The following is a 72,089-nucleotide window of genomic DNA, read 5'->3' on the forward strand; positions in this document are numbered from 1 at the left end:
CTGTGATTCCAAAAGTGCTATTGCTATTTCATGCAATCCAGTTCAACATAGCCGGACGAAGCATATCGATGTGAGGTATCATTTTATCAAGGATCATGTGGAGAAAGGTAACATCGAATTATATTTTGTCCCGACTGACTACCAGCTTGCTGACCTTTTCACTAAACCTTTGGACGAACAAAGGTTTAATCTATTGAAAACGAAGCTGGGTATGTTGAACTTAGATACTTAACTGCTTCTGTGCCGTTCATTCTAAACTTATTTTGCTTGTCAAACATTTGATGTATGCTTCTATGCTCTTACGTGCAATGTTTGAGGGGGAGAAAAATGGTAGAATGCATAAATCTAGGGGGAGTTAACTATTTTCTTTCTTGACTGCATGCTTCTGTCTAGGGGGAGTTTGTGTTCTTGTGCATAGTTTGTTTTATTTTTCTGTTTACCATCCTCATCTAAACTTTTCCAAAATCACTTTGGCTTGCAAGTCTTTCTACAAACTTTTCCTTCCCACTATAAATACCGGATTTCGACCCCCAATATTAACTTTCCAAAATTTTCTCTAAGTTTTTTCTTTCCTTCACTAAAACCGGCATTCTCTCAAAAACCAGCATTCTTACCGGCTTTCCTTCAAACTTTGTACCAAAACTCTTTGAATACCGGCATTTGTTCTTCCTTTCTCGAAAAACCGGCTTTCAGGTATTTCTATTTTTAATAATGTTAATACCGGTTTTCAACCCAAAAACCGGCTTTCCCATAATACTGTGCTAATACCGGGTTTCTTTCTCAGAAACCGGTATTCCTATTTTTACATGCTTTGATACCGGTTTTCACTTACAAAACCTTGGAATTTGTAAATTTCTCCTTTCAGGTCTGATTACGTGTCATTTTCGTGTACCCTTACTTGCCTTATTTTACACTTTGATCTCTTGTTTCGGAGAATCAGCGGCTCACGAGGAATGGAAAGGAACATATTATATCATATTCGGGTATCTTATTTCATTTCCATTCTGTTGTCATGCTTACTTGCCTTTCATCTATATTATCTATTGTAGTTAAACTGCTTACCTATGTGCTATATTTGTGTGTTTACCTAGTTATACTCTGTCATGCTTACATACTATGCTGTCTCAAAATAAGCAAGTGCATCGATCTGAAGTTTTCACTTGATTTCTTGATGCTTTGCAAATACTGGCACTTTTTCCTACCAGTATTAGTTCTTGAAAACACACTTTTCCTAAAGGGACACTCTGTCCAATTTTTCTCTCAACAAATACCATTTTTCACAACTTTTCAAACACAAATAAAAACCTTCAATAAATTAGACAATTCATGAAATATTAACTTGAAAATTGTTTTAAAAATGTTTCTTCATGAATTCCTATATAAACTTGTGCTTCCTTAATATTTCGCGTTTATGAACAATCTAATGTTCATGAATCTTGATTGGACTCACAAACAGCGGTTTCCTCATTCTCCTGTGCTTTTACCAACATTTCATTATACTTCGATTTTCCCTAAGAAGTAAGGTATCGAATGCCTTGTTGTACTACCTTTACATCTTTTGTGAAAACCAGTGTATAATCAACTGTGATTTCTTGTACATTTTTCTTTCAAAACTTATCATACATCGGGTTTTCCTTAGAAGCAAGGCATCGAACGCCTTGATGTACTGCCTTCGCATCTTCTGCAAAACCAGTTGTATGATCTGTTTCTTTAATTTCCCTTTTTTTCTAAATATTTGTGTGCTAATATTTATCATACACTGTTTTTCCACAAGAAGTGAGATATAGAACATCTTTTGTGAAAAACGGTGTATGATTCATTTTTTTTATAAAATAAAATTAACCTTGGAAACAATGTTTCCTATTCGCATACTTGTCAATCGCAGAATGGATTTCCTAGTTGATGGTGCCACTGTAAATATGCCAAACAATCTACAACTGATGATACCATTCTCCTGCCAACATGGCATTATCCCGGTAATGATCGCACATCATCCACTACATCGTGCTTTCACAATTACTGCTTCAGGAATCGAAGAACAACTACTGTTTGAGCTATGGCGCACTATTCAATTTGTACCGGGGAGTTGTGGCAGAGTCGTACCTTTCTTTAAGTTCTCTCTGCTCACAACTAATGGAGAAAGACAAGAATTCACCTTCAATCTTGAAGAATTCAGGCAAATTCTCCAGTTCCCTACTGCTGATTCAAGGGAAGGCTTAACTGATTTCATCGACTTTCCTCCTATGATTGAAATCTTGAAGAGAGTCCAAGACTTGGGATATGATGGCAACATCTCAGCTCTGAAAAATGTAAAGAAAAAGAATTTTCATCCATTGTGGCACACTTTATGTTCCATCATCAACAATTGCTTCACTCCCTCAAGGAAAGGACAAGACGACTTTACCAAGGCCACCATCACATACCTGTTTGGCATCGCATTTGATCTTCACATTGATTTTGCTGCCGTGGCCTTTGATCATCTACGTCTTCAAGTAAATGGGAAGTTTACTACTAATAAGAAATATATTGCTTTTATTCGTTTCTTATCTGTCATCTTGCAGCATTTCATCACCAACACTCACAACATCCAAAGATTCCCGAATTCTCAACACATTGCTATATCAAGTTTTCGATCGGTTTATGCAAACGATCGTCTTTCTCATCTTCCTTTCATGCCAATCCCAGAATCTCTTTTGAGCCGGGTGCCCCAAGATGATCCTGACCTAAGGATCAACAGAGTGTATATAGACAGGCGTATGGCCGCTCAACACCGAGTTGTGCCTTCCCCACGCCCACATAGGTCACCTAGTGAGGGTCCTGTGTCAAGAAAAAGAAAAGAGGGGTTTTTTGACGTTTCGACACCTGGCACTTCCGCTCCATTTCAATCCACCGACATTCCTCCTCAGTCTCAACCAAAGAAACAGAAAACTCACCACCGCGCCAAATCTATCAAGAAATCCAAGTCAAAATCTCGTTCCGCTTCCTTCACTGCTCCTTCTCCTCTGACTCCATCTTCATCATCATCATCATCATCATCATCATCATCATCATCATCTGCTGATCGCCCTCCGATTCCAAAAATCACCCTAAGGGTCAAGACTCTTCTTAATCCAATTCCTGGGGATGTTCCAGAATTTGTTCCTTCCACACGTCATGACGATTCTCAAGGTTCTAATCCTTTAATGACGTTGTGTTTGACATTCCGGAGAGACAAGGTGGTCTTGAGGGAGGGGTTGAAAAACAAAAAGGAGAGGATGTGAGGTCTGGGCTAGGTACAGGGCAAAAAGAAAACGATGGCCCTCCGATAGATGAAACAACTAGCCAGGAAGCCACCAATAGGTTAGAAGCCGAGGACTCCCCACCCTCGCATGATTCACCTTCCCGCCACTCTGGGTTCTCTCTACAGGATCCAGTTTCATCACTGCACAGGCACCAACCACGCCCACTATCAATTCCTCATTCGGAGGATGTCGATATTGAAGCCGCGGAGACTCTTGCCTCTCTCCCACTTCCATTTGCTCACACTATCGAGTCTAGATCGCCTTTAAGATCACATGTTTCTGAGCACACACATTTTTTGAATGATGCAACAACAGACCGAGAGACTGTGATTCCACCTTCTCAAGGAGTGTCTGGAAGTCCTGCTCATGTTAATATGACAGGCGCTGGGGATACAATTCCCAGTTCAACGGGCAATCTTGGAGAACCCGGAAGTCCCACCATCTGGAACATTGTGCCCGACACTTGTGTTGAGCCAAGAAGTTCTGAAACAACCAATGTAGAGCTTTTGCTTCATAAATCATTGGGAAGTCCTGATGGCCAACACCATTCAGGCCACACTGTAAACCCAACGGAGCCTACAGTTGTGCAAACGACATCTACGTCGGTCGCTCCTGCTCTTACAACCCAACCGCCACCAACCGCAGTGCTCCGTCCTACTCTTGATAAAGGAAAAGCCCCTGCCAATTCTCAATCATCTTCATCTACTTCAAGTCCTCCTCCAAATCCAGACGGCATTCGGCTTAAAGCTAATCCTGAAGAAAGACAACTCTTCCAAGAACTAGAAGCCGCTGGACTTCTTCCTCATTCTAATCCTCAACCATCACCACAACACTCTTTACCTTCCGTCTCATCCTCACATCATAATCATTCTCCTCATCATTCAACTCCACATCTTGATACATCAATTCGCTCCAACATCAATTCTCTTTATAATGATCTATATGCTGCTCTGCTTTCTCTGGACACTCAAGCCGATTCTTTTGATAAAGCCATCCTTGCAACTCTTCAAGCCCGTTTTGACAATCAAAATCAACTCTTGCTTCAAAAACAACAAGCCAAACAAGAAAAGTTTCTTGCTGATGCTCAACTTGAAGCAGCAATGAAACGAATTGCTGAATTAGAAGATTCTTGCAAAGCAGCTGCAGTTGTCCATCATAGACGTGATGACCCGCATCAACACGAGGGGGAGAACAGAGAAGATGCGACGACTGAAGTAAGGGCTAGTGCTGAAACAGATATTATTGGAAGCAACGAAGTTGGTGGAGATGAAGCACAAACAAGAGATGCCCCTCACGATGATGAAGTTATGGGTGAAAATGTTGATAACACTGAGGTTGTAAATGTTGTTGAATCAGCTATCGGAGCAAGTACTGATACGGAGATTATACTTGGCTCAACTGTAAGAGATGATGCTCAATCAGTGATGGTGGATAATGTAAATGAAAATGAAGAATTAGATGATCCTTTTATCGATGGCAACGATGTTGATCCAAATGATGACAATGACTCCTCGGATAATGATGATCTTCCTCCCTCCAGCTTTGACAATTATACCTCTGTTCCTCAACCAAATCCAAATCTCAGTCATTTAAACCTTCACCAACTCATTCACCATCTCAATCATCCTCGCTTTCAAAACACCACCGCTGCTCCCCATGTTCAAATCAATGAAGGATGATTTAAACCCAATGAAAGAAGCAAAATAGATTATCTTTCCATCCCTTCTCAATTATTCCGCCTCACAAGATTCTTGGAAGAAAAGGCCTCACAGATCTTCTCAAGTCAAGATGAACTCAAAAAGATCGATATTGACGAATTAAGAGTTAGAAGAGCTTATGATCTTGAGAATCAACGTGCTAAGTACTTAAAAGACTTGATTGATGCCAAAAGTAAAAAGGTGAACAAAGAATGGAAGAAACAGTTTAAATTGAAGATTGTTGATGTGGACAGCATTCATTTCAAAGAATGGCGCGAACCAGGATTTGCTAGACCACCTGGGCTAATTTGGTTAATTGTTAAAAGGGAAGATGGTCGGAAGTACATGATTACTGAAGCTCGTTTCAATTTACTATCTGCTGAAGATCTCATTTTTCTTCTCCATTACTTCGCCCGAAAGCTCCTCCAGCCAGATCCAGAGAATCAAGAGGCCTATTATGCAATAAAGAGATACATGGATAGTCTTATCCTTAGTCAAACCCAAAAAGACTTCCAATTGGGCATCGAAAAGAGAAGGAAGAAAGTTAAACTCACCACACCCAACCAAAGATTAAGGGGCATCAATCTTGATAATTTTCATATCGGGGCTGTATTTGATAACCCGAGAGGTGTTGTATTTGTCAGTGATCAGGGGCATAAGATATTCATCCGACTCGACGAGCTATGCAAGTATTCTGATGGGACACTCAAACAATGCTTAAGAGTCATTGAAAGTTTACAAGAATTTGAAGAGACGGACAAAGAAAAGAGAAGATTACTGAAGGTGATTAAAAGGTTCAAATCAAGGCTTGAACATAGAGAAAGATCAAGAACCATCATTGCAGCAAGGCTTCCAAATGAACAAACAGGCGTCATTCATGTACCTGAAGGGTCTTGGGTAATTTATTCACCAAACAATGAGCCTGGTCTACACAACATGCCTCCTGTCAACTTCGCCGACAACATCATTGAACCACTTAACCGGCCTGCTGATCCAAGATATCATTTCATACCAAGAAAGTTCTGGAAGGAAGCCAAGAGCCAATATGAGAAAAGAGCGTTCAAGCCACAAACCTTTTTCAAAGACAAGCCAGAATCATCAACAAAGGAGAGAAATAGACGTCAAAGGAAAAAGAAGAAGGCTCAACGATGATAAATCACAAAACGGCACTAAGGGGGAGATTGTTAGCTTTAAATTTTGTAGTGCTCGTTTTGTAATTAAGTAATTATGTTGTCCTTTGAGTCTATTATGTTTTTAGATAAGGGTTCATCATGTAATTCATTATGTACTTGCTTGTAATTATGAAGGGGGTTTAAGTGCAATTTATATGGCTATATAAACCCCCCACATGTAATGAAAACCAACCTTTTGCACCATATATTAATTATAGTTCTAATACCTACTTTCTCTCAAATACCTACTTTCCTTATTTCCCTTAAAGGTTCACTACACAATTTGCATACATTACAAGGTCCTTTTCGAGCAGTCTCTCAACCTTTAAGTAAAGCTAAAGCTGTCTAAATCTTACCTTCCTCATACCCCCTAAGGCGGAATTAGATATTGTTGCTGTTGTTATTGTTGTTGTTGTAAATGATACAATCAAAGAATGAGATTAAAAGAGAAAATTAATGTATTACACTTATGTTTTTCTAAATAACATATGTACATTATATGTTTGTTTTTCATCAAACTTTTATTAGCGATGGTGGTAATGATGGTGGTGGATAAATGATGTAATATGTGAGGAGATATCATTGAATTTATCGAAAGTGTATTGTAAATATTTTAAAGATATGATGATTAATGGTATAATTTTTAAAGATGGGCATTCCAAACCTTTTTAATGTCTTAATTTTAACATATATTAAAAAAAAGTGAAAGCATTTTATAACAAGTTTTATCACCGGGTTTGCCCCCGAGATATTAAAGACACTTCGATAACACTGGTATAATGTGTTAACAAAACATTTAACAATGATAAAATAAAACGTGTGACAATATCACTAACACAACAACTTTAAAAAGAAATTAAAAAAAAAACCCAAGTTGAACAAACAAAAATGTTCACAAACATAACATCTTAATAGCAATATATCAACAGTGAAAATTATAATGTGAAAATAATTGACATCTTATAAAATAATAATCTAATAGACTAATCTCTATATGTAATAAAGAAAGATTCTTATGACATAAGCATTTTACAAAAATAGTTTACGTGTCATCCTCACATTTTTTTCTCAAAGTTTAATTCTTTTTTGTTTAATTTACTTATGATGTCATAAATAGTTTCCTTCTTAAAATTTATTTTATTTTAATTATTTAATGATGTAATTTTTGTATAACAAATGTTTTTAGCATTTTACAAAAATAGTTTACGTGTCATCTTCACATTTTTTTCTTAAAGTTTAATTCTTTTTTGTTTAATTTATTTATGATGTTATAAATAGTTTTCTTCTTAAAATTTATTTTATTTTTATTATTTAATGATGTAATTTTTGTATAACAAATGTTTTTTGTTTAATAAAAAAACTCTAATAATTTTATCACAACTATAATCGCGATGACGAATTTTTTTAAACTTTATATTGATATGCCCGGGTTGAACCCGGGTTGATTAACTAGTTAATTAAATAATTAAGCTTTTAAAGGGACATCATAAGATTACCAATTAGGGTTAAGTGCAAAATTGTCCTCGAGATTTGTCAATTTTGCAATTTTTTATCCCTCCATTAACTTTTTGGCCAAAATCATCTTTGTGGTATGCACTTCGTCCCTACTTTTGTTAATTCTCCCACGTGCAAGTCACGTGAGGGGCATTTTTGTTATTTTACTCTACTTTTTTTCCCACTTCTCTAAAATCAACCTGTGGTTTGTTGTTTTTGTAATTTTCATCCCATGAAGCTAAATTATTATTATTTTTTTAAATTCAGATATTTAATTAAAAACATTGTCTTTCATAATATTTTATTTATATACATATACAGTTGAATATCTATCTATATTATAACTAAAAGAGAAGGTTGCAAGTACACTTGGTACCCTTAATCCCCTTCTTAGGCATAATTCCCTCTCCTAATTAATCTAGTTATCTCATTTTTTCAAGAATTTTTTTCTTTTTTGCTTATTAAATAGAAAATTATATTTAAAATTCCTCATAAGTCTTTTCTTATCATTTCTCTCCTTTATATCTTAAAAAATAAAAATCATGGTCATATAACTTCTCAACAAAAGAAACAAACTTTTTATATCACTTTAAATTAATTTTGGTATTTTGTTGATATTTGTTCATTTTTTGATATTGCGTTGTTATGTTATTGTTATTTTTCAACTTTTTCAATTTATTTTGTTATCAGTTGTAGGTTCATCATGGTTTTTTCTTCTACAAAATGTTTTATGATTTTAAATTTATTTTGCTCGTGATTTACGTCTTTCTTTTTTAAATTTAGAATATGACATATATTTTGTTATTTTTTGTTAGATGAAAAGAAGACAATGCTGGTTCATGTTGAAGATTTAAATCCAATACATGTTAATCATCATTTAACCCATGTTATCATTTTAATTTCCTTTGATATATATTTTTTAAGACTACTTGTCGGATAGACTAAAGACTAGTTATAAAATATATAATAAACAAGTATCATTTAAACAAATGATATACCTTTTAAAAAGAAAAATAATTAAATATTTAAAAATTGGTCTAAAACTTTTCCTAAAACCATATAAATGTAACAATTGATTTCCGCTTGATCATAATCTTAATCTTATGCCATGATTTTAAACATGCTATAAAATACTATGATTCAGGAGAATTTTTAGATTAATTTATAAATTAAGAGGATCATTAAAAAAAGTTTTATCATCCAATATTATAATGTGACCTATAACTAGAGAGCACGGTAAATTTGAGGTTCTTTCACAAATAATATAAACGTTTCTACTCATAAATTTAGTTGCTTATACAGGAGACGGTGTGAAAGGTTAGGGTTTTTCTTCTTTTCAATTTTCTATTTTAAATTGTTAATGTTTCTATATTCTGTTAGTGAATTGCATTCATCTTTTTATTTTTTTCTATTATTATTATTATTATTATTATTATTATTATTATTATTATTATTATTATTATTATTATTATTATTATTTTTTGCATTAGTTGTTTATATCTTTGTGTTGGTATTTATGCTGATAAAATTACTAGTAGCCATTCCTTTGCTTTATTAGGTTAAACTAGGTTAGTCTCGTGCGTTACACGTTTATACGTACAATAAAAACAATCATAAAATTTGAAGTGAATTATTTATATCAAAACTTTGCCATCAAAAGTTGTAAATATCAAAAAAATTAAACATATATAGAGTAGGGTGGATTAGATTAGGGACTTCTTAAATTAAGGACTATTAGAGACATGTAATATACACTTGTGTAAGTCATGGTGGGGTTGGTCACCGTCGTCGGAGGATCATGGTGGTCTTCGGAGACGGTGGTGGTGGTGGTGATGGTGGTTGTATGTTGTACTTACACATGTGTAAGTCATGGTGACGATTGTCGTCGTCGCCGGAGGATCACGGTGGTAGTCGAAAATGATGGTGGTGGTGGTGGGAGAAGCGGGTTAGGGTTGTAAATTTAGTACCCTCGACTTTAGGTTGAAAAGGGTTGTAAAAATATTGGAAGTCTGGAACTTTGTCTATGTACTTGTACTTAAAGTTTATACATGTCTTGTTTTTAGTATAATGGAATTGGTCCATGGGAGAAGCGGTAAAGCATCCAAATCTGTACCAATTGAGGATGTCATTGGCAGCATGCCAGAAAATGTGATTACAAATATCATGGATCGTTTGCCATTACAAGAGCTGTAAGGACTAGTATCTTGTGAGGTTTAAGTGGACTTTACTCAGTCAACTTGTATTTGATTATGATTTCTTCAAGTTTTTAAAAGGATCAGGAGACGACATAATGCATTTTGACGGGAAGAATATAAGTAGACTTCTGCTGCTCCCTCCGTCCCATTTTAATTGTCCTATTTTAACTGGTTAAGTCTTTTTCTTCCGACTTTGACTATAAATATCTTTGTTTATGTTATATATTAGTTGATGAATGTTATATCAATGAAAAGTACATTTAAAGCTCAATTAATTCATATATGTTATATCAAGTGTTATATAACATAAACAAAGATATTTATGGTCAAAGTCGGAAGAAAAAGACTCAAAAAGTCAAAATACAACACTTAATATAGGACGGGGGGAGTACATCTTAAAGGTGCTATAACAAACTTTATCCTCAATATACCAGATTGCATTGAATTGGACGAGGAAGATGTCAATCACTGGATTCTATTTCTAGGTAGAATAGGTATCAAGAAGTTCACTCTCCGACATTATTACGACGAACTTCAGTTGTCTGCCCATATTTTCTCTTGTCTAGCATTGAAACATTTGGAGCTTCATTGTTGTTTTTTCGGACCTTTGCCTTGTTTTCATGGTTTTCCAAACCTATTGAGCTTAAACTTGTATAAGGTTAGTGTTGGAACCACGTTACTGTGACCGTCACTGATCATGTATCCTGATATGATAATTGACGATAATTGAAATCCCTATGTCTAGTAAATATATAATGGGCGTATTTACTCTTAAAGACATAGTATAGGGTTTCCCATTAGATGATTGGAACTATGAGGACTAATGTTACACACATTAAACACCAGAGGGGTTGAATGTGTAAATACTCTCATTATAAATAGAGAGTCATTAACCCTAAATTAGGTTAATGGTGAATCCCTACACACATAATACCCTAATTTTCGTGTGTCTCTCCTCTCTAAATTCGTGTATCATGTTCCGGCCGAATTACTCATCCCATTATTAATCAATCACCTTGTTATGGGAACCCGAAATCAATAGCAATCATGCTTTATGCTCTTACAGGTTCCACAGGACGATCTGGGATGTTTTATCACTCGAATCGAATCATGTTTATTCCAACATGTGGTATCAGAGCCTCGTTACGAACTATCAGTCATGATTTGGTTCGAATTTGATGAATTTCGCGATCTAAAAAACTGCAAAAGATGAACTTCGTCCTGACGTCACATGAACTTCGTGCTGACGTCATCTCGGACTAATGCCTACTTCACGCTTACGTCATCCTCGTGCTGACGTCATCTTCGTGCTGACGTCATCATGGCTTCTTCTCATCTTCACGCTTATGTCACCATCGTGCTTACGTCATCACACAAACTTCAGCTTAATTTCATACATGAATTAGCTACAAACTCGTGCTTACGTCATCACGAGTTTATGACACTTTCGTCCTGACGTTATCACGAATTTATGATATCTTCGTGCTTACGTGTTCGCGACTTAGATGATGTTTTCGTGTCTATGTCATCTCGACATGTCTTCGTGCTTACATTATCATGAATTATTACTTATGTTCATGTTATAATAAAGATGATCTTAGCTGATAAATGTGTTCGTGCTTACTATTTTACCCTATAACTTTGTGGCTGAATTTGTCTCTAATTTTTCAAAAATAATTTTTTCTAAGACATTTTCTAAGAAAAATCTTAGCTCGATCCCAGCCAGGGGTTCTGCCCCTTGGACCCCGCCAGGGGCTGCCGCCCCTTGGACCCCGCTTCCAGGGGCGCTGCCCCTAGACCCCCGTAATGTGTGGGGGATTCACACTAAGTACATGGTTTCATCATTTGTTCCCAAGGTCAAATGTGATTCTCATGGTGCTATCGTTCTTTTCCTTTTGCATAATAAACACTAAGTACATTGATTCTGCCCAAAGATGATTTAATATATTTTTGTATGCTAAAAGGATTATTTTCATGCATAATATACACGATTCTTTATTTTGTGCCCAAAGGTCAAAAGATAAGTGTTGTGTTGCATGACCCTAATGCTCATTTGTACTTAGATATTAGTTACTTCTGCCCAAAGGTGATGTAAATTCTAAGTAGAGCCTTATGTTAACTTATTGTTTTGGTGTTTACAATAGGTTTACTTATCACTGGTTTCATTAGTATAATGGTCTTAGTCTCATTACTTTTAGGAACATTATTTTAGCCTCTTACGTATTTTAGGCATTACTTTAGTTCCATTATGTTTAGAGACATTATTTAGTCTGCCTTAGTTATCTAATTATGTCATTATGAGGAACATTATTATTAGGCCTACTTATTTTAGGCATTACTCTAGTTCCATTACTATTAGACATTAGTTGGTTTGCCTTAGATAACTAATTATGTCACTATAATCTTATTGCCCTTAGTTTTAGGCATTACTTTAATAATCTTCTATTACTTGTATCATAAATTGATATCCTCCTTATTTCCACTGTAGTTCCTAACTTAGGCATTAAGCCACTTATTGATGCAAACTTTGATTTATGAAAGGATTAATTACCTCTAACTCTGAAGATGCTAGACCTTGACTATGTCATTCGCCATAATGAACCTACTGCTAATACTGCTAACTTTTCCACAGCTCGGAAAGCGAATTTTAAGAAAGTAGGATAGGGCGAATCACTTGTCACTAATGATGGTTAAGAATTTCATCATAGTATCTGAGGGAATGTATAAAGCGTATGCAAGTAGCTTAAGATCGAATAAAGGAAATAGCAGTATTTGTGAACACATAATGAAGATGACTGACATGACTCATAAGCTTAAGAGTCCTAAAATGGAAGTCTTTGACAATTTTCTTGTGCATTTTCTAATGACCTCATTGCATGCTCATTTTGATACCTTCAAAATTAACTTTAGCGCTATGAAGGATAAATGGTCGATGAGTGAACTAAATGCAATGTGTGTGCAAGAAAATGTTCGTCTTAAGTTGGGCCAACCTAAAGTGTTCACCTTACTACCACTGCTAATTCCATTAAGAGGAAAGATATAACAGTAATAAGGCTACAATTACAGTTCAAAAGAATAATCATGGTGCTACTGCCTTTAGCTTTAAGTCCTTGACTAGCAATCCTAACTGCAAGTTCTCATTGTGCCTAGATTGCCTTAATTTCAAGGAACTGCTAGCTAAGAAAGGTAACTTATTTCATGTAATATTTGATTCTTTTATGTTTAATGTATCTTCTAATACATGTGTGAGTGATTCTAGTTCTATGGTTCATGTGATTAACTCAACATAAGGATTCCATACAATTCAGAAGCTATCAAATGACCAAAGAAAGCTTAGAGTTGGAAGGGTTGATCTCTTATATGTCGAAACCATGGAGACTTATGATTTACATATAAACACTTGAAAGTGTATTAGACTAGTGGATACCTTATGTGTACCAAGAATTTCTCGGAACCTTGTATCTATTCTCTAGTTTAAGACCTTGAAAGTTATGTAATAATTCATGGTTACGACTAGATTGCCATTACTCATAATAATGAATTTCTTGGTCATAGTTTCTTTGATGAATTGTTGTGTAAGTTAGAACCAGATCATAATTTCTCACAGTTTTTTGTTGTCTCGTAATATTGAAGACATAACTAAAAGAAAGACAAAATCACCTAAATAATTAGAGAATTCCTCCATAATGTGGCATAAACATCTTGGTCACATTTCACGAGTTTGCATGATACGACTCATAAAGGATGGAATATTACATTCTCTTGACTTTTGTGATTTTGAAACATGTATTCAATGGTTTAAGGGATTAAGAAAGGAGCCACTAGAAGTTCCAACTTGGTGGAAATAGTTCACTCTGATATTAGTGGCCCCTATCCCGCATCCATCTAAGAACATACATCACTTATTACATTCATTAACGATTATTCATGTTATATGCACCTATGTCTGATATAAACTTTTACAGATAAAGGAGGTGAGTATTATGGTTGACATACTGATATTGGTCAAGCTCATGGTTCTTTCCATAAATTTTGAAAGGAACATGGCATAATAAACCAATACACCATGCAGGTTCTCCTCAATGAAATCATGTTGCTAAACGGAGAAATAGAACCTTAATGGACATGATGACAAGTATGTTTGTCAACACTAACTTACCTACTTTCCTTTGGACTGAGGTCTTACACACAACTATTCATATACTCAATAAGAATTCCATTATAATATGTCCTTAAAACTCCTGGATAAAAGGAAACTGATTCTAAAATATATGAATGTATGAGGTTGTACTGACAAAGCATAACTCTATAACATTAACTTAAATAAACTGAATCCTAAATCCCTTATTTGTTTCTTTATCGGTTATTAGTTTTACTGTCTTTCCTACTCTACTAGGATTATTGACACACAGTATGCCACGTTTATTGAGAACTAAAAGATCAGTGGGAGCACGACAAATCATAACTTAAGATTTGCAAGAAGTACAAGAAGCGGGGAGAACCACTCGTCGGTTATTATTACTCTTTCGATAACTCCTCTTGTACCCAACGTTGATCCTAATATCATTGATCCACTTTCTCCTAATCAAAATCATAAACCTAATCCTCTTAATCAGGATACTACTAATGTTAAAGCATCTTATTAATAATGCTAAAGCATCTTCCTTACTGAACCTGAAAATCAACTCAGGAGATTATCTAGGTCACACAAGACCATAACTTTGATGATTTCATAACTGAAGTTGAGGACATTGGAAGGCTTACTGATCCTACCTCTTATTAAGAAGCCATTAATAGCGATCATGCCACTTAGTGGAATGAAGCCATAATTTGAGAGCTTAATTCCATATAGCATAATGACGTTTGGGACTTGGTTGAATTTCCTGAAGAATCCAAACCTATAGGTTGTAAATGGATCTTCAAAACCAAATTAGACCCGAATGGGAACGTCAAACGCTATAAGGCCATAACTAGTTGTGAAGGGCTTTAATCAAAAGGAAGGAATCGATTATCAAGAAAACCTTATCTCTTGTCTCATAATGATTAATTCCTTAAGGATCATCATGGCATTCGTATCTCATTATGATTTAGAGTTACATTAGATGGATGCCAAGAACACTTTCCAGAATGGAAACTTACAATAAGACGAATACATGTGAACCTAAAGTTCCATAAGGTAAAAAGCACATGATCTGCAAGTTGAATAAGTCCATATACAGGTTGAAGCAAACATCACTAAAATGGTACGTTAAGTTTAATGAAGTCATAAGAGGACAAGACTTCCTAAGAAAATCAAGTAGATTAATGCACCTATCTCAAGATCAGTGGGAGTAAATTTACAATCCTTGTTTTGCACGTGGATGATATACTTGCAAGTAACAACTTGGATATGTTGCATGAGTCAAAGCATTTACTTTTTGCAGAATGTCGACATAAAAGATCTCGGTGATGCCTTTAATGTCACAAGTATTGAAATACATCGGGATAGGCGTAATGATGTTCTAGTTCTTTCTCAAAAAACTTATATTGAACACATCTTAGAACGTCATAACATGCAACACTACACACCTACTTTAGATCTATTAGTAAAAGGAAACGTATGTGATTGTTTCCAAAGTCTAAACATTGAGATTAAAGAAATGGCAAATGAAGATGATACCTTACTCATAAGTAGTTGGGAGCATTATGTACGCTCAGGTCCATACTCGTTCAGATATCACTTACATTACCGGTATGCTTGGGAGTTAACTATTTAATCCCATAATAGCACACTGAAAAGCGGCTAAAAGGTTCTACGATATCTACAAAGGACCAAAGACTACAGATTCACTTATAGAACAGGTGACAACTTAGAATTAGTGGGATGTTCTAATTCCAATAAGAAATCTACTTCTGAATGTATATTTATGATTAGCTGGCAAACCTATCTTTTGACGGGGTCATAAGTAGAAACTGACTGCAACGTCTACCATGATGTCTGAACGTTTATAATTTCATGTCATGAGATGTTGTTAAAGAACCTGGTCAGTAGACTCGAAAGTCGTCAACTTTATTACCAGACCATTGAAGCTTTAGTGTGATAACTCAGCCACCGTAACTTGCTTGAACAATAACAGTTCAATTGGCGCTGAGATATATCTCGATACAAAGTATCTGTTTTACGTGAACGGATTGAGGAAAATGTTCTTTGTATTGAGTACATAAGTATAGTACACATAAATATGCTAATGGATCCAATGACTGAAGGACTTCCTCCTAAAATCTTCGTAGGACACGTGTCGAAGATGAGGCTTACTAAAAAGACCCATTATGATAGCATGATGTACTTATTGATCATTATCATTATGTTAATGAAAAAATTTCCTCCTTATTCGGATTTTGTTTGTCTATTAGTTACACCTCGAGCTCCTAACAGTGTAAAGACATTACATAACAAAATTTGTCTTAGTCAATTGATCAATGCTTATTAGTTTTAAATTTGAGTCATAGTTTGACTAGTAGGGGTCCTGAGTTGATGTTCTTCTCTACGACTATACTTATTGGCTATGATTTCGGTTTAAAACAAAATGAGTATTATCCCGGCCGGACTTACTGAATACTCATAAATAAATGATCGCTTGGTTAAGTGGGAGAATGTTGGAACCACGTTAGTGTGACCGTCATTGATCATGTATCATTCCTAATATGATAATTGACGATAACTTAAATCCCTATGTCTAGCAAATATATAATGGGCGTATTTACTCTTAAAGACGTAGTATAGGGTTTCCCATTAGATGATTGGAACTATGAGGACTAATGTTACACACATTAAACACCAAAGGGGTTGAATGTGTAAATACTCTCATTATAAATAGAGAGTCATTAACCCTAAATTAGGTTAATGGTGAATCCCTACACACATAATACCCTAATTTTCGTGTGTCTCTCCTCTCTAAATTCATGCATCATATTCCAGCCGAATTTCTCATCCCATTATTACTCAATCACCTTGTTATAGGAACCCGAAATCGATAGCAATCATGCTTTACGCTTTTTAGAGGTTCCACAGGACGATCTTGGATGTTTTATCACTCGAATCGAATCATGTTTATTCCGACGGTTAGAATTCAAAGACTACAAATGTGGGGATTTAATTGCTTACTCTCCCTTACTTGAGATTCTTTCAATTATTGATTTCCGTGCCAGATGTGAAGTGAAATTGGTTGAGATTATCAAACTTGGAAATCTCAGAGAGTTAAATCTGTCATTGTGTTTGCTTGAAAATATGACATTGACCAGACCTTCTTATATCTTCCACCAAATATCTCTCCTTCCAAAACTTCAGTACTTTTTTCTGAATTTTCAGAATTGCAAGGTAAGTCTAACTTTATGGTTTTCGGGCAAATTTTCGGAAACCAGGAGTTACATATTTAACGTTGTTTTCTATGTACTTGTTATAGTTCTTGGCAGAAGCTGGTGCACAAACGTGCGTCTCTACCACCTTTCCCTGCCTTCAGACTCTTCATTTATACTGAATAGATTTTAGCAGTAATGACCCTTGATATCACGGTAAGTCTACGCATATGTATCAATATCTTTAACTTAAAATCTCATAGTTGAGCATTTGATTACTACTTAATCTTGTAGGCTGCATACAAGAATATTTGCCCTCGCCTCTCATTTGTTCCTTAGACTGCGACTACAGCACAATTGGGAAGTTGCAGCTTCAAAGTGTGGAGTTAGAATCTATTAAAGGTTTAAATAATGAGGTATGTTTGATAAAGTCTATACTTGCATGTTCTCCCTTGCTTAAGAGGATCGTTATTACTCCCAATAAATCCTTGATGAATGATGGCAATGAGAAGTTTAAGTTGGCTAGCAAGCTGTTGAAGTTCCATCGAGCTTCTGTCATAGCCAAAATTGTCTTCGAGTAATCCACTCAGTTTAGTATCTTATTTAATTTTTTTTATATAATTATCTTATATTTCCTTTTATCTTATAAACCAACTGGGTTGCAAAAGTGGTTGGAGTTCATGCCTCTAGAAACAGAGGTCATGGGTTCGATCCTCATGCCCAGCAAGGCTAGAGGTCCTTTTCTACCTATGATAGAACCTGGAAGCAGCCTCTCTACCTTTGGTAGGGGTAAAGTTGTCTACATATCAACCTCCCCCATACACCGTCGAAGACGGTATTGGGACCTAAAACCCATGGAAGACGGCATTGGGAGTTACTTTACTTTACTTTTTTTTTTTATCTTATATTTCCTTTTCTTTTATGTTGTTTTGGTTGACATTGTGACTCTTAATTTGCTTGAATATCTGAGAAGGAGAACATATGTTTGTTTATGATGGTGTTTCATTTGATAACATATGCTCACAAATACATGAACGTGCTTACGAACCCACCATGGCACCATAGTTCAATAACCGAAATCGTCTTTTTTTTTGCTCTTTTCTTATACCTTTTTAACCATCTTCTGTCCAATTTCATAATAAACCAGTAATTATATCTGCATATGTGACGCAGACAGAAATTATGGATAGGTAATTGTCTGTTGATTCGAAGAATGCCCAGAAACAATTCTTCTAAAGTTTGTTGATTCTAAAAGAATACCGAAAATTAGGGATTTCACATAAACACATACATGTGCAGGGAAAAATAAATTTTTGATTTATGATGAACTGATCATTTTCCCATGTTCTGATACATATAAATAGAGCTGCAAATTTCGAATGGGCCTCAAAACATAAGTGGGCCAAAAGTTATAACAAAAAGAAAATATGAAAAAACCGAAAAAACATATAAAATGGTCCAAAACTCATAGAAAAAGGCCGTTTCGGGGCTCGAAGGACGACCAAACCTGGCGGTTTGCAGCTTGATGCGTCTCGTTTCTGCGGTCGTTTTGACTGGTCATACGCCAAAACGGAGCCCTCTAGCAAAAGTTATGCCCATTTTTGTGGAGGGCTCTTTTTGTCTTGATTTTTTAAAAATAAAAGGGCCTGATTTTCAATAGTTGGGCTTGAGCCTGCATCAATATGTCATATAGAGTTAATATACAAATTTTCAAACTCGTCCTGTTTTTTTGATGTGAGTATACTACATACCTCTACATATTCAAAATATCTATATTTACATATATTTTTACGAGATTATCTAAAATGTTGATACTTTAAAAACTAATTATAACTTATAAGCCTAAAACGTGGGGTTTTAATCATTTGAAAACTAAAATTTTCGTGAAAACTAGAAAACTATTAAAACACACTGTGATTTGAATTTAATACAATGTGTTTTTAATATGTTTTTCAAAAACATATTGAGTTAAATTCATATCACATTGTATTTAAACAATTTTTCGATTTACAACGCTATCAAAAATACACCGTGATTTAAAACTTAACACAACGTATTTTAGGTTACACAATAAAAACACATTGTGTTAAATTTAGATCACAGTGTGTTTTGGTCAGTTTTCTAATTTTCACAAAAAAAATTAGTTTTCAAATGAATATTTCACCTAAAACGTGTTCCAACGTCTTCAGTTTCCAGCTGTTTTAGTTGTCTTTTGTAATTTGCCGGCACGACTCTTTTAGAATGGTATTTTAGTAATTTAACTTGTAATAGCACGACTCTTTTAGAATGGTATTTTAGTAATTTAACTTGTACTACACTGTTACTACTTGTACTTTTACTTAACACTAGAAAATTTTGGACCCCGTCTTGCAGGGTCTCAATTCCTTTGTTGAAACGGTTCGTTATTTTAGTATATATGCCGTGAATTTTCAATAGCTTAATTAGAAATAATTTTGTCATTAATATGTTTGTTTAAAAGTATGCAAGAAACCAAACGTAACTCGTAGTAAAAACCTGAACGGGATGTGATATGACAAAAATATCAATATATTAATTCAGATATCAAGTGGATGCGATATAGCAAAATGCAAGTAGTGGTACGGGGTGTATCACAATAAGGTTGAATGACAAATAAAAAGTGTGAAAAAAAACAACAAAAGTAACCCGTAATAAAAAATCCGAAAAGGAAAAACAAAACTAAAAAAGAAAAAGACGTGACAAAATCCGAACAGGATGCAATGTGGCAAAATCCAAACTATAAGAAACGTGCGATGTGTCACTTTATAACCGATGCCACGTGTCAAGTTTTAATAAGCATGGTTGCTATTGATAACCATGCCAAAAAAAAACGAAAGAAAAAAATCCAAATGGGATCCGTAATGTCAGAATCTAAATAGTGATGCGAGATATATGATGAACCAATAATAGAGATCATATAAGCAAAAAAAAAGGTATCAAAAAACCAAGATAAACCGAAAGATAAATAACCTTAAATAAAATAGAAATAACAAAGGAAAAATAAAATGTTGAGTAAAACTTTCCAATATATTATTTGGGAACACAAAAGCCAAAAAACTATGATGAAACACCAAGAAAAAACCCCAAACAGATCCAAAATGGCAAAATCTAAATAGTGATGTGGGGTATACGATGAACCAATAGAAAGAAAACACAAAAGCAAAAAAACTATGTAATAAACCAACAAAAACCGAAAGAAAAATAAACTTAACGGGATCCGATATGGCAAAATCCGAAAAAACGCGGGGTATAGGTGAACCAATAGAAAGAAAACACAAAAGCAAAAAAAACTATGTAGGAAACCAAGAAAAACCGAAAAAAAAATAACCTTAGCGGAATCCGATATGGCAAAATCTGGGAAAAAATGTGGGTACACGTGGACCAATGAAACAGCGTGGGCACGTGGCACTGTTCATAAACTTGAGTCTTAATGATATTGTAATATATCAAATATTACTGTTGAGATTTACCCAATGTTACTATTGCACGGGTCAATAGATATTTATTACTCCCTCCGCCCCATTAATTGTGTCTAGTTTTGAATTTTCAAAGTCATTTCTTTACAAGTTTGACCAAAAATATTTTTATTTGTATTACGTAATACTTAATGAAAGTTATATGAATAGATAGAGGTTTAGATGTGTTTTTATGGGGTATAACTTTCGTCAAGTATTATATAATACAATAAAATATATTTAAGGTCAAACTTACAAAAAATAAACTTTGAATATTCAAAACAGGACACAATTAATGAGACGGAGGGTGTAATTATTTAGGATTGTCCCTTCTTACTCACCACTGTAACGGTGAGAGCATAGTATCTCCTACTTAACTGGTCCTTTACGCAAGTATACTCTTATTATGCCATAGGCGGGCCTACATACAAAGTAGGGGTAGTCCGGGCTACGGGTCCGTTACATTCATATAGTGTAATTATTTTTGAAAAACGATGTATTTTTTATTAGTACTACGGGTCAAACAAATATGGGATACCCGTCAATGTACCTAATTTTAAACTTTCGAAAGATTATCTTAATAATAAAACTTATAAAGACGTACTTGTTCAATTAAATGATAAAAGGAAACTACTTAAGTGTCAAAAAGCTGTTAAAAATCATTAAAAATAACCAAAAATCTTAGATAAACGCTAAAAATCTTTACAATTTAATCGGTATCATTATTTTACGTTGATATAAGGCCAGCGATAAAGTAATCTGTGCTATCCATTCCTTTCAATCCTTGTTCCGCCACTGTATTATGCAGAACCCAAGTGGCCAAGTATCTTAAGAAACAGTCAAGGTTGACTTGTGAATTTCCAAATGTGATAACTAATATTTTATCTTTAGTATATACCGATGATGTACTAAGGGTGTGTTTAGTTCAAGAAAACTCTCCTCTTTTCCATTTTCATTTTCCAAGAAAACATGGAAAACAAGAAACGCGTTCAAATTGTATTTTTTATAAATAGTTTTCCTAGAAAATGAATTATCTGTTTTCCAACTTTTGCACTAAAACTAGAAAACTCTTTTTTTCATTTTTTTATTTCACTTTTTTATTTTCCAAACCTAAAATTAGAAAACAAGTGAATTTGAACATGTTTTTTAGTTTTCTAAAATAGAAAATGAAAACTCCATCTTTTATTTTGAACGTGTTTTCAAAATTTTCAAGGGTTTTTAGAAACGGAAAATCCTTTTCATTTTCTAAAAAGTTGGAAATGGAAAACTAGAGAACATTTTCTTGAACTAAACACGCACTAAGCTTTTATGGTTAGCTGAGAAGTGAGTACTATATCTGTAACTTCAAATGGTAACTTTTGCATACTTAAAACTATTGTTGACTTGACACTATTTCTTCATGCATTGACCATTTATAAAGGTAAGTGATAGAGGTATGTGAAAGGTAAAAGTGAATGGTTAAGGGGTGTAGGTGAAGGGAAGAAGGTGATTGTAGGTAAAAACTAAAAAGACAAAATGTGGGGTTCTGTTTTTATTTATATATATTTTTTCTTGTTTTCTTTTATTTTGATTGGATATAGAGTGAAAGATTATAAGATATTGTATTTTTAATTAAATAAAAATAGGAACCAAATGATAGGTGAATGGTTAAGGGGAAAAATAGAAGGTGAAAGAAATGAGAAGGTGATGCTGATGTGACAGGAAAAAGTGTAGGTAAAAAGGTGAACGGTTACGAATGGATGTTCAACAATAATGTCGGTATTATGCGTTAGGAAATCCTTCGAAGTCTTTCTAGCTGACTTTTGTTTGTTTTATAAGACTTTATTTAGTGCTTCTCTTTTATACGTACGTAGTTTATTACAAATGTTGATGTGATGGACAAAGTGTAGTCCATGAACAAATTTTATCCCAAAAATCAAATATTCGAGGTTTGGATATCCAAGATTTTGGATAAAATCGGATCAGATTACAGGTTCGGATATAGATATTTTTGAACACCCTATTGGTTTCGTCATATACGAAAATTTAACAACAATCGCAGTTAAAAAATGTCCAAAAAAAGGTTTTAATTTTATGTTTTGAAAAGTTGGATACCTTTTATTGATAAAAAAAAAAAAAAAGTTCAATACCCTAAATTTAAAAATTAACAAACTAGGATACCTTTCTGTGCGATTTACCCTAGTAACAACTTAACAAAAATCAATTTTTTAACATATACTCGACTTTATTAAAAATCTTTGAACAAATTTCAGTCCAGTTAGATCATCAAAAATTAAATAATTTGACCAACTTGTAGTTGGTATGGTGAAGAAAACAAAAATTTGTTTCCATTGGGGTGAGAGGGGGAGTGGTGCCTTGGTGGTGGTGCGACGGCTTTTGGTGGGACTGGGTGGTGGTGGTGCGACTGTGAAGTGGTGGTGGGATGGTGTCGAGTGGTGTTCGTGGTGAAAGGAGATGTTGGGTGGTTGTAGATGGTGTTGTAGATGACTTTGAAGGTATTTAGTGATTTTCTGGTGACCGGACGACGGCGGTAGTAGGTGGTCGGGCAGAATCTTCATAGGATGGGAAATAGAGTGTTTTGTATGTTTGTGTATAGGTGAAAGTGACATGTGAGAACCATTGAATTTACTATTTAAATATAAGTTTTGATAGACAAGCCTACTACTTGGACCTGTATTTAAGCCTAATCAATAAAATGTTCCCATGCGTACATCACTAGAAAATTAGATTTTTAAATAGTCATTTTTCCAAATATACCCTCAATAAATAACGAACCTATACTATATCTTCTTTTTTACTGCATCTTTTTTGTCATCGTCGTTCTTTCATGAATTATTTTTTTGAAATTCAATCTTGACCATATTAAAATTATATCAGTTATATATATCTTTTTGAACTTTTACCAATTATAAATGATACTGTAATTCTTTTTGTTTAGGTAAAGTAAGAAACTTAACAGCCACAAAACCATTTTGTAAATACAATAACATACAATTAGTAATTTAGTAGTAACATAACCTCTAATCTAGTTAAACTTAATAACCAGACTCAAAATATTTTTTGAAAACAATTTTATTTGATACTTTATTTCTTACGGAGAGGTTATAAAATATAATATAATAACCTTTAAAAATAAAGGTTTCATATGATACATTTTAATAATTAACAATTTCAACATAAATTTAGGGATTTCATGGATTTTTATTTATTAGAGGGAGACTTAGTAACGGCACATAATGGATATAATTATACATGCAACCGAACCTACTCCTCGTCGTCTTCATCGTTGCTTGCTGTTTCTGCTGCAGCATAAAATCTGTTCCCATACTCTTCTTGTAAATATTTTATGTACGCCATATGAGCCTTTAGATCATTCATCGATAAACCAACTGGAATCGGTTTTTCTACAAACCTCATCGCATCTCGAACCTTGGCCCGTGATAACGCCTCAGATTGTTGTGGAAGCCAAGTTAGCAATACGAGAAGCCGCTTCCGACCCCGATGATCTTTCAGATGTCTCGTCGGATGAGCTTGACAACCGACGGCTAACATTGCGACCCGGTGGTCGCCTAATATGGTCTTCTCCAAACAATGCATTCAAAGCCGGCCTCGACCCTCCCGCGGCCGAACCTCCCGTAGCCGAACCTCCCCATCTGAACCTCCTTGAGCCCTACCACCCTGAGGCTCCTCATCGACGGTCAAATCAACTGCCCCTTCCTTTCCCTTTAGCTTGTGCCAAAACGACACTCTGTCTTGCAGAATCTTGTAACATTTGGCGTATGGCCATTTCTTCTCTCCTGACGTTTTTTTGTACAAGTTAACAGAGGCATCATACACATCTTTATCGTTGGCACCACTCTGTCTACCTTGCTCGTTAACCTTTTTAAAGGCAGCACCAAACTCTTTCACCTCTTTTTTTTTATCTTGTTCCACTTCACGTGCACCTGGCTCTTATTACGCTCCCCCTCTTTGGTTTTGGAATTAAACAACTCCACAACCTTATTCCAAAAAATTCCATCTGTTATCGAGTTACCCACAACTAGATCTTGTGAAGTAAATACCCAACTTTTCGTCAACAAAATGCAATCCGCTTCAGACCAGCCCCTTTTGTCAGTTGGTTTCTTCGGTTTCTTTCTCTTCCCCGTAGTCGCGACCTCCTTCACCTCTTATACCTCATCGGCTGAAGCCACACTATCCCATTCGGGTACATTGTCGTTGCTCTTTGATGATGGATTTTGTTATGTGAATTCTTGTTGTCGTTGCTCAAATTGTTGGTTCATTGTCATTTGCTAAAGCAACAACAATTGTTGTTGTTGATGTAAGTCCACCTACACAAGATGTTAATCGAAAACAAGATATAATAAGAGTATAACAATAAAGACAATTATATCAAGTAACCCGACTGGCAAGTAACACTAATCTAGATAAAGACTAGTTTAGATTACGATCCAGATATGGATATGAACAAATAAGAACAAGTGCTTGAAACTATATAAATATTATGTATTATCAAGTATTATGGCAAAAAGTCAAGATGTATTTTTCCAAGTATTTTATTTATTGCTATAAACAAAATACAAAGGTTGTTGCGGAACAAAGATAATCACAATTGTGAAAATATCTAAACAACCTAGAAATACAAATGATCTAAACAACAAGGAAATACTCGTAAGAATACTTAGAGTATATATCACACGTTGCAATGTCAAAGTTCCAAGCATTTTTGCGAGGGTGAGGAGTCTTATATTTATAGACAAACATGTCTTGATGACATGAAAAATGCCGTACAAATATGGTTGGGTGCATTTATGAATTTGTAGGACAAATCCATAACATGTTTGTTTAAGGTAAAGTATGTAAGTTTCTTTGATTTGACTTGACATACTTTATTCCTAACCTTTTGCCAAAACTGTCACAATACCAGGTATAAAGTAATTAACCGGGTAAAGGAAGTTAAAGGCTGCAAAAAGACTTCCTCGTAATCAGTGAAAAAGTGTTGTAAATACTTTTTCACTGAGGGCCTTCAGATCTTCAATCAGGTGGAATCTTCTCAGAGTTCTGCTCCTCAGAAGTTTCCCTTCTTCAGTCTTTAGTCTTCGACTTCAGAATGAACGTCTTCAGATATGTTGATCTTGATCTGAGGTGAAGTTTCAAAGAACTAATTCTGAGGGATGTCTCAGAATTTCTGTACAAGTATTTTCTCTGAACTTCAATATTTCTGAACAAATTATACTTGGTCGATTTTTGACCTAACAGTTGAATTTATTGTGGCGTTTGGTATGCACCCACAATCGGATTATAGCCCATATTGTTATAGAAACAGTGTGAAAACGGGTTAACGGCACACGATGGGTTACCAAACATAGTACTTGATGGGCAGCTCGTTTGGCTTTGATTAGTAGATGATGAACCCATATATGTGCTTTCAAATAGATTCATGAACATGTCGTTGGCTTGATTCTGGGTTGTTTTCATTATTGCGTGACATGTTTGAATGTAGTGTTTTTATTAGATGAGAGTTTGATAGATGATAGTATTGTGTTGATGTGTAGTGTAGAAAAGAAGATATATATATATATATAAATTTGAAGTGGACATGTGAATTCTTTTGTTTTTTTCTATTGTCTAGCAATGATTCTTGGCCCACCACCGCTCGTCCAACATGTTCTTAAAACCAAACAAGCCTCATTTCAACGAGGTTGGAACACTTGCTGGCATTAGCATCATTTTTCAACGAGCTTGAAATCAATTTGGATGAGATTTAAGAACTCCTACTACGACCGGCCTAAATGACCTAGATTAATGTTAGGTCCAGATCCATTGAACTTACTCCAGACGAGAAGACTGGAGTCCTCTCGTCTAGAAGAACTCCTACTACGACCGGCCTCTGGAGATTTGTCTAGAAATTATGAGAAGACCAGTGAACCATTTACTTGTACAGAAATCTGGATTCCACCAGATTGGTTCACTGGACTTCACTCCAGTCAAGATCTTTCCACTGAAGACACTCTCACTGACGTCTGAAGAAAGAAGACTGACAAATGGCGGGGCCCACTGGTAGTCTTACCAGATCTTCTAACTGGAGTCCTTGTTAGTGTTCTAGACCTTACAAGTTTGAACACTGATTACGAGTAATTAACTTATTTGCCTTTGCACACTTTTATCCAGACAATCCATTTGTCTTTTGTTAAAAGTTCTTACACGCGTGTAAAGGTGGTTGGTTAAAGTATTACAAGTCACATCATATTGACTTTATTCATGTACTTTAACCAGTGCTTTTAAGGAATAAATACTATATTGCTTAAATGCATGAAACCTTATTTGTACGGCAAAAAAATTTAATATTAATTCTTTTTGCCTATAAATACCAAGTCATTTCTCTCGTCCAAATCACTTTTTGTAATTTGGTGAATTTGCCTAAATACTCTCGATCTAAATAGTTATACTTCACAACTTTAAGTTTTTCGATCAATGAAATTATTTAGCAAATATAGATCACTTGTAATTCATAGATTGTTTAGATACTTACATTTGTATTATCTAGGTTCCGCAGCAATCTTGTATTTTATTTAACATCAATAAATAAAATCCCTATCCCTATACTTAATAAAACAAAATTGTTTCTAGAAGGTTTTTTTAAAAAAATTCCTATGTGGCAACATGAGATCCTTTCCTACACCATGTTTTACAAAAGATGACATCATAATTAATTTTTAATTTTTTAATTTAGGTATTAAAAAATTTTTGTTTATTGGCTTTTTTTACAAAAGATGACATCGTAATTAATTTTTAATTTTTAATTTAGGTATTAATATATTTTTGTTTATTGGCTTTTAACGCCACTAAATTTTATTTTATAGAATTATAAAAACAAATTGTTTATTTACTATCTTTTTAAAATTGCTATCTTTTTAAATTTATTTATGTATCATTATTTTATAATAAGAACAAGATTATAACATTTAAAAGTTTATTTTGATGAATTATAAATTGATAAAATTAAACAAATTAATAATTACTTTTGTTATATATAATTTTAACAATACGTTGATAGGTCAAAATCAAAAATTCACACATTTTGTTTTATGCATCCAATAATGCATCTGCATCGAATTCAAAAATCTTTAATTTTTCTACAATTATGTTAATGCATCCATGTATTAGTGTTTATTTGAGAAATAAATACATCACGCAAATGCATCAGTTTAATAATAATAATAATATAGATAGATAGTATTAGCAAAATTTTGTTCAAAATCCCGGGTTAAACCCGGTGTCTCACCATTTACTTATTTACTTATTTATTGCTTTAAGTCTTGTATTACTTGCATTATATTTAAAGTGATACTAGTCCTTTCTAGTTCAATACTTGACTTGTCAATCTACACTCGTAGGTTAAACCATCGTGTGAGGTGATTTCACAATTGATGAAATCATTAATTAACAGGGGTTAGGGTATAATAGGAATGTCATAAATTAAATGGTTAGGCTAAATTTTAGGTCTCTATATCATTTTTCTTTAAATATTAATATTAATATTAATATGATTGAAGATTTTGAATTTAAAAACAAAGGATTAAAACAAAAGAAAACCGAACCTGCCCGGAGCGAGCCCCCCATAGAGGCAAGTGAAGTTGGTGAGCCGTATGATGGGCAACTATCTATGATCGAACTTAAATTATAGATATGAACTGAGTGCCATTTGATGAGTAACTGAGAACAAAGGAGACTTAAAACCTGAAACGGAAAAAGACTATCATGAAAATCAACAAAATTTTGTTTCCATTGGGGTGAGAAAGGACTGCACCAAAATATATTGGAAGAAGTTTGGTGGGCCCAGCCCATTATTGCCAGCCAACTAAACAATTTAGTCACCAATATGGATGGTCTAACCTAATTTTTGTTTTACATATGTGGAAAGATAGTAAAATAGATAAAAAGTGATTGTGCACCAAATCGCGTCGATAGGCTTTATGATTCGGAAGTAAAACCTTAAAGGGTTTTTAGGCTTTATGGCGATTCCCCGAAGGTAGGAACGACGTTCCTTTACGCCAACGAAGGTGTATGGAAGAGGTCGTCGAATTATATTCCACTTGTAGGGTTATGTAGGGTTTTGGCTCGATCGATGATCGTATGAGTTAGGGTTTATTCGGTGGTGTTCTAAATGAATAATGACTGTGTGAAGGAGTCCTCCTCCTTTTATAGGAGGAGATTCCTTGGGGAAGAAGGTTAAGGTTTTCCTATTTCTTCTTTGAATCAAACTCTTATTGTCATGTTTATCCGATCTAGTTTCCTTAGAAGGATATCCTAGAATATTCCGCACTAGGCAAGAGATTGTATTTGTTATTTGGAAAGGATATATATAAGTCCTTTCGTATCTTGGTCAAGTTAGGCACCTTCGTGCTTTTTCCCTTCATAAGGGTGCTTCGTATTGATGTCCTTCATACAGTGATTCGAGGGATACATCGTCAAAAAGGGAATGGATAGATAGTTGGAAGTTAGAACCATATATATTGCAAGAGTTTACAATGGATAAAATACAACTTTTATAGTACGTACCGAAATATTTTAAAGTCCGAGACAATTTTAATAGTAAAGTAAGAGATATTTTTAAATAAAATAAAAATGATCAAGATTTTTAAACATTTATTTAACAATCTTTTTAAAGTCATATGAATTTGACAAGTGTATTTTATAAAAAAAATTAGTTTAACCTTTGTTTTTTCATATATATTTATTTAAAAAGATGACCATAAGGGCTTATAAGAGTAGTTCCAAGATTACTAGTTATAATCAGCGTTACATCAGTAAAACACCATTTAAAGACTAATCTTTCTAAACCAAACTAATACTAAAAACTAGTCTTGAACCTACTTTTTATTTAACTTTACACTCATAAATTAAAAAAAATAAATAAAAAAATAAAAACTCGTCTCTAACACTTTAGTTTTTTTAAGGATGGAAAGGAGAGGAGAGGAAAGAAGAAAATTATAAAATGCATTCTTAAGTTTTTTTTAATTGTGGAAAGGGAAGGAGTGGAAAGGGTTAGAAGGGAAGTTTAATTGTTTTTTTTATAAAAGGTTTTCCCCTCATTTTTTAGGCGATTAGGAAGGAAAACTTCTCTTCCCTCTACTCTCCTCTCCTCTAATTTCTTTTCTTAAGTTAACTTAACAATACAGGGAACAACTGACACAATCTAAAAACAAATCTGGCCCAATGGTATTCATTGTCTTGGGTAAAAGGTTTACCCTGGTTAGCATGGTATTCATTTGTCTTCGGATGGGTTCGATCCTCATCCCATGCAAAGGTTGGAGGGCCTTTTCTACCATTTAGGTAGAAACTGGAAGCAGCCTTTCTACTTAGGTAGAGGTAAGGTCTGACTATATCTTAACCTTCCCCATACACCGTTGAGGTATTGGTGCTCAAAACCCGCAAAAAATGACATTGAGCAATTACTTAGTTACGGACGACCGGACGAGTTAAAAGCAAATCCCTTTATTTCATTTTCATGATTTAAAAGCAAAAAGAATAAAAAGAAAAGGCACAAAAAAAAAAGGCAATTGGCAACGCAAAGAAAAATAAGCCACTGCAGGTACTTACTTTAGACGAGTCTGAACTTTACTGAAAGGTAAAAAATATATATTTTTTTAAATCGGTTATTAAGAAAAGTGATGCCAAGCTTTCTTAACTTTCTCTACTACTGAGACGCTGTGAAAGGTTAGGGTTTTTTGTTCTTTTTATTTTAATTTAAGGTTTTTAATTTTTTGTTTGTGAAATATTTTCATTTCTATTATGCATTAGCTTTAAGTTTTGTGTAGCCATTGCTTTATTTGGTTAATAAATTTATGGTAGTTTAGTTAATGTAGGTACTTTTAATTTAATTGATACGAAGTTTGTTACCTTAATTGTTTTTGTATTTCAGTTGATTTTAATTTCATTTTAGTTATGCACAATTATGGTTGAGCTAAGCTTTCTTCAAGGTTAGGCCAACTATGCTTTTCCAAAATTTTCTACATGTAGATTTGCTAAAGATTCCGGTTAAGTTAGGGTAATTGGTAACCCCCCCCCCCCCCCCCCCCCCCCCTTTCTCTTCTCTGTAAATTCATTTTCTGCTGAAGGATGCTTTATTCTGTAGGCCATATGTTAGTTGTGGTGGGTGGTGACCTGTTCAACGAGTCAAAAAACCTTTTTTTTGTTTGAAAAATAAGTTGCTTAATACGAATTAACCGCATAAAAAGGTATAAAAAAAGGTAGTAACTCAAGAGGGAAATTTAGTATCAAAAAGGGTTAGCAACTAGTGCGGCCTAGTGGAAGTTGGGAGTTTTGTTTGTGTACTTAAAGCTTATACATGTCTTGTTTTTAGTACAATGGAACTGGTCCATGGGAGAAGCGGTAAATCATCCAAATCTGTACCACTTGAAGATGTTATTGGCAGCATGCCCGAGAATGTGATTACGAATATCATTGATCGTTTACCATTACAAGAGGCTATAAGGACTGGTATCTTGTCAAGAAACTGGAGATATAAGTGGACTTTACTCAGTCAACTCGTATTTGATTATGATTTCTTCCTGTTTTTAAAAGGATCTGGAGACGACATAATGCATTTTGACGGGAAGAATATAAGTAGACTTCTCCTACATCTTAAAGGTGCCATAACAAACTTCGTCCTCGATATACCGGAGTTCATCAAATTGGATGTTGAAGACGTTAATCACTGGATTGTGTTCCTTTGTAGAATAGGTATCAAGAAGTTTACTCTCATACATGAATATGATGAACTTAAGTTACCTGCCCATATTTTCTCTTGTCTAGAGTTGAAACATTTAGAGCTTGGATCCTGTATTTCCGGCCCTTTGCCTTGTTTTCGTGGTTTTCCAAACCTATTGAGCTTACAGTTGGATCAGGTTAGAATCCAAGACTGCAAATGTGGGAATTTAATCGTTCAGTCTCCGTTACTAGAGATTCTGTCAATTACTGATTTCGTTGCTAGAAGTGAAGTAAATTTGGCTGAGATTGTAAAGCTTGAAAATCTCAAAGAATTGAATTTGTCATTGTGTTTGCTTGACAACATGACCATGACCAGACCTTCCAATATCTTTCACCAAATGTCACTTCTTCCAAGACTTCAGAGCCTTTCTTTGAATTTTCGGAAATGCAAGGTAAGTGCAACTTTCTCCTTTCAAGTTCATTTTACAAGGTATTGAAAGTGGAAGTTTTGATTACTGATTAAAGATTTAAAGTGGTTTTCTATAAACTTGTTATAGTTCTTAGCAGAAGCCGGCACACAAAGATGGGTCTCTACTGCCTTTCCTTGCCTCAAGACTCTTAAGTTAAACCAAATAGATTTTAGTAGTGATACCATGTTATCATGTGTCGTTGCAATGCTTTCTGGTGCCCCGAATTTGCAGACTCTTGAAATCATGGTAAGTGAATGCATATGTATCATAATCTCCAACTTTAAATCTCATGGTTGAACATTGGATTACAAAGCTTAATCTTGTAGGCCGCATACGAGAATACTATCCCTCCGCCTCTCATTTGTTCTTTAGAGGGTGACTGCAGCAATTTTGGGCTCTTGCAGCTTCAGTATGTGGTGTTGAATATCAGAGCTTTAGATAATGAGGTATCTTTGATAAAGTCTATGCTTGGTTCTCCCTTGCTTAAGAAGATCCTAATTTTTTCTAACTTAATAAATGATGGGAATGAGAAGTTCAGGCTGGCTAGCAAGCTGTTGATGCTCCATCGAGCTTCTCCTGTAGCAGAAATCATGCTCCTCTAATCCCCTCAATTTAGAAATTTATTTTGAAAATCTTTTTATTATTCTCTTCTTTTAAGTTGTACTCTAACATTGTGACTTAAGCTGTACTCTTACATTGCTTGAGTACCTAAATAGAACTTATGTTTGTCTATGATGGTGGTTCTATATTATACATGAACTTATGCATATATTTTCTCATCAAGATGGTTTTGCCGGCATAATGTATGTGGTACACATGCACAACTCCGTTAGGATGCTCGGTATTCTAATAAGAGCTGAATAATACTGCCTGAATATCCCCAGATATAGATAACTCATGGATGGATGACCAGTTCTACCAAACTGATGATCATCATCAATATATACTGTGACCACTAGTAGCAGGTACGATCTCTACTATATCGAATTGGATCTTCAGTGTGGCTTTGTCGCTATTAAGGATACCCTTATATGCTATATGCCTTTAGTAGCTATTCTTCTTTCAGTGTACGTTGGGTGGCAATGCCCCATCTTTTAGGCTGATTTCTCGCTGGCAATGACGCAAGTTTGTATCATCTGCCAATATATCTTTCTTGATCTAAACCCTTCACAACTTCAATCTCTTTATTTCCATTATGTTTATCTTTTGTAATAGCTTCCATAGGTGGTCTTAGGAGCAATTGCTTTTCACTCCTAGAATGTCTATCAATCCGAAAAACATTTTAACCAGCAGTTTTATCACTGTGACTTACCCTCCAACGACCCATGTGGTACAATCTCATAGTTAACAAACTCATTTTTTAACATGTTCGAATAACTTGACAATGGTAAGTGAACCATTAATATTAGTCTCTCTTTTTTTTACATGAATAAAATACTGCCGTTGTCAAAGGCTCTTTTGAAAAGAAAATATTTTTTTTTCATAAACTTTTTTTTACGTCGTTCTTAGCCATCAAACCATATGCTTTTTCCTTCTCCTTGATGTTCAGTCAGGGGAGACTCACCACAGCCAAAAATAAATCAACATTGAAATTATTTTACAAATTATATTATAATCATTATTAAAATGTCTTTCTTAAATGAATATTGATTTTTCAACTTAATATTAAAGAAAATTTCAACAGGCAGAATCAAATACAAAATACGTGTCAACCAGCCGTTTTATCACTGTGCGACAAGCACTCCAACGATGCAAGTAGTACAAACTCATTGTTGTCACTTGTCGAAGGCTGTTTCAGAAAGAAAGAAATATTCCTTTTTTATAAGCTTTCTTATACATCGTTCTTAATCATCGTTAGCCATCCATGAAAGGGTGAAGAAAATGTGGAAGAATTCAAGTTAACAAAAAGAAAACGATAACAATATCGTTAGCTGTCCATGAAAAGGTAAAGAAAATGTGGAAGAATTCAAGTTAACAAACAGAGACCCAAAACAATATAAAAACAAACACAAGTGGCAACATATAGAGGCAAAACAACTAAGCGAGTGGAATCCATGAACCAATGACGAAAACATCTCTTTGATGATCAGGTATATCTTGGATATGGTTCCCTGGGAAATGTTCAAGACAACAGCTCATTTTGGGGATCATTTGCCGACTTTTTTCCATCAAATAATAAAGAAAAGAGTAAATTACACTTTTCGTCTCAGAAGATTGACACGTTTTTTACTTTTGATCCCTAAAGTAAAAAAATTACAATTTTGACTTTAAACTTGGTCAATTTTTTTAATCGTGGTCCTTTGGCCAGACGGAGTTAAATTTTGGTCGTTAACGTTACACCCGAGGGACTAAAAGTAAAAAATGTGCCAACTTTAGGGACACAAAATGTAATATATTCTTCCATTCATCTTCTCCAACAAGATTCCGGCCTCTGATCATCTTCTCCGATGGACTCACAAACTTATTATTTACACCCTATGACCAACTCCATTTCTAGCTAGCCATTGAGGGACGAAAAATGAAATCATACAAATAAATTTATTCTTCCGTTCTTTTTTTTCCGGTCATCTTCCCCGATCATCTTTTTTGATTGAAATTTCCGACTAGACATTTATTTTCCGATGATACCTAATAAAAACTCGACTTTCAATCCAAATCTAAACCACAAACAAAATCATTTACTCAAATGATACAATATCAAATTTCATACGTACGAGTGGATTTTTGTTTACAATCAAAACTTTAAAATCAGTTAACCAAGATACGGCCCGAATTCAACCGTTATCCGAGTTATGCTCGGAAAAAAACTTATACAATAATGCAGATAACTATCATCATCGCCAGTAATGTACATTCAACATCAAACCAGCCAGCCAGATAGAAATATAAATATAGATATGAATATAATTGAGCACCAGCAACAGATGATAGAGCACATAATATATAACTTTGAAGGGTTGTTGATTGATCGATGAATGAGGAGTTTAGAAATCATTGGCTAAAACATGAAAAACGACAAGGTATCATGGAAGTGGCAAGAAAGAGTGATAAAGAGAGAGGGGGCAACCACCCTTTTCGTCCCTCAATGACTAGCTAGAAATGGAGTTGGTCATTGGGTGTAAATAATAAGTTTGTGAGTCCATTGGAGAAGATGACCGGAGGCCGGAATCTTGTTGGAGAAGATGAATGGAAGAATGAATTACATTTTCCGTCCCTAAAGTTGATACGTTTTTCACTTTTAGTCCTTCGGGTGTAACGTTAATGACCAAAATTTAACGTCGTCTAGCCAAAGGACCACAATTGAAAAAATTGGCCAAGTTTAAGGTCAAGATTGTAATTTTTCCACTTTAAAGATCAAAAGTGAAAAACGTGCCAACTTTGAGGACGAAAAGTGTAATTTACTCTAATGAAAAAGAGAATATTGAATGCCCGAACGGTTTTTCTCCAAATTGGGAAGGTTAAATTAGTAGTTAACTAAGTTTTTTGATATCTCTCTTTATAACTAAGAAAGGATATATTTTTTCCTATGTGGCACCCTCTTTTAAATAACAACTAGCATTTTTGCTTAGTTGTCAAAATATTATAATTTTTGCTTATTTTTGGTTATTTTAAAATTTAACTTAGTATTTAATTAATAATTAATATTAATATTTTTTAACTAAAATAAAGTATTTTTATCTACTAACCATCATTATGATTATTATTATTATATTGTTATTTTATAGTTATAGTTATATACGGAGTACTAATAATTACCATATATGAGTATGATTTTTTTTTTAATTAAACTTAGATATATCTCGATGTAAGTTTGAAAGTGTAAATTGAGAAAAACATTTAACCATGATCAATAATTTTGAAACCTTATAATTTACATTACTAAACTTTCAATTATGAATTTTTTTTTTTTTAAGTAGCCTATAATTCACAAGCATTTATATTTATATGTTACTATATTAAGTCATACATTATAAGAGGGTTATTGAGAATGTAAATAAAATATGGATATATATGTATATCAAATATATCAGTTATATTTACGTTTTCATCCCTATACTGTCATATCCCTATTTTAGCTTAGGTTTGTTAAAGCTTCAATGACATTTAAGTTATCAGTCAATAGGGCCATCTATAATAATAACAAAAATAAATAATAAAAAAAATTAAGTCATATATGTGTAAAGATATAAAAGATCTTTTGTGACACCTTCATTTAGATGACAATTAAGATTTTTGTTTATTATTTAAAATATTATAATTTTTGTTTATTTTAAAATTTAGCTTAGTAATAAGTTAATAACTAATATTAATATTTTTTTCCTTAAAATGAAACTCCATGCATTTATTTACTATATTATCATTATGATTATTATTATTATTATTATATTGTTATATACAATACTAATTACCATACATGAATATGATTTTTTTTAACTGAAACTTAAATATATCCCGATGCAATTTCAAAAATGTACATTGAAATACAATTTCATACTTTAACATAATTGACATATATCATATATTAATATTAATAAATCATAATTTTACTATTTACAATCGTAATTCAATAGCTTTTTATATTATCATAAAATATGAATGATAATTTAACCATTAATTATTTTTATTTATACTAGAGTGATGACCCGTGCGATGCACGGCTTGAATTATTTCTTTGTCAAATGCTATAACAAATTCGAAAAACTGTAACACCCGTATAAAATAAATAATTAAAATAATAATAATAATAACAAAAAGGATATATATAAAAAGAATTAAATCATTATTTGTAACTAGGAATTTCATGCCGCCCAATGGGCGGCGTAAGTTTTTGAAAACGTTTGCGTTTATGGGTGGGGTTACAAAAATCACAAATTTATGGGAGACAAAAAATATTTAAACACAATTTTAAAAAATTACAAAAGGAATATACTAAATCAAAAAATAAAAAAGAGAAAAAAAAAACACAAAGAAATATGAAAACTAAATGAATAAGTTATATAAAAAAACAAATGTTACATATGAAAAAGGTATAAAAACGAAATGTTTAAAAGGGTACAAAAGAAATACAACGCAACAAAAATTTTTTAAAAAAAGAACAAAAAAAACATAGTAAATAACAAAATATATAGCATTTTAAAAAGTTATAAAAAATGTTAAATGTGATAAAGGTATAAAAAAACAAAATGTTACAAAAGATTTAAAAAAACACAAATTATATAAAGTTAGGTGGTTAAAGTAATAAAAGAGAAACAGGAGGGACTGAAAAGTAAAAACAAAAAAAATTAGGGGCTAAAATGCAAATACTTTAGTATTAAAAAAAAAACCAAAAAAATAAGGTGAGAAGGCTTGAACCTGTGATCTCCACCCCCTAAGCCATAGAGACCAATCACTTTACCAAATTCACTTTTGTTATTATAACTGCTAATTCTATTATTTATATTAAAATTGCATGTAAAGACAAAAAAAACACTATTTACATGGTACTCTATTATTATAGTAAGTTTTTAAAAAGTTATAAAAAAATATTAAATGTGATAAAGGTATAAAAAAACAAAATGTTACAAAAGATTTTAAAAAACACAAATTATATAAAGTTAGGTGGTTAAAGTAATAAAAGAGAAACAGGAGGGACTGAAAAGTAAAAAAAAAAAAATTAAAGGCTAAAATGCAAATACTTTAGTATTAAAAAAAAAAAAAAAAAAAAAAACAAAAAAATATAAAGTGAGAAGGCTTGAACCTGTGATCTCCACCCTTAAGCCATAAAAATCAACCACTCTACTAAATTTAATTTTGTTATTATAACTGCTAATTCTATTATTTATATTAAAATTACATGTAAAGATAAAAAAAATACTATTTACATGGTACTCTTTTATTATAGTAAGTAATAGCTTAGAAATGAAGATATGGATATGTACATTTACATATTGTAGATGAATACTATTAGTGGATAACACTAAGAATTTGTGTGCATATTACGTGGCTTAAAAATTTACATGCCAGCAAATTTTCTTTGATCTCATCCTCCTTATTCTTTCAATCTAAGTTGTCTATTCATTACATTTATTTAGTTAATTCATGGAACTATTCATTACATCCAAATGAAATAGAACCCTCTATCCTCTATTATATTAAAGATATAACAATAAAAATAATTTCATTCTTACTAACAATAATTAAGGGTGAGATCGAGCAGATGGTTTGAAATATAGGAGAAGATGATCAAAGCACAAGTATAAAGTCAAGCCTTTATTCCAAATAAATTTGAGGTAAAATATCACTTAAATCTTTATCTAAAGTTCTAATAGTTGTGAATCGGATTAAAGAGTATGGTAAATTAAATAGAAACTAGATAGTTGTAATAAGAGTTCTTATAGAATAATAATGATAAAATGTTAATGTTAACCATTTTGAGTTAACAAGTTCAATTCTCTCGTTAATATTAGTTATGGTGTTTGGCAATGAAATATTTCAATAGCAATACTTATGAACTATTTATTTAATAAGTCCATGATCATGATGAAATGCGAAATTGGTTGCAAATAAAACGTAAATGATGTTTGATAAATTTAAAAGTTTGTGATAACGAGATGCGAGTGTGAGTAAATGTAGCCGTAAAATTAGTTCGAAAATCTTATATAAGATTATAAATTCGTTTGATAGGTGCCGGTGCTGGAACTCGATATCTTAAATGAATCGTTTGGTCGTGGCAAAGGTGAGTATATTTTTATGTATATATTCTGTCATGGGGGTTAATATGGTTTGGAAAACAAACCATGATTAACCGGTTATATGATGAGTGAGGCCACAAGTCCTGGGTGACGACTCATGAGTTTGGTGGTGTAATATGGATCCATATTAGGTATGATGGTTTGGACGTTATGTAAGACCCGGTTGGCTTTAATGTTCCTAACATGATGTGATATGATATGTGGTTGCCATGACATGTATGTAAATATATAGATATACTCATTAAGCTGTAACGTTTATTGTTTAGTTGTTCCCATTTTTATAGGCAATCCAAGAGACTGAGACAAGAAAAAGATTGAGTAGAAGTCTTGCGGCGCAAAAGTGTATTTGGAGGGTCTAGAGCTTATTTGTGATAATGGGTTTGTGATCCCTTATACTTGTGCTTTTGGTACTTATGTGCGCCCGTAGCAATTAAAACTGAATTTTTTTACATATATGTTTAATATACCATTTTTCGAATAAATTATGTTTTAAACTTTTACGTATTATCTTTGAAATGTTTTTAAAGGTTTTCAATAAATACATAAAAAGGGTTTTAAATTTTGGGGCGTTACAAATTGGTATCAGAGCCATGGTTTAAGGGATCTAGGTGTTTACTTGATCTTATTAATGGATAGCACACCTAGACTTAAACCATAAGATTTGACCTTGTATTTGTGTGATATGGTTAGTCTCGTATTTGATAATGGAAGTATTTAGTGAAAATAATTTAAAATGAAATAGTTTGTGATCATAATAGTGCCGGCCTATTATGATCATAAACTATGACATTTTAAATTAATGCCACTAAATATGGAAGTAATCAAATATGACCCGTTTAGAGTTATAGAAATATGAGCATGTTTTAATTTTCATCTAAATGATTTGTGTATACAAACTTGTACAGTAATTTGGAGCTTTATTTGAGAGATGGAGTAAAATTAAAAGAATATCACTCTAAGAACTTAATGTATATAATATTATGTAAAGAGGTAGCACAAATATGTATAGTACGTGAACTAGTAGCAGAAATGTATTTAACCGATGTAAGTGACTAATTAAGTTGAATCTAATACGAATATGTATATAATATATATATATATATAGTATATATTTGATGTATAATAATGTTATAATTAAATAATAATAATAATAAAAAAAAACGATACGTGTTTATGATCTTGAATAACTAGAGAGAATGGAAATGTAGTTGGTCATGATTGCAAACTTTCTTAAGCTTGATTGTATTGATAGTAGTCAATACGTAATTGATAATACTTAATATGATCTTTTAGAGTTATGAGAGTGATTGGGTGTTAAAAGGCTGATGGGAGTCCTAGATCATGTTCAAAGTTAAGGTTAAATCTTATGTGCTATATATTTGGTAAAGACGTAAAGTAGAACATATGATTTGGTGTTTGGTTAGCTTCATGTATGGTAATTTGTTGTTCTCTTATACTTATATGGATACACAAAGATGTTACCCTACTGATTTTTGGTTCAGGATTGCTATACTATGTCTGATATAGTAACGTGCTTGTGGTGTTGGCCATTAGACGCAATATCTTATTGTAATTAATAATAGTTAGCCTGTTAGTAGTTAGCTCGGTAATAGTTTTATTTGACATTTAACCACTGATATATCGGATCTGCTACAATTGTGGGGAAATCAATATTGGAAAAAGAATATAGATGTGGACATGCGTAACAAATTAAATAAATTGTAGTTACTACTCAAATTAAATAGTGTTAAGATTGGGTAAAGGTGAGGAGATCGCAATTTTAAATTTAGTGCAGTACACAGTAAGGAATGACATAGTAAGTATTTTGCTAAATAGCTACAAGTTAAAATAGTGAAATATAACAATGAACTCATTATATATATATATATATATATAAATAATGATATGGTAGCAGTTTAAAGGATGGTTAAAAACAGTGGCCAATGTCTCCCATTATGTGCCTCTGGTTACAAATGGGTATGCACCAATTAAGTAGATGAATTGATATTTTATCTTTCATTGGACTGCATGACATTTTAAATGCTTTAAAAAAAAAAAAACTTGAGAATGCACTCTTAAAGCAGGTATGACGTCTCTGTATACAAGTAGTGCTTTACTGAACATGTAAACCGTCAACTTTCACAAGTCAAAGGTTTGCTTATGTCTAGTAGGCTATGGACTATGGTTGTATTACTTAATTGATATCTCGATCAGATATAATACATCGAAACCTATCGACCTATTGCAGGGGTTAACTTATTGCACGATTATCATAGATTGATAGTCCCCATTTTTGAGGTTCTTTTGCATTATAAATCTATGTTTAGTCTTTTGTCGAAACTTATAAATTAAATTAGGCAATGAGAAACCGTATATAAGGTATGCCCTATCAATTTTTCTACTCGACGCACTTAAATTGTGACAGTTAAACAAATGCAAATAATGGGAGGTATTTAAATGGTGGTATTGGGAATTTAAAAGTTTTGGATAATTAAATTTTGTTATGTTTATACTAATTAAGTGAATGATTAAGACTTTGAGAGACCAATCTAGAAAATTCTGTAAGGAACAAATTTGGAGTCTGTGTATGAACTATTGTGAAGTTTGTGATATGAGCAGATCCCTTCTAGCCAATTATTTTTGTTTAAATAGTATACTATTATGATACTAGCTAGAAATCTTAAGCCTTGATTTTTATCATATGTTATTGTAAACTTCCAATGGCCTCTTCACAATAAAATGCTGAGATTGCCTTCAAACTTGGTTAATATTAGTATTGAATTCGATGCAAGTCTCTATAACTCACCAACTCTATAAGAGGTAGGTTATCTAGGATCGTATGTAATCACATAAAATCTAAGGATTATTTATTTTATTTTATTTATTATTATGTTACCGGCCAGTTATCGATGATTGTCAGTTTTAATAGTGAAGGAAACAAAATAGTACAGAGAATTTCAGTTTATAGCAAAAGGAGTGAACGAAAGTATATGATATTTCTAATGAACCGAATTAAATATCCCACTAAAATCATTGTCTATAGCATTTGTAAGGGGGTTGGAGTAGTCTCGGATATGGCATCCGGGTTCATGCGGGTATCACGGCTATATCGCCGCCCGCTAATTCGGGTACTCCGCTCGGGCAATACTGCTAAGTAAATTGAGGAAATGACGGTTGTAATTTTCCCGAGATATTTTGTCCAATGGTATATTAAACTTACTATATATAACTAGGGACTTAGGAGGTTCTTATACATTCATTTGATTGCCTCGAAGAATAATTTAACTTTATAAAGTGAACAGTAGGCAATGAAGCAACTAATTGAATACCACTACATTAAGCAGTATTAATACTATGAATATTAAATTGAAAGGTTAAACTTGATATACAGGCCAATTAGTATCATCGCTTGATTAAGTGTAGCGTACTTAATATTTTAAGAATGTATCTACAATGAACGAAGTATATTACCTCTATATAATTCATAGATAAGACCCACAAGTCGATGATATTGTTAAACGGGTTAGTACTAAGCGAAGTCGATGTATTGTAAATTTTATATTTGTTTTTTTTTTAAACTACCAAACTTGTTAAATGTATAAAGTAATGGAAATGAAAGAGGAAAAATACATGGTTCAGTCACATACTACTATTTTGGTAAAGGGGTAAATTAATAGATTCGAGATCAGAGCCGATGACTGATAGAAAGGTAACTAAATGTATTTAGTAGGGACCTCGGATCACGAGGTCGTGATCCGATTTTAGCGGGGGAGAGTTGTAACACCCTAAATAATTAAAATAATAATAATAATAATAATAAAATGGATATATATAAAAAGAATTAAATCATTATTTGTAATAGCTTAAAAATGAAGATATGGATATGTACATTTACATATTGTAGATGAATACTATTAGGGGATAACATTAAGAATTTGTGTGCATATTACTGTGGCTTAAAAATTTACATGCCAGAAAAATTTCTTTGATCCCATCCTCCTTATTCTTTCAATCTAAGTTGTCTATTCATTACATTTATTTAGTTAATTCATGGAACTATTCATTACATCCAAATGAAATAGAACCCTCTATCCTCTATTATATTAAAGATATAACAATAAAAATAATTTCATTCTTACTAACAATAATTAAGGGTGAGATCGAGCAGATGGTTTGAAATATAGGAGAAGATGATCAAAGCACAAGTATAAAGTCAAGCCTTTATTCCAAATAAATTTGAGGTAAAATATCACTTAAATCTTTATCTAAAGTTCTAATAGTTGTGAATCGGATTAAAGAGTATGGTAAATTAAATAGAAACTAGATAGTTGTAATAAGAGTTTTTGTAGAATAATAATGATAAAACGTTAATGTTAACCATTTTGAGTTAACAAGTTCAATTCTCTCGTTGATATTAGTTATGTTGTTTGGCAATGAAATATTTCAATAGCAATACTTATGAACTATTTATTTAGAAAGTCCATGATCATGATGAAATGCGAAATTGGTTGCAAATAAAACGTAAATGATGTTTTATAAATTTAAAAGTTAAGCCAAGCACCATAGTGATAACGAGATGCGAGCGTGAGTGAATGTAGCCGTAAAATTAGTTCGAAAATCTTATATAAGATTATAAATTCGTTTGATAGGTGCCGGTGCTGGAACTTGATATCTTAAATTAATCGTTTAGTCGTGGCAAAGGTGAGTATATTTTTATGTATATATTCTGTCATGGGGGTTAATATGGTTTGAAAAACAAACTATGATTAACCGGTTATATGATGAGTGAGGCCACAAGTTTTGGGTGACGACTAATGAGCTTGGTGGTGTAATATGGATCCATATTAGGTATGATGGTTAGGACGTTATGTAAGACCCGGTTGGCTTTAATGTTCCTAACATGATGTGATATGATATGTGGTTGCCATGACATGTATGTAAATATATAGATATACTCACTAAGCTGTAACGTTTATTGTTTAGTTGTTCCCATTTTTATAGGCAATCCAAGAGACTGAGACAAGAAAAAGATTGAGTAGAAGTCTTGCGGCGCAAAAGTGTATTTGGAGGGTATAGAGCTTATTTGTGATAATGGGTTAGTGATCCCTTATACTTGTACTTTTGGTACTTATGTGCGCCCGTAGCAATTAAAACTGAATTTTTTTACATATATGTTTAATATACCATTTTTCGAATAAATTATGTTTTAAACTTTTACGTATTATCTTTGAAATGTTTTTAAAGGGTTTCAATAAATTCATAAAAAGGGTTTTAAATTTTGGGGCGTTACAAAAACTTAGCTCAAGTTTTTTGCCTTTTTATAATAACGAAAATCACTTTTTATTAATATCATTCAAACTATACAAATTCTTTTGGTTATGTCCATTGTTACCAATAATATACAAACTATAGAAACCATATTCACCAAAAAAAAAAAAAAAATCTACACACTAAATTATTGTACCTCATCAGTTCACCACTTCTATCGTTCTAACTACGATCCAAATTAGTCGTCATCATTATCTAGAAAAAGCAGAATTCTGTTCCACTCCACTACCTTTCAACTACCAATTTGTCAAAACTTCATGCCCAACCGCATAATCTACACTTTCATCTAAATATTTGCATATGAGCATCCATACTAAGCTCTCAATTACTTCGCTCAAGTGGGTTCACCGTTCACATGTATAGACATTTTAATAAACATTTGCATATGTTAGAAATGTATATATAGTAGGACATATATAGTTATATACAATGTAAGTTGATTGTCTTAACTTTGCATAAATTAGAAATGTACGTATAGTAGGACATATACAGTTATATACAATGTAAGTTGATTGTCTTAATTTTACTATACCAGTATATAGCGGATCCAGAAAATTAAGATAGTGGGGCAAAAAAATTGTACCTTAGAAACAACGAAATAGCCTCAGGGTACAATAGCCTCATCGGAACATCATTACATCCACCTACAAAGACCCAAATCTTCAACACCAAAACAACCTATTAACAGGGACCAAAAATAGCAGTTTTAGAATGCAAAAGCTCACCTAAATGGTCTCAAATCAGTAGCTTCAAAGCTGTTAAACAGCAACACTAAAACCTCACCTAAATGACCTCAAATCAGCAGCCCTAAATCTACAACAAACCAACTTTTAATAACAGAAAAATAAGTTGTTAACCCGCCTAAATCAGCACAAAAACAATACTAAAAACAGCAGCACTAACAGCCTAAAACTGTAGTAAGGACAACAACACTAACAGCCTAAAGCAGCAACACTAACAACCTAAAATAGCAGTTAAAACAGCATAAAACATCACCAAAAACTGCATTATAAAACAACACTAAAATAACTCTAAAATCAGCATACAAACAACAGTACAACACTAAAAACAACTTTGGGGTTTTTCTGAGTTGGGTTGGGTTCTTTTTATATTTTGGGCTGTGGTCATATAAAACAATCATTTGACAATTAATTAACATTCATCGCTATCCATTCATTCAATAACTTACAATTATCCAGAAGTTGAAAAATCAATGATTAATATAAAGTAAACCATGATGAAAAGTTACTGTGTCAATGGAGTTGCCAGCAAGGGCTGAGAATTTTGAATCGGGTGCAATCACAATATCATTAGCCAATGCTAATTTTGAGTCTACCTCATATTTTTGTGGAATTGTAGCTCCAATAAGTTTATGGCCATATTGAATTGCACATTTTTTTTCTGCATCAAAGTCAACTGTTCATCATTTTTAAAACAAAAAGATGTCGATAACTAAGTATTTTTACAAATATATAAGATGAATTCCTAAATGATCTACCTTTCCAACACTTCACTTCTCACCATGTCACTAATAATCAAAACTACTCCATAAAAATGGACCAACACTATTAAAATTATAACTTGTCAAAATTACTTACTTCTTTATCATACCAGCAATGCATTAACACATATTAGAGCAAAATATAGACTTCTTTCTCCCTGGACTACTTTTTCTTTAGTATCAAAAATTAGAGCAAAATCCAGTTTAAGCCATCATGATTATAACTAATAAAACTCGTCATATGATTATAAGTTTATAAAGTAGAACTCATAAATATGATTGCAGTTTTATAAGTATAAATATCATATAAATCATACCATAAAAACCAAAATTCATACAAACATATCAAAATACTAAGAAAATAATGCACTATGTGTTAATATTTTTATTAGTCAAAATAATAAAAACTATATTCTATTCTCAAAATTATATATCAAGAAAGATAACTTACTTGAAATAGAAAAACTATTGTAGCTACCTGATGTTCCATGAGAGAGTGACAATTAATTCATATCGAAACGAATGAAAATCAGCACATAAAGGGTGAAGGTATAGGTATAACAAACACAAACTTGCTGTTGGTGCTATCAGAGATTTAAAAACAGCTAGCTGGGTGCAACATACCTTGCAGCCACCTCAAACGATTTGTGATAAAGTTCTTTCTCGGATCGTGCAATCGGCATGATAGTTAATTAATCCAACTATAAATTAACTAAGGTAATATCACAGGAACCAAGCCAAACCCATAAAATATAGGAAAGACTTTTTCCTCCTTTGTTGCATTCAAGTTTCAATCAAGGAACTCACATTTTTAACTTCGAAGTAGAGAGCATATGCATGTATTTACAATGGATGAAAGGTTGCACCAATCATGATAGACTGCAACTCTTAAATTTATACAATTATTAAACTGTTCGAATGAAGAGGCGCATGCCTTTAAACGTGTAAATTATTTCCAAGATTTGTTTGCCAACAAAAATGTTTTTGGCTTGGGACACTGCCATTCAACTACTACCCAGAGTGCCTAGCCACTTAGAAGCTGGAACCCAGCTAAGAGATGATGTCCCCTAGACCCCAGCAATGGGAGCTGTCTTGTGAGGGTGTTGTGCATGAACCCGAAAGTGGGCATCGACCCCTGCCATGGTAACAGATATCGAGTTAGTATGAATGAGTGTGCACCCCTCATTAACATGTGCTTGATCTTAACCCAAACCTATAGTGTCAAGTAAATCATAACTATCCCAAAATCTGAAGTCTCAAGTAAATCACAACTACACAAAAATGAAACGTCTATTCAAACTTATCACAGTTCATATGCATACTAAATGTATAAGGGGAAACTTGGGAACTCATGTGAGTTGGATAATGGATTAAAACAGGTCCTGGCTAAAACATCCACTCTTAATATCAATTAAAATGGGTGAGGTTGGGTTTACCGTGAATTTTATGATCATCTTATCTTTATTTCTAATAAAGTATCAATTTGTTGATTACCTGCAAATTACATACCAAATGTAACGCATTACAAATTTACAAGATAAAAATCTTGAATAATAATACTAATATCATAAAAAGTGAGTTATACCTTCTTTCTTCGTTGAAGATGATGATTCATACATTTAAATTGATTGCTGAGAATAAATAGGGATACAAATTACTCTTATAACAAACGCAATATCATGTATCCGAATGATTATAATAATTAGTTAAACTTTAATAATGATCAAACAAACAAAAAAGTTATTGCTATTGATTTTTATGATAAATTTTTTATAAGAAACCAACCTTAGAGTGCAGAGAGAATATAGTGAAATATATCTTGACCTGAATAACACAAAAATGAGTATATTCGGACAAAAACATAAGATCATTAGAAACCTGATTGAGTTGTGTTAGATGCAAGATCCTTATCATTTTTGGCGGCTAAGCGGAAGGACTGCGGTGGTAGGCTGGTGGTCGTGGTGGCATGGTGAGGTGTTGAGTATTTGATCAGATTTGAGACATGAACCGACTTGAACTCTTGAAGAGGAGGAATTGAATGAGGATTTAAGAAGTCCAAAATCCCAAATAAACTCGTTTTGATTGAATACATCTATTCATCAGGTGGGGATGTGGGGATGTGAACGGTTGAGTTTTTCTTAAGTGAAGCCCGTTGCTATATTACTAATAATTGGGCTTGATTTAATTTAATACAAATCATATAAGAGAGATCCACCCATATATTAAATAAATCAACTAAACAACTAATTAAGCAATAAAATTTCATTTTATATAGCTCAAATTATTATATAGTATTAATCATTACTCCTTAGTATCATAATTACCCTAATAAATGAAGTGCTAAAAAACGATCAGGCCTTCAACTTTATATTATAATAGATTCTCAATGAGTATCCTATAAGGTACGAGTTTAATCTAATATATCATAAGACTAACCAACATGATAGTTGTCAGATATGTTACAAAATAAGGAGACGGTAGTAAAAATGCTATAAATTTGTACAAAATAATGGAAGATGACTTCCTCGACACACACCAAGCCATCCACCTAAATGAGGATCATGACACAACGTCTAAAACATGACGATCCAATTAACGTCTTTATTAAAAAGGTTTTTTGCATTTTAGTTCTATACTAGTTAGTTTACCCGTGTGTTACCGCAGAATTTGATTTTTTTTTTACATAAACTTCCAATAGTTCAATCTTACAAATGTAGGAAGTGAGATACGAACGCCTATTGAAATACTCAAAGGTCAAATACCTTACCAATGGACTACGAACCCCATTGGTCGGAACATGCTTTTTACTCGATAAAGTTTTGGATAGAAAAGATACATTGTGTTATTAGTGTAATAAAAATACATTAATCCAAAATTAAAAAAGATAACAAAACATGTAATTATCATAAAAAATAACGTATAAGAACAATCAAAATTATTAGATGTGTAAAAAGTTGAGCGTGTGTAAAACGTTCGATCAACATAGTAGCCGGACACAACAGACAGGTATTTCTTATTTTCAGATTCTTGGCAGACATGTATTTCTTCTTTTCAGATTCTTGGCAGACAGGTATGATTTTCTAAACATTTCTCATTTTTCGTCTTGCACTCCTTTGTGGCCGGAGGTCTCTATGGAAGCAGTCTCTGTACCTTTGTGTAGAGGTAAGGCTATCTACAACTTACCTCCCTTATACCCCGCGCAGGGATTGGGTCCTGTTGTTGTTGTTGTTATTGTTAAAAAGTTGAGCAAAATAATAAGTCTGACAACGGTGATGTAATATAATGTATTGCTTTAAATGTCTACGTAACAACGATAAAAGATATTGTATATGTAAAAACGTTACATATAACGAAACAGAAGAAAAGAATAATCAAAACAGGTGTTTAAAAGTAGGACCGTGTGTGAAAACTGTAAGTAAAAACATGACAACCTAAAAGTTTGATATAAAAAAATTAAAACAAAAACATTTATGAGAGGAAAAAGTTAAAAAGTTAAATTTTTAGAAGGGTAAAATCTGTAAAGACAAAAAATATAAGGGCAAAAATAAAATTTGATAAAGATAAAGAAAACTTGTACTTTATGCGTATTAACTTGTAAATTTCATATTATGTTGCCGCCCGGAAAGAATGCCTATGACGTCATATGAATTTCTATTTCTATGTATTAAATTTCTATGGAAGTCGACTACAAACTCTGGTTCTAGGGAAAGCGCAAGATTATGGCACCCAACGAACTCAAGCCGTTCAACTTTTAGATACATGGGCTTTCAAATGCCTTATAAATTGAATATAAAATTTATGTTTTTTAAATGGTGGCTTGATGATAAAAGAGGTAGGGATGTAGATATAAGCTAGCTTAACTGGCAGATGCATCCTTGGTTTTTCTCACAGATCTTGGGTTCGGCTTTTAGGAGTGACAAATCTGTGGGTTTTTTTCCCTGAATCATTATGGTCTACATCTCATAGTCTAGAGTACGTACAAGACTTCACCATTATACGGTGAGGTGTTCTCATATATCAAATACCGACTAAATTATTCAAAAAAAAGAAAGTAAGAACTAAGAAGGTTTCCCGAGAAGTAGCCATCCAGAGTGTGTGATAGATCATTGATCAAATGATCTTCTCCTAAAGGTGAACGGGGCTAATTGAAGTGCCATAATAATATAATATTACGTTTTCTTTAATAGTCAACATTATTATAATAAAATATATAGAATTTTTATTAATAGTCAAGATCAGATATTTGGCAACCAACCCATTTCGCTCTATCATTTCTTTTTTCTTTCTTAGCCTACTCAGTTCTAAATCTCATTTACATCATATCACCTATTAGCGGTAGGGTTGTACATACATCACATGTTATAAAAAATCTATTAAGACACGAAAAGTCCACAGCAAACACGACATGTTAATTAATCGTGTCAACTTTTCCTGTCAACTTTTCCAAAGATGAACATAGACACGAAAATTAACAACTATTAAAACTTGTTTAAAAAAACTTGTTAACATGCATTTTATATTCTTAAATCTTGACTAAATATAAATTTTTTTATATATCTCAACTAATACATAAAGATAATAATCTTTAACATTACAAAAGTTTATATATACACCTTAACTAATACAAATATAAAATCATAATATCAATTCTTTTTAATGGAAAAATGAGGGTGGTGTTATCACACACCTAAGTTGGGTGAAATATCTCTCACATCCTAATTTTTTAATGTTTAATGTATAATGAATAAATTACTAAGCTTTAATGTTTTTTACAGATTGAAAAATTAGCATGTGAGAGGGATTTACCTAACTTAGTTGTGTAACAGCAGTGTCTTCACTTCCACATATACAGCCTTAACAGGTTTTAGTAGGTCCTAAAAGTCTATATTTGTTAAAACATGAATTTTAAAACGTTTTAATTGGTTCAAACTTGTTAAGACACGAAATCTATTAAAGTTAAACGGAAATATATTAAATATGGATCGTATCATGTCGTGTCATCTTAACAACATTTGTGACAAAATTGCCCGCTCTAATAAGCGGCCAAAGCCAACGGTCGAGAAAGCCAAATGTTGTAATCCATGGCTCCATGTTTTACTAACATTTATTTATATTATATATTAGATTAATTTTCCGCTTAATACATGAGATATACATATTGAGTTTTCATAATAATATAATTATTAATTAAAGATTAAATATGTTTAAATATGATGAGATTCAAAGAAATACTTTGTATCCAATATGGTCAGTAAAATATGTATTTTATATTTTTATATAGTAATGGTCTAAAATTAATAATAAATACTATTTGTTGAATAATGACAATATTATTATTTGAAAATGGTTTTATTGTATATGATTTGTGAACATGTATATTTAATATAATAATAAAATGATAGAAAAATATACTATCTTCTTATTTGTATAAAATCATATATCAAATTGTCAACTTTAAACTATAATATGTATCGATCTAATAAAGTCACATGACATTCGTAATAAAGTTTACATAAATTGAGTCATCATTCTCTTACTTTTTAATTCCCGTGATATAAATACATAAATTTTTATGAATTTTATAATTTATTTACTAATTTAAATTTTATAAAATAATTAAGTACCCAAAATATGATTTTAAATTCTAGATACTATTCTAAAAATAATTAAAAATAATAATATAATGCCCTTGAATGCCAAAAAAGAACTTAGGGTGGGGGGAGGCTTCACCACTCGTCCCCTCCCCTCCCCAGATTTTCACTCCCTTTCTGCCCACTCCCTAAATGCACAGAATGCTTCCCCGCCCCTCGCCGCCTCTCCCCACCTTTTATTATTTAATTCATTATTTATTTATTTTTTTGTTCAAATAAAAACTAGAGTAAATTACACTTTTTGTCCCTGAAGTTGGGACGTTTTTCACTTTTGATCCCTAAACTTTAAAAATTATAATTTTGACCCTAAAGTTGGCCAATTTTTTCAATAATCGTTCTTTGGTCATACGGCGTTAAAAAATGGTCGTTAACGTACGCACGTGCTAGACACGTGAGGGCACTAATGTCATTTCACCTTACATAGAGGGACGAAAAGTGAAAAAATAGCTACTTGAGGGACGAAAAGTGAAAAAATAGCTACGTGAGGGACGAAAAATGAAAATCATACAAATACATTTATTCTTCCATACTTTCTTTTCCGATCATCTTCTCCGATCATTTTTACCGATGTAATTTTCCGACTAGACATTTATTTTTCGATTATACTTAATAAAAACTCGACTTTGAATCCAAATCTAAACCACAAACAAAATCATTTACTCAAATTCATGACAGAAAACACAACCAATAAAACAAATTATAGTTCAAACATGCCAGTCATCTTTATTTTTTTCTTTTCTAAATTTTGATTTTAATTGAAAGGGGATGGTGGACGGTGGTGATTCTAGGTGTTGGTGGTGGTTGGTGATGATTCTAGTCGGCGGCGGTTGGTTGGTGGTGAATGTAGACGGCGGTGGTTGGAGGTGACTATAGATGGCGATGTTTGGTGGTAATTGTAGGCAGCGGTGGCTGGTGGTGATTGTAGGCGGTGGCAGCTGTTGTTGATTGTAGTAGCGGTGGCCGGAGGTGGCTCTGGGTGGCAGTGGCTCGTGGTGGTTATAGACGGCGGTGGCTGGTAGCGGCGATTGTTGGTGGTGGTTATTAGGTGGTGGTGATTGGAGAGGCTTGGGGGTAAAGGGGAAATAAATGTCTAGTCGGAAAATTCTATTCGAAAAGACGATCGGAAAGATGATCAGAAAAGAAAGAATGAAAGAATAAATTTATTTGTATAATTTTCATTTTTCGTCCCTCAAGTAGCTACTTTTTCACTTTACGTCCCTCAAGTAGCTATTTTTTCACTTTTCGTCCCTCAAGTAGCTATTTTTTCACTTTTCGTCCCTCGGTGTAAGGTGAAATGACATTACTGCCCTCACGTGTCTAGCACGTGCGTACGTTAACGACCATTTTTTAACGCCGTAAGGCCAAAGGACGATTATTGAAAAAATTGGCCAACTTTAAGGTCAAAATTGTAATTTTTAAAGTTTAGGGATCAAAAGTGAAAAATGTGCCAACTTTAAGGACGAAAAGTGTAATTTACTCTAAAAACTAAAACTTTTATTTAATAAATTAACTAATACATTATTAAACTCAAACAACAAAATAAAACACCAAACTACAATCTTAAACGAAACGACAACACAATACATAATTAAACCAGCGATCGAGGCCCGAGATGAATGTGCGATGAATATGGTCAATGAGATCCATATGAAGATCTTCATGGACATTTGAGTCTTGTATTTCTGCTAGTCAAGCATTTGATGGTTGTGGCGCAACCGGGGGATCTGGAATATAATTAGGACATAATGCGTGGTCGTCGTCTTTTAAAATCATGTTGTGCAGAATACAAAACGCATACATGATCCTATGGATGGGGAGTTCTTCCATTTGTCGTGCCGGTTCCCCAAGTATTTTTCAATTTTTTTTCATAATACCAAAAGTTCGCTCCACATCCTTCCTTGGAGCCTCCTTTGCCTTAGCAAATCGAATCCTTTTCTCACCGGTTGGATGAGGAATGGTTTTCACAAACATCTCATATCTTGGGTAGATCCTGTCCACGAGGAAATACGGGTGCTTATATTCATAGCATTTACCGTGAAAGGAACCACCGGTGTTGTGCCGTCTTCAAAGTTGTTGAACAAAGGAGATTGGTTCAACACATTAATGTCGTTTTTTGAACCGGTAGCACCAAAGTATGTGTGCCAAATCCATGTATCCTGTGACGCCACTGCTTCAAGCGATATTGTTGGCCCGTTGTGGTCACCTCTCGTGTACTGGCCACGCCAAGACACCGGACAATTATCCCAAGCCTAGTGTGTACAATCAAGGCTTCCTGTATATACAATATTAAAACTACTTACTACGTAACATATATATATCTTTAACAAAAACTACTATGTAACATATATATATATATATACACATAACCGTATATAAGTATATATATACCTAACATGTCGGGAAAACCATGATACGATGAATGATGATCAAATAGGTGTTACACGTCACTACGCGTTGGCCTACGCAAATATTCATGCCGATATAACTTAATGACTCCATCACAAAAAGCATTAAGGGTGTCGCGTGACGATCTTTTTGACATATTTAAGTAATCATCTAAGTTTTCAGGATTACTACCGTATCCTAACTAGCAAATAGTGGATGTGCATCTCTGATGAGCCGAGAACCCAAGTTCCCACGAGCGTCAAACTTCCTTTCAAAGTATTCAAAGTTGCTTTCCAAATCTGTAGCAATCTTCAAAAACAATCGTCGACTCATCCGAAACCGTTTCCTGAAAAAATGTTCATCAAATTTCATCTCGGACGAAAAATAGTCACGAATTAGACGGTCGTGCGATTTGACACGATCATCTCTTTCGTATACTTCCTGATGTGCAAAATCGAGCTTTAAATTTATAAACTAAAACTACCCAAAAAAACTCACTACTACGCACTCACGGGCAGTGGACCCGATCGTTTGTAATATAGTTAAGAGGTAAGTCTGAGTTCGTTCTCAGGGATTGAGAAATGATTAGTTGCTTGTAAAATGGTTTGGAAAACAGGTGTTGCTTCGAAAATCCTTCTGACAAATAAAGTAAATTGGTTTGCAAAATGATTGCATAAATTTAAAAGAACAGTTCAGACAATATAATTAAAAGTTATCCACCTTGACTTCCCTCGACTTCAAATGTGATTGCATTTAACGAAGAACAAATTCTCTGAAGTTTAAAGATAATCGTGACAAGATTAAGCTACTCACGTGGTACCACCAACCGTGAACAAATTATCGACTCACCTAACCACTAGTCGAACTACCCAAGCCGGTACCACCAAAACCAAGACAATTCTTCTAACAATCAGTTTTATTGACTATCAAATTATCAATTGAACCTATGTGACAATAACGTGGTACCACCAACCGATATCAATCACGTTAACAAAATTAATCTTTTCTTAAAACGATATTCACTATCATACCATGAACTAGTGATAATTACTTATAGACAAGTAACTGTTTTAAAATCACATACACATTCAACTGGTACCACCAACGAAGAATCATATGCAACCAATATCGAAATTAATTAATGAAAAGAATTAATATCATCAAGATCACAGAACAAGGATAATTAAATAAACCCTTTTGAATTAAAAATATTGCAATCACATATCCGTCTAGTTTCATCAAGGTGGATGATTAAACAGTTAGCCACTCATGATCAATTCACAATAATGAATAAAATAGAACAGAAACATGATGTACCAATTGTTTGAAGAAAATAAAATACAAGACAATAAGTAGATACGATCTAGATGGGTGCCTGTGAATTTTCAACGAATCCGCCTAAGAAATAGTCTTGATTGGAGGAAGAAGAACCCTTTTAGAACAGCTCCTAGAAAGATTTTTGATGATGAAATTCGACCTAGGGTTTTTGCTTATATACCCTCTCCAAATCTGATACAGAACCGACTCATCTTTTGTTTTCCCGTGCATCCACTGCGGCGCAGTGGGGTTGATTTTTCCCTCACTGCGGCGCAATGGGGTGCATTTGACCTTTGACCTTAAGTGACTGCGGCGCAGTGGCTCGTGTATCCACCACTGCGGCGCAGTTCAAATCCACGGCCTCCTTTCTTCTTAACCAGACTGCGGCGCAGTCCTTCTGTAGCCATCCCCACTGCGGCGCAGTGGGGTAAATCCCACTAATTTCCGTGGTATTTGGTTGCGGCGCAGTGGGCTAGTGCATCCCCACTGCGGTGCAGTGAACACTTGTACAGAGCCAACTTCTTTCGATCTCGATTACTTTCTAAACTCTGCCGTTTCTTTCACTCAAATCAACTCTCAACATCATATTGCACTTCCAGGCCAATAATCATTCGAAAATGTACCAAATGAACTCGTATCCTGTTTAGAGCCTGTAAATACTAACAAACACCATAAATGCGCCAAATGCATACAAAAACGACTAAAAACATATAGTAAAATGGCCAATGACGATGTGGGTAATGGGTATAAATTAGTCACATCAAATCCCCCACACTTGAGCATTGCTTGTCCTCAAGCAAATCCAGAATTTAAGAAAAAGTAATCCTTGACAATCAAACTATCAAACACATGACAAGTATCAAAAAGAAGCAACACCAAGCATGTCAAATGACAGAAAATGGGTGAAGCAGTTTTAATCTTAAATGAAAACTCGAAATGTTTGACAATACCTAAACAATCCGCAAGCCATGATAATCAACTAAGCATAAATGAAAACAAACGATCCTATCAATATCATTCTACTCCAACAAACTTACTTTTGGGGTTGAATATATGAAGAATCACTCATAGCTCAGTCGTGATGTATACTCTTTTACCATATGCTTGAACCAGGATCGTCACTCCACCATTAAGGCGCAAGGATCAAGTACATCGTCGAAATAGGCATAAAGGGTTATTTTAAACTAAAACTATGTATAAGGAATATGTACAATCGGAATTGGGAAGTTTATCGATTGAAAGTGGAAAGGTAAGAGTTTATATTATAAGTTATAATAAATATGAACAAATTAGTCTAATCAACCCATACCATTGATTGCCAACAAACCACTAACCCATAAGATGCTTTCCCGAGAACACCTCCAAAGTACCAAGCAAGCCCGATACCATTGTGGTGTATCAACTTCAAACAACTTATAATCAACCAAATCTTCCAAAATTAATGATACAACAACTTTCTAGACATTTAAAGTTGAGAAATACCTCCTAGTAGCCCAAGTTCTTTCCTTTCCTTTTTTTATTTTTTATTTTTTTCTGTTTTCCAATTCTATTTATTCTTTTTGAACCATTTTTACTCTACTAGTAGATACCCTCTTACAATGATAACATGCCTATAACACTTCACTTACTTTGTTTGAACAATCCAAGACAATCTTCAATAACTTAACCCATTGAAACTCTCCCAAACCATCCAAACAAACCAATGACAATCAATGGCCGCCAAGATTAGACTAACGGTATAATGAGGTAAAGTTTACATGAATAAGTGGATTTATACAGTGGAAGGGTAAGTTATGGTGATGTATATGTGTATATATTGCTAAGGTATAAAAGAAAAGAAAATTGTGTGAATATAAACAAGTATAAGTATAAGGTTGTATACTAGGGAAATGGATATACAAAAGAAAAATGAAAAGAAGGAAATAAAAAGCATGGTCAAACCTAAATGCCAATTCGTCATCCAATGTACTCATCACGATCATCAGGCCAAGTTCTAGAATCAACACATCACCGGTATACTCTTATCAAGAAAAGAACCCGAAAATGGCTTAGAAATACCTCAAACACGCACATCTTAGTGCAGGGCATCAAAATGAAAACCCTTACCCCTGAATAAATCCAAGAGCCTAAGAGAGGGACGTATTTACGAAGCAAACAAACCAAATCCATCACCTGACACACTATATATGAAATGATGAAATCTCACAATTGGGTGTTTTGGACATATATAAGTATGCAAGTAATGTTATCAATCCTGAAGGACTAGCCAAATAATCGTTCAGGACACACTTCGCCAATTAAAATTTTGTCAAGGAAACATTTTGTAGTAAAATTGCTTAATAAGTAATCAATTAAGTGTCAAAAGCAATTTACCACAAGGAGAAGTTCACTCAAGTTTAAAAATCAATATCAACTTCTATTATCCCGCCAAATTGATAGCACCAGTTTCAAACATGCACATCACAGTTAAGAGCTCAAAAGAGAGACTCAAACCCCTAGATAGAATCCAAAGGCCTACGAGAGGGACATATCAACAAAACTGATAGAAATCTCAATGACAAAACAACAAAAGTGATATACCCGGTAGCTTTAACCTATTTGCCACCCCCCACACTTTACATGGACAATGCCCTCAATGTCCATATTCGGTCAAACAAAGGTAAATAGGGGTAAGCGACATAGAAAAATAAAAGCACATACCGGAATGAGGACACATTTCGTTTTGAAACAAGCTATCGACCCCGTGTCACAAATGGCACTTCTGAAATAAGGACACTTTGGTTGGCGGGATAAACAACTTGTGCCAAAACGAAAGGTGCGAGAGTAGTGTGTGCATCAAACATAGCAATACAAATATGGCGCTGAACTTACTGCCAGCATACGCACACCATCACACAATCAACAGATTGATGCCATAGAATAGATGGGAAGAGAATCCAAAGGGTTCCCCCCACACTTGAGTTGCGCTATAGCCATCAAATGTAATAACCTGCTCAAATTCCATCAAAGCAACCCAAAATAGATCAAAGCAATATGTATATCTACTTGTTCATGCAACAACTAAAAGAAAAAGAAAAAGAAACAAATACAATGTTCATCACCCCGTAGGGTGGATACCAACACAAATAAAGAAAGAAAATAATGTATCAAAGTACAGTGATCCAGCAATCAGCATGAATAAATATCAACCAACATATGACCCCATCCCACAGTACCGGATGGAAGTCATCCTCATCACTGCTGTTGTCCATGATAACCATACGGAGCGCCTGGTGGGCCAAACAAATCATCCACCCAGCTGGTAGCCTGCTCTGGTGTACCTCCTGAACTTGAGCCGCCATATCCGTCACCCGGTTGATCATCTCCCTGTCCAGAACCTCCAGCGGCGAATCCTCCTGAGCCTCCAGCAAAATCAGCAAATCTAGAACTGGCACCTGTAAAGAAACTAGGCATGGAGGAGGAAATCCCAGCATCACTACCTATGTATCGACCAAACTGAATTGGCCCTTGGGGAGATCCTCCCAAGTCATGGGCCCGTGGTTACATCTGGGCTGGCGTGAAAAAGTAAGAACCGCCATCCTGTCGATACGATGGGACACGGATAGGTGGAGGGCTGAAAGGTGGAATCGGGTCAGGCCGCACAAACTCCGTCCCCGTGTACTGGGCCTGCCACATCGGCTGATAGTAATCAAGAGTGTAGTTAGTATGGGCCTGCTGTGACCATAACCAACTCACCTCCTGATCCATACGCCGCTGGTAGTCATCGAAAGCCTGGCGGCTGGCCTGCTGCCCATCGTAGATCTGCTGGAGCTGGGTGCTCAGCGGGGTCAAGTCTATACCAGTGGGAGCCCGCCTCCTAGGTTGCTCCTGTGGAGCATCCCTCATCTCAACATCCTCAGCTCCCTCCACAACTGGAGGCGGTGCAACAAACCCAATATCATCCAGCAGTCTAGAGTTCTCCGTCTGCATCATCTTCTTCACAATCTTGGCCCTCACCAACTCGGCTTCAGTCAAAGTCTCCTGAAAGATAGGGGGCGAAAGATCGGTCTGGCACTCATCCGTGTCAAAAATGCCCATTCGCCGATAGATCATAGTAACAAAGTGCCCCAAAACCAGCTTCGAGTCGGAGTGGTTCCACATCCTATCCAACACAACAATGGGGGCCAAAGCAAACCTCCTAGGCGACCCCTCAACAAACAACTTAATCAACCAGAGATGAGTCTGGTACGCCTTGTCCCAGTGAGTGGACCGCTGTACCAGAAACGTGACAATCATGCGATGGAGCATCTTCAATCGCACAATCCTGATCTTAGAAACACTACCTGACCCCCCAGACGGCCAAGCTTCACCACCAGTAATCCGAGTCCAATACTGAGGAATGGACTGAACAATTGGAAAAATAAAAAGTTTATAGGCCCTGTCTCAACAAACTCTGAAACTCGCTGCTCTTCAACTGGTCCAGAGTGTACATGCCAGTATAATAGCCAAACTGGGCTATAGAAATCTTTCTCACAACACCCCCACAGTAGAAGGTCACACAGCGCTCCTCAAAAATGTCCTTCACCTTATTCAACTCTTTTGTCACCTTCAGAGTTGAATAGAACTCCAAATACAACTCCCTATACATAGGCTCCCGGTTGTTGAACACATTATGCCACATATCGCTCACAACCAACCTATCACCAACCTGAGCTTCTATCCTAAACCACCCATTAATGTCGGCTTGAATGCCGAAATGCTGAGCGGCAGTGGGAGTGAGATATCTAGGTGGGCAAACCACCTCCTTGTGGATGGAAAACAACTCATTGAGGAAGTTGGTCTTGTGGGGTTGTTTCACCCTGCTAAATTCCAACCATGTATGCTTCTCATTCAACTGCCCTAGCCAAAACTTTAGCGTGGGTGCTTCAACTACCTCTCGAGAAGCTTTGGCTTGTTTCTGGGCCGACCCACTTCCTTGGCCCTCCTCGACTTGCTTCCTCTTGTCGGTTCCTGAAGCATCCTACAAGCAAAAATCATAAGACAAATAAACATGTTAAATGTGGAATACAAACCAGGAACCGTATTAAAAACAAAGAAAAATTCGTTCAGGAAAATGCCCCACTGCAGCGCAGTGGGCATCAATACCCCCTCACTGCGGCGCAGTGAGGCTTAGTCCAAAATTGGCCGAGGTTTACCACTACGACGCAGTGGTCTGAAGCAACCCTCACTGCGGCGCAGTGGGGTTCTGAACACGTGCGGGTCACAAGCTTTGGACTGCGGCGCAGTGGAACAAACCCACCACCACTGCGGCGCAGTCACTTGAAGTTCTGGGCAAGTTCATTGTGTTCATCACGAATTTCCAGAAACAGGGAGCAATATTCCAACTAAATATCAATCTTTCAACAATTTATAACTACAAAACCTTCCATTAACTTCCCCCATACTTGTTCATCAAAAAGCCCCAATTTTTTTAAAACCCTAGGTTTGATTTAGACTTAAATCCGGATGAACAAGTGTTAGATTCGTGAAATTGAACACTACATTATCATCCATACCCCTTAATTAACAAAACCCACCAACCAATTCAACAATTACACACAAAAATCTAAAAATCAAAATTAAAAGATTAAAAGGAAAATAAACAAGAAAAACTTACATTCTTTCCCATGGTAGTGATTGAGAGGTGAAAAGCTAAGAGAATAGAGAAAGAAAAGTGCAAAGTGTTGGTGGATTAGAGGATAACTTCCTGATTCAAGGGTGTTCGTGGGGAGGAAGGTTGTTTTTGCTTTTTAGAGAAAGAGGATAAGAGAATTTGAATAAGTGTGTGTGGTAGAAACAACTCCCCCTATCCTTTTTTATTTTAAACAACCGATCCCTCCTGACTAGTCAACATACCCACTACGGCGCAGTGGGTTTAGGTCTCCTCCCACTGCGGCGCAGTGGGGCTTAATTCAATTAAGGCCGAGATTTTGGACTGCGGCGCAGTCATCTCCTCACACCCCCACTGCGACGCAGTGGGGTGATTGTCAAAATAAGCCGAGGAAATGGACTGCGGCGCAGTCTGTTCTACTACCCCCACTGCGGCGCAGTGGGGGTGTTTTCCAGAAAATATTGTTTTTTTCGTTTCTAAACACAAACTTACCTCAATACGCTTCACACCACTTCTGAACCTGCACGTTCTTAACAAAACAGATTAAACCTATCTAACGAATAAAAATCAAATTGACAAAACAAAATTAAACACGGGTTGCCTCCCGAGAAGCGCTTAATTTATTTACGAATCGTGAGCTAGACTCGATCACCATTTCAAGTTTGTGAATAAAAAATGGGGATTTCTTCAACCATCCCCTCCTCCTGCTCTTCTTCCAAATACAACTTGAGCCTATGACCATTGACAATGAAAGACCCATTTCCATCCCTTTTAAGAAGTTCAACATACCCGGACGGATACACATGCTTAATCACAAAAGGACCTATCCACCTAGAAGTTAACTTTGGTTGTTTAATTTTAAATTTCGATAAAAACAACAAAACTTTTGCACCAACCTTGAACTCCTTTCTACGGATCCTTTTGTCATGGTAAACCTTGGTTTTTTCTTTATAAAGTCTTGAATTTTCATATGCACCTAATCTAAGCTCATCGAGCTCATGAAGTTGCAACAACCTAAGTTCACCGGCTTCCATCATGTCTAGGTTCAAATTCCTCAACGCCCAATACGCCTTATGCTCTAATTCAATCGGTAAGTGACAAGTCTTACCATAGAGCAATTTGTATGGCGTAGTGCCAATAGGCGTCTTAAAAGTGGTCCTAAACGCCCACAAGGCGTCATCCAACTTTTTCGACCAAACCTTGGGGTTATCCCCGACTGTTTTCTCTAGAATTCTTTTCAATGCCCTGTTGGTGTTTTCCACTTGACCACTGGTCTGTGGGTGATAAGAAGTTGAAAATAATGACAAACACCATACTTGTTAAGAACCTTATCTAGTTGATGATTAGCAAAATGTGTTCCACGATCACTAATTAAGGCTCTAGGGCAACCAAACCTACTGAACAACTGTTTCAAGAACTCAATGACTACCCTCGCGTCGTTTGTAGGCAAAGCCTTGGCTTCAGCCCACTTAGACACGTAGTCAACAGCAACTAGGATGTACTGAAACTTATTAGACGGTGGGAATGGTCTCATGAAGTCTATGCCTCAAATATCGAAAACCTCACATACCTGAATTCCTTGCTATGGCATTTCATCCCGTCTTGTGATGCTTCCTTGGCGTTAGCAAATGTCACAGGTTTCGACCAACGTTTGGGCCTCTTTGAAGATTGTCGGCCAATAGAAACCTGCATCAAAAACCTTTCTACCTGTAACTGACAGACCATAGTGACCTCCGGTTGGCCCGTAATGGCAAGCATCCAATATCTCTCTCGTTTCAGCTCCCGCAACACATCTTCTAACCATACCATCTGCACAAACACGAAACAGATATGGATTATCCCAGAAATAATGCTTAGCATCCGATATGAGCTTCTTCTTCTGTTGACCCGAGAAATCCTTTGGTATTTCACCTGCAACCAAATAATTAGCAATGTCAGCAAACCAAGGACCTTCATCAGAATTAGAAATGACATTTAAATATTCATCGGGGAAGTTATCCTTAATCTCCTCATCCTGAAGCTCCTCCCAGTTTGGATCCTCCAACCGGCTCAAGTGATCAGCTGCTAAGTTCTCGGCACCTTTCTTATCCTTGATTTCAATATCAAATTCTTGCAACAATAGAATCCATCGAATCAGTCTAGGCTTTGCACCTTTCTTAGAAAACAAATACTTCAAAGCAGAGTGGTCAGTGAAAACAACAGTTTTACTTAGTACTAGATATGACCGAAACTTATCAAATGCAAAGACTACTGCAAGCAACTCCTTCTCTGTAGTGGTTTAATTTTGCTGGGCGGGATTCAAGGTTTTACTAGCGTAGTAAATTGGCTTGAAATGCTTATCATCCCTTTGCCCAAGCACAGCTCCAACAGCATAGTCACTTGCATCACACATCAGCTCAAAAGGCAAATTCCAATCCGGTCCAACCATAATGGGAGAGTTGGTCAACTTCTCCTTCCATGCCTGAAAAGCACTTAAACAAGATTCATCAAAAACAAAAGGGACGTCCTTCTCCAACAAGTGGGTCATCGGACGAGTAATCTTAGAGAAATCCTTAATGAATCTCCGGTAGAAATCGGCATGGCCAAGGAAACTACGTACCACTTTCACATTGGAAGACGGGGGTAACTTAGCTATCACATCAATTTTTCCCTATCAACTTCTATCCCGGCCCTAGAAACCTTATGACCTAGAACAATCCCCTCGGTCACCATGAAGTGACACTTCTCCTAATTCAAAACTAGACGAGCCCTTTCACACCTAGTCAACATCTTATCTAGATTATGCAAACAAGACCTAATTGAATCCCCGAAAATCGAGAAATCATCCATGAAAACCTCCATTGAGGTTTCAAGCATGTCCTGGAAAATAGCTATCATGCACCTTTGGAAGGTGCCCGGGGCATTACACAAGCCGAAAGGCATTCGCCAGTAAGCAAAGGTACCAAATGGACATGTAAAAGTAGTCTTTTCTTGGTCTTTCGGGTCGATGGGTATTTGGAAGTACCCGGAGAACCCATCCAAGAAACAAAAATATTCATTACCGGCAAGTCTTTCCAACATTTGATCAATAAATGGGAGGGGAAAATGATCCTTACGGGTGGCATCATTCAACTTACGGTAATCTATGCAGACCCGCCAACCCGTGACAGTCCTAGTGGCCAAAAGTTCATTATTTTCATTTTCAATAACCGTCATGCCCCCCTTTTTGGGAACACAGTGGACGGGACTTACCCAAGAACTATCGGCAATCGGGAAAATAATCCCTGCATCTAATAGTTTAATCACTTCTTTCTTAACCACCTCTTTCATATTTGGATTAAGCCTCCTTTGTCTCTGGACAACGGGCTTAACATCATCAACAAAATCTATCTTATGCATGCAAAAATCAGGACTAATACCTGGAATGTCGGTGGTTTTCCAAGCAAAAGCCCGCTTATGAGCTTTAAGCACGGCCAAAAGAAGATTTTTCTCGTCACTCGAAAGTGCGGACGAGATAACAACTGGTAAAGAGGATTTACCTGCCAAGTAAGCATACTCCAAGTGGGCAGGCAATGGCTTAAGCTTTAGATCAGTAGGGGGTACATCAACCGAATTTGGTACCCTCGAGCTTCCATCAGCAACAACCTTTTCAAAGCTCTCATTTTCTAGAGGTGTCTCATCCATATCAAGTGCCATCACCTCTACAAACATATCATCATCACCAATATCTCCAGCTCCTAAGCAAACGAGCTCTTCATCAACTTCTGTTTGCATGAATTCCTGAAATTCTTGATCCAAAGCATCATCAATTACGTCAATCCTGAAACAAGATTCATCAGTCGAGTAAAAATGCTTAAAAGATCGTTCAACATTAAACACTATCCTATCCGTACCCACACCCCACGAAATTTCCTTATCTTTCATCCGGATGATAGCATCTGCGGTGTTAAGGAATGGTCTACCTAAAATCAAGGGTACCTTAGTGTCTTCTTCCATTTCTAGGATCACAAAATCAACAAGAAAAACTATATGACCTACTTGGACAGTCATGTTCTCAGCAATCCCAATGGGATACTGAAAAGAGTGGTCAGCTAGTCTTATACTCATACGAGTAGGTCTCAAAATACCGGAAGCCAACTTACTCCAAACCGAGTAAGGCATCAAATTAATACTTGCACCTAAATCTGCTAAAGCCTTACAAGTCAAAGTACGAATGGAACAAGTTATAAGAAAACTTCCTAGATCCTCAAGCTTAGGCGGAATCTGTTGATTCTGCAAGATCGCAGAACACTCGGCATTGAGATATGTCGCCTTCACCTCATCCATCTTTCCTTTGTCTGTAACAAGCTCCTTGATAAATTTCGCATAATTCGGCATTCCCTGTATCAAATCAACTAAAGGCACATTAATATGAACATTTTTAATCATGTTAACAAATTTGTCATACTGTTCCTTCAACTTGGCCTTCCTGAACCACTGTGGAAGTGGAACCTTAAGCTTATATGGCTTAGCCTCGGGTGTCACCGCCGGTTTTGGTGGGGTAACCGGAGTCTTCACAGTCGGTTGATCTTCCATCACAATCTCCTCATCAACATCTTCAACTTCTTCATTTCCTGTATCCTGCACATCTGAAACAATAACATTAGGATTAGGAGGAGGGGCATAGGATCTACCTGTACGAGTAGTAATGGCCTTCGCTTGCTCCTGACGAACAGGCGGTGGAGTGTACTTTTGACCTCTGTTGGACCCTTGATTCTGCTTCGGATTCTGCTGAGTGTTACTAAGCAAAGCACCCTGGGGCCTAGTTAGAGCAGTCATCTTGCTTTCAAGATCCTTAAAATTAATATCTTGATTTTTGGCATTCATTTCAACCTTACCATTAATCCTGTCTAGCCTCTTACTCAACTCCCTAGTATCCTTCCTTATATTCTGGATACTTGTGTTTGTCTCAATCTAATTGCTCATCATCTGCTTCATCATCTCTCTCAGCTCGGCATTAGGATCGGTAATAGAAGAGGAAGAACCCGATCCTTGGCTTTGCTTAGTCTCCTGCTGCTGTGGCTGACTTTGATAATTGCTCTTTTGCCACCTGTTACCAGAAAAACGAGAAGTATTAGCAGGAAAAGAAGAGTTATAAGAATTGTTACCTGATGACCGATTCTGAAAACCGGTGTTTCTCTGAAAACCTCCTTGTTGATCCTGAACAAAATTAACATCTTCAGGTCCCCGGTTGGGACACTCTTCTGAATAGTGTGTCTCTCCACAATGATCACATCCATCAGCTAGCACCTTCACATCTCGCTCTAGATATCCAAACCTTGATTCTTGATTAGCAAATCCTTTATCCATTCTTGCCGATAAAGCTTGAATCTCATCAATGACACTAGAACTGTTGCTTCCATCGGCTCTTGCAACCTTACTTTGCTTGAATCGGCTCTCATTCTTCACAAACCTCTTATCATCCATGGCCGCATTATCCTTCACCATACGCTCCAAAATGTCAAAACCTTCATTTGGAGTAATCTTGCTAAAACTTCCACCAAAAGCATATCCCATCTCTCTTTTAGAAGCCTTGGTCAATCCATCAAAGAACAATTCAACATATTTCTCTTTGGTCAATTCATGACCCGGACAATTTCTCAACATTTCTTTAAACCGGATCCATGCATCCACCACATCTTCCCCATCTTCTTGCATGAAAGACCTTATCAAGTTTTCCAATTGCCTTTGAGTTCTAACCGAGTAAAACTCACCAATAAAAGCTTCCTTGAGTTGATCCCAAGTTGTAATCGAATTCTCGGGAAGATCATTAAACCAATCTTCGGCTTCCCCGGTAAGGGTGATAGGAAAGGTTTCAAGTTTCACGGCATTCATTTGGTTTTGGCCATATTGGTAAAGCCTTGCCAACTTCTCAAACCTCTCCAAGTGCTTATATGGATCCCATTTCTTCTTTCCATCAAACTTTTGCTCTTCAATGCTCTTTAGATGATTCGGTTTCAAATTGAAACTTTGATCAACCGCCGGTGTTCTAATAGCGGAACCACGAGCCGAAGGAATATTGCGGGCTCGGTCCCCATATTTGATGTCATTCAGGTCTCTTGGTGGATTGTCACCCATTTCTTCTTTCACAAGCGCAAGCTCAAAGAATTCCTCTAGATAGAAGCCTTCTTCGTCCGAATCCGGTGGTGCTGTGAAGTTGATCCTGCGTCTAGGTGGAGTTTTCAATGGACTAAAAAGAGGTCTCCCCGAAGAACGCAAAATCATCAACTATTAAAGTATCCTGCAAAACACAACTAACACCACACGTCAAATGCACCTGTGATAATTCAATAAAACAAGTCTAAACTAATAAAGCAAATAACTTCCTCACGCGTGAGGAAGGATCAAACCACTAAATAAAAAACTAAATCGACACACAATCCCCAGCAGCGGCGCCAAAAACTTGATGTGCAAAATCGAGCTTTAAATTTATAAACTAAAACTACCCAAAAAAACTCACTACTACGCACTCACGGCAGTGGACCCGATCGTTTGTAATATAGTTAAGAGGTAAGTCTGAGTTCGTTCTCAGGGATTGAGAAATGGTTAGTTGCTTGTAAAATGGTTTGGAAAACAGGTGTTGCTTCAGAAATCCTTCTGACAAATAAAGTAAATTGGTTTGCAAAATGATTGCATAAATTTAAAAGAACAGTTCAGACAATATAATTAAAAGTCATCCACCTTGACTTCCCTCGACTTCAAATGTGATTGCATTTAACGAAGAACAAATTCTCTGAAGTTTAAAGATAATCGTGACAAGATTAAGCTACTCACGTGGTACCACCAACCGTGAACAAATTATCGAATCACCTAATCACTAGTCGAACTACCCAAGCCGGTACCACCAAAGCCAAGACAATTCTTCTAACAATCAGTTTTATTGACTATCAAATTATCAATTGAACCTATGTGACAATAACGTGGTACCACCAACCGATATCAATCACGTTGACAAAATTAATCTTTTCTTAAAACGATATTCATTATCATACGATGAACTAGTGATTACTACTTATAGATAAGTAACTGTTTTAAAATCACATACACATTCAACTGGTACCACCAACGAAGAATCATATGCAACCAATATCGAAATTAATTAATGAAAAGAATTAATATCATCAAGATCACAGAACAACGATAATTAATTAAACCCTTTTGAATTAAAAATATTGCAATCACATTATCCGTCTAGTTTCATCAAGGTGGATGATTAAACAGTTAGCCACTCATGATCAATTCACAATAATGAATAAAATAGAACAGAAACATGATGTACCAATTGTTTGAAGAAAATAAAATGCAAGATAATAAGTAGATACGATCTAGATGGGTGCCCGTGAATCTTCAACGAATCCGCCTAAGAAATAGTCTTGATTGGAGGAAGAAGAACCCTTGTAGAACAGCTCCTAGAAAGATTTTTGATGATGAAATTCGACCTAGGGTTTTTGCTTATATACCCTCTCCAAGTCTGATGCAGAACCGACTCATCTTTTGTTTTCCCGTGCATCCACTGCGGCGCCGTGGGGTTGATCCTTCCCTCACTGCGGCGCAGTGGGGTGCATTTGACCTTTGACCTTAAGTGACTGCGGCGCAGTGGCTCGTGTATCCACCACTGCGGCGCAGTTCAAATCCAGGACCTCCTTTCTTTTTAACCAGACTGCGGCGCAGTCCTTCTGTTTCCATCCCCACTGCGACGCAGTGGGGCAAATCCCACTAATTTCCGTGGTATTTGGCTACGGCGCAGTGAACACTTGTACAGAGCCAACTTCTTTCGATTTCCATTACTTGCCAAACTCTGTCGTCTCTTTCACTCAAATCAACTGTCAACATCATATTGCATTTCCAGGCCAATAATCATCCGAAAATGTACCAAATGAACGCGTATCCTGTTTAGAGCCTGTAAACACTAACAAACACCATAAACGCGCCAAATGCATACAAAAACGACTAAAAACATATAGTAAAATGGCCAATAACGATGTGGGTAATGGGTATAAGTTAGTCACATCACTTCCTTAAAGAGGAGGCAGTATCGCAGACCTCTGGATCAATCGCATAATGTTCCATTGTAGAGAGGTTAAGATAACGGTCCGTCTCATCGGAAGAACTCGAGTCCAACGGCAAATTTGGGGGTGTTGAACTGAATCCGATGAATAAAGGGTTGTTGTATAAAGGGTTCATGATTTGATGATTTTTTAGTTTTGTTGAAATTTAAAGGGTTGTTGGCTGCTGAAGTAAAAAAAAAACAGAGTAAAAACAAGTGTAACGAAAGAAGAAAGAAGAAGAAAAGAAAGAAGAAGGATAAGAAGAAAAGAGTCGTTGATTTATGGCCCCTACATGCAATTTTTTTTCTAACGTTCAAAAGCATCGAGACAGAGGTGGGAAGCATGGTCTCCAGGCCGGTCACCACCCAACCGGTACCGATACCACGGGGCGATGTTCTCCCTGGTACTAGACCGGTACCGATGTGGTGCCGGTACCACTCTGTCCACCCTATAGTAAAATATCCAAAAAAAAATAAAAGAACCCCACGTAAAAAAATATATGAAACAAATTAATATTTTTGATATATGTGTTATATATTGATGATTAACTTTATTTATAAAATAACTTTTTCTTTATATAATTGTGTTTTTTTCATTTTTATTTTCCTACTTTTATTTGGGAAAGCCATGATAACTTAGGAGGTGTTTGGCCTAGCTTATTTGTAACACCCCAACTAAGGCGGAACAATGAGAGTAGAGAAAGTCGAGTATTCAAAACAAAGGATAATTGATAACATTCACCATAGTATTATTTGATAAAAGAGTTTACAAATGCACAAGCATGTGGACCAATCCCCAAGTACAATGCGTCCACCATACTTGGATATTAAGTCCACGAAACAAATAACAAATACATGAAATGATAAGCTACAATGATCAAGGCGGATTCATTTCCCGTCACATGGTTTGATCTTTGACTCCAAAGTGCAATGCAAATAATCATGAAGCATATAAATCCTTGAAGCTTATGCTTATTTCCTGAAAAGCATGAAGAAAATGTGTCAACTACGAAAATGTAGTCGATGAGTGCATAGGTTTTTATATAAATCTCGGTACATATACTTTTTAACACTTAGAAAACATATTATTATTACATTTCGAAATACCCAAACCATACGACCGACAAGATTCTTATCTCCAAATATCAAGTTTTGCCAAATGCCATAATGTCATATCAGGACTTGAAAAAAATCCATGGTAAATTACAAAGTTCTCATTTGTCTTAATCATCATGAGAGAAAAAGTATATAAATCGATTAATCATATATCATACCAAAATCATTCGGTTATCAATTTTTCCATATCACCAATTTCAATAACATTCAAGATTCCATATAGGGTCCAATACCCAAACCGTATGTTCAATCATAATGTCCAACCATAAATAATATCAATAATCATTTAGCCAAAGGCTTAATAAGATGAGTTTGTGCTTGAGCCACTACTAAGACCAATTCACGTCGAAATAATAATAATGATAATATGTCCCGAAGAATTGATAATAGAAGAAGCACATGCTGTCAATCATGTCCAATAATAATAAAAAGGGGTCGTGCCATGGAGACGACCAATAATATATATAAAGTAGATTAGAGCACCGCATGACCAACACCGTTGAAGGCGGACACGTAGGCGGCCAAATAACCTGTCGCCACTGATGTGAGTGAGGGGAGGAATCCTAGTTGTGCAACCCTCTAACTACAGGCCTCAAAGAGTTAATAGTAGTGTGACCGGGGACCAAGGTTTGACAGTACTCAAGCTCATCATATAGCATATATCACATTGAACATACAATATATATATATATATATATCCCATATCATAAACATTCTTTCAAAAATCATTTCATATATATATATATCTATATCTATATATATATATAAAAAGCAATTTTATTTATCATGTTTTTCACCCCTAAAGTAAACACATATAAGAGTTTGAAAGGGGGCTATGACTCACCTCGATATGCAGCATATTATATTCACTTATCCAAAATGGGTACTTCCCATCTATCACTTCCTTGATCATATATCCGTCATGTTCCTCAATCACATTTCAAGCCAAGGCTATCCCTACGAGAAAACTAATACCCATAAGTTCCTATCTTAAGCTATCACTTAGAAATGCCACTTTCATTAAGTTGTCATCAATTATGGAATCCGAGTGTATTGCTAATATTCGCATCTTTTTTGTTGTAGAGAGTGTTGGTGTAAAAGGTCTCTTTCATTATACATGTAGTTATAAGTTGTTAGAATTTCGGTAAATTGCCTTCATTTGTGGTTTCGCTTGGCAATTTAGGTTATCATATAGAGATTTCGTATTAAGTTATATTATCCTTATTCATCATATAGAGATTTCGATTTTAGCACAAATTAGCATTTATGATATCTATTTATAGTTTGGTTAACAGGATTACTTATGTCCATTTCACCTAATTATCTTTTGTTTTACTTTGATTACACTTATCATCAACTCGCATATTTCTCGATATGTCTTATGATTATTCGGTTTATGAAATTCGTTTAAATGTTATGGGCCACTATCAATTGGGCCTAAGTGTTATGGGTTTTTAAGTAACTTGGGCTTAGTTTAGTTATTAGGCTTAACCTTATTCGGGTTATGTGCTTAATGGGTTATATTGGTTATTGGATTATAGAAGTTTGTCTTGAGTCTATTGAATATGTACTTGTAATAAACGTTAAGTTTTCGCGTATAATAAAGTCAAGCTCGAATTGGTCAACACGTTGACTTGGTCGAGCTCGACCTGGTCAAGCTCGAATGGGCATACGAGTTGGGCTCGGTCCATGAAATTCGAGGTCTGTCTAGTCCATTAGTTTTAGTATAAATAGAGATTAAGCCTTGTGTTTAAGGTGAACCTTCTAGTCATTATATTTTCGTGTTTAGGGACTTGGTATTTACTTATAATTGCATTTACCGAAGTAATATACAGTTCCAGTTTATTCATATTGGTGTTCGTGTTGTTGATTGCTAGTGTATAAGATTTTCCGCACTTATACATTAGATACTTAATCTCGTAAGATCCGGTGGCAAAGGGACTTTCAATTGGTATCAGAGCTACTGGAGGTATTCTATTGGTTTGGGATTAAAGTTTCGACAAAGATTAAGGTGTTTACACTATATTCTCCAAGGTTTTCATTTCGGTCAAGACTCTCACACTCCACTCGAGCTCGACCTCTCAAGCTCGGCCTCGACCTCGACCTCGACCTAGTCTGGAGCTCTACCTAGTCAAACTCGACCTGGTCTGGAGCTCGACCTAGTTAAACTCGACCTAGTCAAGCTCGACCTAGTCAAACTCGACCTAGTCTGGAGCTCGACCAAGTCAACCTAGACCTTTGACCAACCAACCTCGACCTTTGACCAGTCAACCTCGACCTTTGACCAAGTCAACCTCGACCAAGACCAACTTGATTCCGATATTTCTTGTTCGATTTTGTTTTGGCCATAACTTTCAAACCGTAACTCCGTTTTTGACGATTCAAGCGGCCACGAATTCGTAAAAGAGTCTACTTTTCAATGGTTATGGGAACATTATTTGAGCTTGAACCCATTCGAGCTCGCCCCACTCTAGTCTGATAACTCGATTCTGACTTTCTGCTCAGGTTTGTATTCATAAATACGTATTTTGATTTAAGT

At 34.9% G+C, this 72,089-nt stretch overlaps 2 protein-coding genes and 1 long non-coding RNA gene across 6 annotated transcripts; all 3 read left to right on the top strand.

Annotated features, from left to right (window-relative positions):
- The first annotated feature begins 9,711 nt into the window (after positions 1 to 9,711).
- On the top strand, positions 9,712 to 17,755 carry LOC122591626 (F-box/FBD/LRR-repeat protein At1g13570-like). The gene is given in 7 exon segments (XM_043763885.1): positions 9,712 to 9,826; positions 9,829 to 9,849; positions 9,852 to 9,981; positions 10,218 to 10,514; positions 17,028 to 17,196; positions 17,282 to 17,297; positions 17,469 to 17,755. Coding segments are annotated over 7 exon segments (1,035 nt in total).
- Positions 17,756 to 30,227: 12,472 nt separating this feature from the next.
- On the top strand, positions 30,228 to 32,559 carry LOC122593359 (F-box/FBD/LRR-repeat protein At1g13570-like). Of its 4 annotated transcripts, none has more exons than XM_043765753.1 (5): positions 30,228 to 30,364; positions 31,011 to 31,809; positions 31,915 to 32,073; positions 32,154 to 32,273; positions 32,361 to 32,559. In XM_043765753.1, exons 2-5 carry the CDS (start codon positions 31,015 to 31,017, stop codon positions 32,427 to 32,429), a joined length of 1,143 nt encoding a protein of 380 aa, XP_043621688.1. In that variant the 5' UTR covers positions 30,228 to 30,364; positions 31,011 to 31,014; the 3' UTR covers positions 32,430 to 32,559. The 4 variants fall into 4 exon arrangements, with proteins under 4 accessions (XP_043621688.1, XP_043621689.1, XP_043621686.1 ...); XM_043765754.1 differs by having other exon boundaries at positions 32,366 to 32,559; XM_043765751.1 differs by having other exon boundaries at positions 30,230 to 30,364; positions 32,154 to 32,559.
- Positions 32,560 to 37,871: 5,312 nt separating this feature from the next.
- Positions 37,872 to 39,067, top strand: LOC122590489. The gene is made up of 3 exons (XR_006322518.1): positions 37,872 to 38,096; positions 38,491 to 38,542; positions 38,843 to 39,067. It is a non-coding gene; the product is annotated as an uncharacterized LOC122590489 (long non-coding RNA).
- Positions 39,068 to 72,089: the final 33,022 nt, after the last annotated feature.

The sequence above is a fragment of the Erigeron canadensis genome, chromosome 3 (assembly GCF_010389155.1).
Source record: "Erigeron canadensis isolate Cc75 chromosome 3, C_canadensis_v1, whole genome shotgun sequence".
Taxonomy (NCBI): Eukaryota; Viridiplantae; Streptophyta; class Magnoliopsida; order Asterales; family Asteraceae; genus Erigeron; species Erigeron canadensis.

What these genes read in the sequence shown, in the direction of transcription:
- LOC122593359 (XM_043765751.1), top strand. Translation starts at nt 31,015, where the DNA reads ATGGAACTGGTCCATGGGAGAAGCGGTAAATCATCCAAATCTGTACCA. An exon ending in TGAATTTTCGGAAATGCAAG is followed by an intron (nt 31,810 to 31,914) that starts GTAAGTGCAACT and finishes AACTTGTTATAG; the next exon opens with TTCTTAGCAGAAGCCGGCAC. An exon ending in TGCAGACTCTTGAAATCATG is followed by an intron (nt 32,074 to 32,153) that starts GTAAGTGAATGC and finishes TTAATCTTGTAG; the next exon opens with GCCGCATACGAGAATACTAT.